Raw genomic sequence first — 60948 nt, forward strand, 5'->3', positions numbered from 1 at the left:
GCACAGGTGAAAATATAACCTCCTTGGTGGATGTATTTAACAAGATATAACATGTTGGTCTGGGTTAGGGTTAGGGTTTTCAAGGTGTTGGAAGGTGTTCTTTTCACCCTTGGGTGAGCCAGGCTAGCTATTCCCCCTGCTTCAATTCTTAATGCAGAGTCAACTTACTATACTTACTAACCCTAACCCTAACAGACAGATTGACATTCATCCTCATATCTCACTGTCAGAAAGAAAACAGAAGTAGTTCCCAAAACATTTAACTTTTCCTAAAGGAACCTTGTAGAATGGAATCTCTGGATGCTTTGTTTCACCCATGCAGAGATACTTTGTTTCTACTAAATCATATCAGTAGGCTACCTAATCATTTATCAACAGAGGAGAATGGTGTTCTCTGTAAATTCTGTTGTTCATTTTGTTACAAAATACAGTTTTATATTACAGCATACTGATGATTATGACAATGATTGCAATACTGATGTATCAACAGGTCAGAAGGGCCAGTACGTCATGAGCATAGCTACTAACAGTCCAGCAGAGAAAGCTGGAGTCCGTACTGGAGACAAACTGATCTGGATCAATGGAGTCATGGTGTCGACGCTCACACACTCAATTCTCAGTAAAATTGTATGAATCTTATCTCTTTAGTCAGATCTATTTTGTGTGGTCTGTTAGACTAAACATGTGCATGACTCCTGCAGTTTATGTGATTGTCAGGTGAAGAAGAATGGGGACTCCGTGACCGTGCTTGTCATTGACAGTGAGAGTGAGTTTTCCTATGTCAGGAGGAAGTTGCCCATCTTGCCTGTTTTGGCAGAATGTTGCAGCCTGCCACACTCTGCCAAGACCATGCATCTGGAAAAAGGAAGTGATGGATATGGCTTCCTGCTGAGACAAGAGAAGCTGGCAGGCACTCGACAGATAGGTGAGAGATACACTGATGGACACATGACAACAACCACAACCAAACACACGTATACACTCACCTCATAGAGCCAGCTCACCACTTCATGAGCACAAATGGGATGTGAATACCAGACATACCTTATCAGAATGGCAAGTAAAGGAAAATTAAACTTTTTGACACTTTGGCAAGCATCATTACATACAATCATAAATAGCACCATTATTATTATTAAGTCATCACATGAATCTTTCAATCAGTAGTGATATCTAAAATTACTAACTTACTCATAGAGATGTATTAGCCCTCATAAAGCTTTTTTCTGTCCTATTCCTATACTAGGCTAGACGCGAGTGCATGTAAAAGTGATAATCAAAATGTACAATAGAGAAAATATGGCAATACCTTTGAAGTGAATTTCTACATTTACAGTCCTGCTCACTGTTATTGGCATCCCTTCATTTTTTGCATTACCGCTACAATATCTTCAGAAATAAATGGAAAGTACTAAATGTATCTTTTAATTGGAGGTCCAAAGTTATTTAACAAAGAAAAATGTTTTTTCAACTCATCATCAAAAGAAGAAACAGAAAAAAACAGCATGTGCAGCAATAACGGCACCCCTCTTCTCTTATTTGGTTGCACACCCTTTAAGCAGTGATCCCATCCAATCCACTTTATTTGTATAGCACATTTTAAAAACAACAAAGTTACCAAAGTGCTGCACAACAGATACAAAAGAGTAAAATAAAGAAAGTTAAAGTTAAAATACAATAAATTAAAAGCATATAAAAGGCAATAAGATCAGATCAATAAGATCAGATAAAACACTGACAAATGTAGAAATACAGTAAAAGACAGAGAGAGACCACACAACTCTCACGCTGTACTAAAATCCAGGGAGTAAAAATGAGTTTTTAGGCGAGATTTAAAAGTATCCAGGGTGGGGGCCATTTTGACATGTTGACTAGTCTTGGCAGGCTTATTAGGGGTGGCAGTATTGAATGTGGCTGTGATTGTTAAAGTAAGTTGTATCTCAGTCTATAACATCTCCAGCCTTAATTTATGTCAAAGCAATGAGCCCACAGCATCTTATCATGATCTAAGTGCTGTTTGAAAGACCTAGCAACTACAGGACTTACGTTGGTGTGTCTCTCTGAACTTCTTTCCTGTGTGACCCAGTTCATGTGCTGAGGGAGGTGGATGTGGGCAGTCCAGCTGCGGGGGCAGGGATGGAGGATGGAGACCTGCTACTAGCTGTCAATGGTGAACTTGTTGAGACTATGGAACATGATGACATTGTCAAAAAGATTAGACAGAGTGGTGATAAAGTCACCCTAACCTCTATATCTATACCAGGAAGAGACTTTTACAGAAAGGTATGTGCAGTCACCTCAGTGTGTTGACAGTTTGATTCAGTACACAGATAATATGTCAGGACTAACCTTTAACTGCTTTCTGATGTTTTCTTGCAGTTAGGCATTTCTCCCCTGTTGTTCCACGATGAATGGATTTTCCAGGATGACACACAGCAAACCATCTCCTGCTGCACTAAGAACCTGAATGAAACTCCTCTGAGAAATGTTGAGGACACAGAGGAGGCTGCCTCTGGTTTACACTCAGGAACTTTAACATCACAGGTGTGATCATACTATTTGTTACATCCTCTATACTGTGACCCCTACTGGAATACTGTGTCCCATCAAGGGCAAAGTGATGTCTATTGATTAGCAAATAAGATGTTCACAGTGGATCACTGAAATTGACAATGACTTAGTTTTGATCACCCTCTGAAGCTTGAAACAAAGCCAGCTATCTATATATATAATGATATTAATAGGGTAGATGGGTTATGCGGCATTCCAGACAACTTGGAACGAAAAATTTGGACCTTCAGCTAGAAAATGCACAGTGGAATGCTACTCCAGGTCTGAATTCCTACTAGTAAAGTCAGTCCAACCACTTAACCAAGTGTAAGCACCTAGCCTTAATGTTATAAACACAAAGTCCATCTGTTCTCATCCTGCTGTATTTCTCAGAACGCGGTCCACCCATCGAGTGTTACAGCTTGATGTGAGTTGTAGTGATGGAGACAGCTTTCTCTGGATTCGCATGGTTCTTATCTTGACACTCCGCCCCGGGGGATGGTCTAGACAGTCAGGATGGTCAAAAAACACTGTGGGCTAGGATGGTCTAAAAATGTCAGAAGTTTTGTTTTTTTAGTTGCAACAAAATCTTGACTAAGAGACTAGATCATCATTGTCTTGTTTCAAAATGATGTGTGTGATGTGACGCATATGAACGTGTCTACATATGCAAAGCAGTTGTCTTTTCTGATCTGCAGTTCATACAGTAAAGCATGTTTCCTGTTAGCATATAGCAAACATAGCCTAAGAAATAAGGTAAGTTGTATTTCAGTCACAAATCTGTAAGACACAAAGTCACAGAAAAAATGGAGGAGCTGATAAATAAAACAAAAATAACACACTGACATGTAAGCTATAGAGAGATGGACAGCTAACACATCAGCTTAGTGGTACAGGTATTTGAAATCACATGCACATACATCAGTAATTATAGACTTGAACCCCACTAAACCAGCACAAACTCAAACAGGGTACAACCCCTGCAAGGTTTGAATGAATACCATTAAATTAAAAGAATGATCAAATTGATTACACAGATTGATCCAAATTTAGTTCATTAATGCTTGCCTTTGATTTGACATTTTATAGATTTCTGTGTAAACAGCAAAAAAAAGTTTTTTTTTTTTTTAACAATATAATAATAATAATAATAATCAAACCTATACCCTCAGAATACTCAGGGACATCTGTATGCACATTCTCACGGGACACTGCGCCAAATGAAAGAATAACTTCGTATTTTATTCACCTAACTCTTAAAACTAAACAAATATGTTGTAAATCATTAATTTCAGCCAGATGAATGTTGCCTCTTCAGGATGGGGTGTGCATCTGTTAGATATCATCTAGAGAAAAAGGCCTGTGAAAGTAAGCCAGAGAAATGATGTTGCAAAACAAGACTAAGTGTAATGTGAAGACAAGTTTAAAACATTACCATAAACATTTATAACTCAACTTGTTCACTTCATGCTTCCCAGAAAGTTCATACAATCAAACCTGTGCCCCAAGTTGACAGCTTTCCAAATACACTGTGTACCTAATACTTACACTGCCTCTAAATGCCAAACTGAAGTTGCTGAGGACATTGTTCTCAGATTAGATGAGCCTATGAAAACAGTTTTCTCTTCATGGTGCTTCTGGAGCAGAATAAGTATGGAATTAGATGTATGCCAAAAGAAACAAACAAAACTTCTTAAATGTCAAACAAACATAGGAATTTGAGTGAACATAAAACTAATTTCAAAAATAAAACTCAGAACTTGCAATCAAATAATTTGTCAAATAGTGTAAAATATTGGTCTTTTACTCTTCTAATAATTATTATTTCATAGTATAAAAGATCCCATATTATACTGTTTTTCATCAATCTCACACAGCTGTCAGAGGTCCAACAGCTCTGTATTCGACATGCATTGCCCCAAACTCATCCGTGGTCCTGAATTTCAGCTGTCTAAAAGTTGCTCTACAGCGCTCTATTCAGAGCAGTCTGTTTCTGTGCCTGCACCTTTAAATGCTAATGAGCTCCATCTGTAAACCCTACTTGGAGAACCCTGCCTGCTACATCAGTCTCAGGGGGAGGATTCCCCTTGCGTTAGCAGTGGCATGCGCTAACGTTTATGGTGGATGTACAGGTATATATGTATCGCTATAACCACAGAGATGTTTTCGTTCAACCAAACCAGTTTGACCCAGAATGTGACCCAGAAGGAGAGGCTCTTGAAGAAGTACAGACTCTGTGGCTGCAGCAGGACATTTCAGAATGGTTAGTGTGTCTGTATAATGTTAGTTTGTTTGTATGTGTTGTTACAGTTACTACCATGAAGCTAATGGCTAACAGCTAGTGAAAGCTGTGTTTGTCTCCAACACAGTCTCCAAACTCTTGGACACTGTTAGCATCGTCTCTGTCTCCAGTCTGCATGTTTTCAGAGTTTTTACTGTGACAACCAAGCTCCATTGTAATATCATTAACATTAAACTCGCTTCAAACTCCATTGCATAGCAGACCCAAGCGGAGCTAACTAGTTAGCCGATTTCCAGCTGACTTCACCATACTCGTAGGCAACTATAAATACTATTAAACTGCGGCAACACTTTTCGGTGGCTCGGGTGCAGTTGCTGGGTCCGGTATGGTTGGGACTGATCTTTTTTACAAGGGTCAGTGTCGAGGCAAAGCCAGCTTTGTACTGACCCTCGTTACTGAAGCAGTCCGATGTGAAGCGATGAGCACACACACAAGCAAACACGAACCGTAGCTGGCACGTTGTCTTAAAATATGAAACGCAACCACTGTCTCTTCTGTTGCTCTGTAGCTGGGACAGTATATAGGCACTGACGTTGATTTTTACAACCAACAACAGAGCTATTTGTGTGTCTTGCTTTGAGCGATGACATTGTGAAACACTGCTGTCTCGCTGCTGGACACACCGAACTTGGATGGGATGAACGCCCCCCCTCTCAGATATCTCCTATCACCGTGCAGAGGAGGCCGGCCTCTGATAATGACTCCTTTCGTTACATAACAAAAGGAGCAGAATCTGAACAGCCTGTAGGAGCGCCGTGTTACCAGTGGGTGGGCTGCAGAGACCATGCAGCAATCACTTGTTTTCCTCATTCTGGGAGTTGGCAGGCTCAGGGAGGACCAGCTTATATATGTAGAGACCAGAGAAAACATGTTTTTTATGATATGGGACCTTTAAAAATTCAGTTTGTGGTTGGAAAATTCACTTTCGCTTCAGTTCAGTGAAGGACTTTTTTCATTAGTGTTACATGTTCTTCCACCATTAATAACAATCCAATTACAAATTAGAACTCAGAACCTGAGAGTGGGTCACCAAGCTGGGCCATTCAGAGTGCAGTGGGTTGGAGCTACCTCTGCCCCCTGCAGGCCCACAGACCTGACCCTGAGTCTGTAACTTCAAATTTGTCAGCATGAGGAACATTATGTTTTACTGGAATGGATTTGAATTAGAGCACCAATAAAGGGAACACTTACAAGTACAGTGCAAACCACACAATATATGATGGGCTGTGCAAGCCATTACTCACTCAAGGCTTCTCACATACATAAGTTCTCCTCACACACATAAACATGTGTTTCATCTCTGGTATGTAGTATGTGTATGTATTTTCAATTTAATCCACTCACTTTCATATACATATATAATATATATATATATATATATATATATATATATATATATATATATATATATATATATATATATATATATATATATATAGGTACATATTATATATAGGATGAGAATTGGAAGTGTGTGCATGAGTAGGAATATGTGCATGGGTTAAGAGAGAACAGAAGAAGAGGAGAACAAAAATGTGACAACAGAAATATTTTAATGGACAATAACTGTATATGAGGCCTAGTCCACACATACGTGTGAAATCTTGGAAACACATGTCCAAAATTCTTAGACCACAGTGTTTCCCCTAATTTTCTTTTATAGCAGCGGTGTTCTGAGTTGATAACCCAGCAACATTAGGGGGATCCCGGATGAAAATTTTGAAAAATTACCCTTTAAATCTCACCTACTGTTGAGATTTAAAAAAAAAAAAATCATAATCTAAGACATGAGACAAAATAGTGTAGAAGCTGACATTGCTGTTTAAGAATATGTTAACCTCATGAGCATTAGAGAAATTTTTTACCATTATTTTCAGAAGTCAGTGGGCCACATGACATGGAAGCTATTGAGAAAAATAATCATAATTTCTGCAAATTAATATTCATACAAAATAGAGGAAGCACTAAAATACAGTTAGAAGAGCTGTGTCTTATTCGTGCAGTTTACTAATACAATCTGCTGCTGGTTTGTAGTCACTGGGTCACATGACATGAAAGATATTGAAAAATTAAATTCATTTGATTTCAAGATAACTTAGAGTGTAGTGCTTTCACTGTGTGCAACTTAAATTTGCCATCCGTCCATGATATTACACCTACAAAAATCATGTAATCATCAAAATCAAATGTTATCATGTTCACCAATACCCGACTCTTGCTTTGCGCCCCCCCCCCCTCAAAAAAAAAGATTCACGATTTTTCAGGTCGGAAAAGCCAGATTGCAGGATTTATCAAGAAGAATCACACCCCTGCTCATCCGCACAGGCAGGCCAGGGTTGCCAGATACTGCGACAAATATCCCCCACAATCTTACTTGTTTCCTTCACTGCAAAATCGGGGGATTAACGGGAGAAATTACTGACTGGGAGCATCAAGGGAGATAGGGTTAAAAACAGAGTTGCCAACTTTCCCGATTCACGCGGTAGACTCCCAATTTTTAACCCTATCTACCTTGCAGGGCCTGCGATGTAGGAGGCAAATTAACTCATGTTATTTCAAGGGTACCGGACACACAGTGATCCACCAATCATTAGTTTTTAATCAGTGTGCTGAAGCAGACCACACCCCTGCACATGGAGTGAGATGCTGGTAACAAGACTGAAAAATGAGCAACAACAAGAGAAAATCACAGAAAATGAAGACTTGGTGCCAAAAAGAAAAGCAACATAGGTTATCTGGAATTATTTCTGCAGCAAGAAGGATGATATTGACCAAACACGTGTTCTGTGTCGACAGTGCCTTGCATCTGTTGCCACAGCGAGAGGTAACACAACTAATTTGTTTGACCATTAATGTCGGTGCCACACAGCTCAGTATGACAAAAACAGGTAAGATCAGTGCAGGTTAATTGTCCATAAGATAGCAGCAGTGCAGCATAACATAAAGTGCTATACAGGTCATCTGATGAAAATTCCTCTATTTTTCCATATTGCAATATACACTCACCGGCCACTTTATTAGGCACACCTGTCCAACTGCTCGTTAAACGCAAATTCCTAATCAGCCAATCACATGGCAGCAACTCAATGCATTTAGGCATGTAGACATGGTCAAGACGATCTGCTGCAGTTCAAACCAAGCATCAGAATGGGGAAGAAAGGTGATTTAAGTGACTTTGAACATGGCATGGTTGTTGGTGCCAGATGGGCTGGTCTGAATATTTCAGGAACTGCTGATCTCCTGGGATTTTCACGCACAACCATCTCTAGGGTTTACAGAGAATGGTCCGAAAAAGAGAAAATATCCAGTGAGTGGCAGTTCTGTGGGCGAAAATGCCTTGTTGATGCCAGAGGTCAGAGGAGAATGTCCAGACTGGTTCAAGCTGATAGAAAGGCAACAGTAACTCAAATAACCACTCGTTACAACCAAGGTATGCAGAAGAGCATCTCTGAACGCACAACACGTCGCACCTTGAGGCAGATGGGCTACAGCAGCAGAAGACCACACCGGGTGCCACTCCTGTCAGCTAAGAACAGGAAACTGAGGCTACAATTCGCACAGGCTCACCGAAATTGGACAATAGAAGATTGGAAAAACGTTGCCTGGTCTGATGAGTCTCGATTTCTGCTGCGACATTCGGATGGTAGGGTCAGAATTTGGCGTCAACAACATGAAAGCATGGATCCATCCTGCCTTGTATAAACAGTTCAGGCTGGTGGTGGTCGTGTAATGGTGTGGGGGATATTTTCTTGGCACTCTTTGGGCCCCTTAGTACCAATTGAGCATCGTTGCAACGCCACAGCCTACCTGAGTATTGTTGCTGACCATGTCCATCCCTTTATGACCACAGTGTACCCATCTTCTGATGGCTACTTCCAGCAGGATAACGTGCCATGTCATAAAGCTCGAATCATCTCAGACTGGTTTCTTGAACATGACAATGAGTTCACTGTACTCAAATGGCCTCCACAGTCACCAGATCTCAATCCAATAGAGCACCTTTCGGATGTGGTGGAACGGGAGATTCGCATCATGGATGTGCAGCCGACAAATCTGCAGCAACTGCGTGATGCTATCATGTCAATATGGACCAAACCCTCTGAGGAATGTTTCCAGTACCTTGTTGAATCTATGCCACGAAGTATTAAGGCAGTTCTGAAGGCAAAAGGGGGTCCAACCCGGTACTAGCAAGGTGTGCCTAATAAAGTGGCCGGTGAGTGTATATCGCAGGATAAAAAAAAAACAAAAAAATGTAATGTCAGTTAATATCGTGCAGCCCTACTACATACACTGATTAAACCCAATTGGGAAACAAATATTAGTGCCTGCATTACCGTTTATAAAAATCTCTGTTTCTTTCTGCCATGACAAACACTGAAAATGGAGTTTCTTAATAGCTTCACCCTGGAAGGAGTTTTACCAAAGGGTCCCTTTTTCAGTTTCCTAAAACATTGTTTATGTGTGTATGAGTGACCAAAGCACATAGAAAAAGCTACTTTTTATCTCGTAATCGCGTGTACATGGGGACAGGTCCCAAAGGTCACAAAAGCCTTGTTTCCACGTAACAGTCCACTTTAGTTCCATTCATTACTCTTGGAATGGTTATTTTTCTGTTGTGGATGGTACCAAAGAATCATTCCATACCATCTTGTTTATTCATCACCCTTCTGTTAAGATACATAGCACACAATTCAATACTAGAAAGTCTTAAGTCCTGCTGCTTAGTTTCCTTGTTGTAAGAAAAAACATGTGCTGTGTTTAGAGATTGTGAGAAAAAGATAGCAGCAGAAAAGAGATGGTGAATGTGAGCAGAGAAAAACAAGGTTAGCAGTCTATCCTGTATATGTTGTCAGGCAGTAACATACAGTAAAGGTCACAGTGTCAGTTAATACATGTAGCAGCCTATTACAGACCAGTCTCCCTTGTAGTGTTCTAATGGAAAAATTAAAGCGGTTATCCCAAAGCCGGCTGGCAACATCCCCACAAACATTTTAGGGTACTGGTGGGTTACGTTGGGTTCAAAGGGTATCTTCCTGGAAGTAGCTTCAATTCTGGTGTGCATGGCCCTCATTAGAGCACATGGTTTATATGACTGAATAACCAATTTCACCTTGTTTTGTATTTTCAGCTGCCAGGGAGAACCTTTGAGGCTTTCTTGTGATTGAATGACCATGAGAAGAAAGGGGAATAATCGGGGAGCTCAGGTGAAAAAAATAACAACGAAAACATAATGATTTCACTGCTAGCTAAGGTGAGACACTTGGAGAAGTTGTTTTATTCTCTGCCCACTTATTTTTTTCAGTCTTAAAACCACCACTGTGTTACTGTCTTCTTGGAACAGGCATGCTTTGCCACTGGACAGTCTTTTAAATCTATGACTAGATCACATGACTTGCCTTTATGTCCTTTGTGATCCCCAACTGTACAATCTGATATCATTCTTTGTCAGTTATAAACAATCATATTTTGTGTAAGAATCTTCATGTACTGTATGATGTCAGCTGTGAAATATCTTCATCATATCTCCATATATAGAAGCCTACCCTATGGGTCATTCCACACCAACTCATCTAGGGTCTCCCACTTCACTACATGGATTCTCTAGAAAAAATTAATGTCAATTTTTTATGCAGTACCAATTAACTTCGAGATGTGACACAGCTACATTAATACCACACTTGGAGCCATAATTTGGTGAAAAGAAAGTGAAAAGTAGAGAAGATGTGAATTTTTGGAATGACAGATTCTTCATTCTGGCAAGAACTTCTGGTTCTTAATCTGATTACTTTTACCATTTAGCAACAAACATTTAAATGAAAAAAAAAACTGCCAAGTTTCATTATGGTCATTTGGATGTTCAGAAAAATTTTCACCCAATCCAGTGAAGAATTCATAATTTATAAAATATTAGTACATTGATAGGAATTTAATAGAAGTTTCTATATGAATTTCCTCAATAAAATCCATGATGTGAACTGAAAAAAGTTCTGGATTCTTAGTGAGTTAGCATGGCATGACCTAAGGCAACTTTAAAGGTCCCATATTATACCGTTTTTCATCAATTTCACACAGCTGTCAGAGGTCCAACAGCTCTGTGTTCGATATGCATTACCCCAAACTCATCAATGGTCCTGAATTTCAGCTGTCTAAAAGTTGCTCTACAGAGCTCTATTCAGAGCAGTCTGTTTCTGTGCCTGCACCTTTAAATGCTAATGAGCTCCGTCTGTCTATGCCTACTTGGAGAGCCCTGCCTGCTACATCACTCTCAGGGAGAGGATTCCCCCTGCCTTAGCAGTAGCATGCGCTAATGTTTATGGTGGATGTATATATGTATCGCTATGGCTTGAGGAGATTTTATCGTTCAACCATACCAAGAAGTACAGACTCTGTGGCTGCAGCAGGACATTTCAGAATGGTTAGTGTGTCTGTATAATGTTAGTTTTTGTGTTGTTACATTTACTACCATGAAGCTAATGGCTAACAGCTAGCGAAAGCTGTGTTTGTCTCCAACTCAGTCTCCAAACTCCTGGACACTGTTAGCATCATCTCTGTCTCCAGTCTGCGCATGTTTCCAGAGTTTTTACTGTGACAACCAAGCTCCATCGTAATATTATTAACATTAAATTCACTTCACACTCCATCGCATAGCGGACCATAGCAAAGCTAACTAGTTAGCTAATTTCCAGCTGACTTCACCATACTCGTTAGCAACTGTAAATACTATTAAACCGCGGCTACACTTTTAGATGGCTCGGGTGCAGTTGCTGGGTCCGGTATGGTTGGGACTGATCCTTTTACGAGAGTCAGTGTCGAGGCAAAGCCAACTTTGTACTGACCCTCGTTACTGAAGCAGTCCGATGTGAAGTGATTGGCACACACACACACACAAGCTAACATGAACCATAGCCGGCACGTTGTCTTAAAATATGAAACGCAACCACTGTCTCCTCTGTGGTTCTGTAGCTGGGACAGAATATAGGCACCTATGTTGATTTTTACAACCAACAACAGAGCTATTTGCGTGTTTATCTTTGAGTGACGACATTGTGAAACACTGCTGTCTCACTGCTGGACACACTGAACTTCACCTCGGGGATGAACGCCCCCCTCTCAGATATCTCCTATCACCATGCAGAGGAGGTCGGCCTATGATAATGACTCCTTTCGTTACGTAACGAAATTCTGAATTTGAACAGCCTGTAGGAGCGCCATGTTACCAGTGGGTGGGCTGCAGAGACCATGCAGGAATCACTTGTTTTCCTCATTCTGGGAGTTGGCAGGCTCAGGGAGGACCAGCTTATATATGTAGAGAGCAGAGAAAATGTGTTTTTTATGATATGGGACCTTTTAAGTACTTGTTCATTATGGTCTCTATGTGATATGATACACTGTCATGTGTACCTACTGTGCCTGGTTGTATTCATTACTCTTTTATATTAAATATTTTTGTGACTCGTTTCAGCATGTGCATTTCTGTTATGTCCAGCAACAGTGTATGGTTTGTGTGTGTGTGTGTTTTTTTTTTATTTATCCTGTGGTGGACAGGATCGATGGACTACTATTATTCAATAGTCTAATATGAGTAGTCTGAGAAGTACTGTATTGCCTTTTGCTGTGTAAGTTATCTTTTGTTTTTGAATTCTGAGAGAGAAGTATGGACAACAAGATTTGGCATTCTTTAAATCTCACATTTAATGTTTTTACCATTATTTTCCAAATGGAACCTTTTTGGTAGATCTCACACTGTCCAAAATGATTTCTGTCGACTGGATTCCTAGTCCTTAACTTTGATTTGCAGTGCTGGAATGCAGAGTTTAATAGATACATCAAATTTACTGTATATACTGCAAGTTTTATTCAAATTACAATGCATCTGATTAAAACATCAAATATACAAACATTGTTTAGAACAGCAAACTATATGAATTCCAAATAGTTCAGTAGTTGCTGAGTTGTGATTAGTCTTTTACATAAATGTTAGTTACTACTCTACAATTTTGCAAATTGATCATCATTTGATCCAAGTACTTCATTCCAACACAAAATAAAACAGACAGGAAACTATACTACTATATCTACAGAAAGAGTTTATACTGGCAATGGGGTGGGAGAGTGACGGCTTATACAACTACTGGCTGTTCATTCCTGAGAAAACTCTTAATCAATTTCCAATAGACACACACAGCATGTCGCTCTTCAATTATTTCTTTTTCAAGAATAGTCCTTGTTTAATGGTTAAGTGATAATCGCATAAATCAATCTCATAAATAACACACATTGTTGGTGTGCAGTTATTTTTCATGGGTTGGATTGGATTTTCCCTTGTTAAACTATGACCCATGACAAAAATCAAATTAATGGCTACCCGTGTAATCACAGAACTGGAGTTACTTCCAGGTGATTATATACTTTGGGCAATATTCCAATGCTGAGAGGGGTCAATGCAGTGAAAGTTGTATAATATTTTGATGACATATACACCAACCACAAAAAAAAAAAAACACAAAACACAACAAATAAATTAAAAAAAAGGAACATTTTAACAAGAAATACATCAGTTTCACCCAAAATTCCTCAGAAGGAAACAGAAGCAAATGAGGAAATGCAAATTGTGTTGTTGTCTACGATCAAAGAGAGAACATCATAGACATTTCCAGGGGACACTACAAACTGCACTACAACATGGCAGTTATTAGTAAAGGGCCTGTATTCACATTCTAGCAGAAAAACACACTATGCTTGGTGCAAGATTGAATTTAAAGGTTAGATTACACTCAGTGTGATTGTGACTTGTTATTGAATGGTTACAGTAGGAAATAAATTGAGCCAGGACAGTGATGAACTTTGGCATCAAAAATATAATTTGGTACTGAATACAAAACCTAAACTTAAAAAGGAAAGATTAGCATTGGAACACTAAAATGTGAGTGTTTGGTCCTGCCAGAAACTTGTATTGGCACTGTAAAATGTTGCACTGAAAAATATAACCCAGGCATTATAAATAAGTGCATTTAATTGTGGTGTTTTTTCTGATTTGTTTTTAAGTGACAATCATCTGATTTTTTGCCCCTCGTTCTGTCTTTTTTCAGGGACAGTTTTCTTCTTACACAATCAGTTTTTGTTTATATTATATATATATATATATATATATATATATATATATATATATATATATATATATATATATATATATATATATATATATATATATAGTACAGCCATAGGATTTTTCATGACCCCATGAATTTAATAGTAATAGTTTTTACATTATTCCTTGCAAGAAAATCCATGACATGAACTAGGACGGCCTCTACTGTATAATCTACATCAGATCGGGTTCTCGTTAGGTAATATCAGGAACCATTAATGAAACTCTTTTTAAACTCTTATCTCTACTTGTACTTTCTAAAAAAATAGCAAAGCATTTTTCTCATTTCAATATGTTTAAGCTAGCACATACAGATCTAAATTGAATCTGTTTTAGTTACTTGTCAAGAGTGAAAGAGAGTGGACGTTACTGGAATTCATTGTGTAGATTCAATACTGAACCGTGATTTGTATGAGTATTACTGAACCACAACTGTGCCTTAAAATACTTGTCTTGTCTTGTTCTTAAAGCCTGACAAGAGGTCAAAAGAAGAACACAGCATCAAATCAAGTCTTTGCTAATGAGCTTTGAAAACAGCCACTGTGGTGTAAGTAGTGACTCTCCCGCCCACAAAGATCTTATCCCATTACTGAGTAAAAATCGATTAACAGTCTGGGAACCCTTGGCTATTGGTAGGACTTTGTAGTAACAAATATCTGGTGAGTCAAAAATCCAGTTGAATGCTTTGCACATGTAATGCAAAGAAAGGTCTACAGGAGGGTTTGAAGGGCGTGGCAATATACTTTATCATTTCAGTATAAAAGCTTGAATAGACATTCAAGTGTTTTTAATTCATCCCCACGTGATATAAGAAATGCATGGGGGGTAAACAAAGCCATGTTATAGAGCTCAAGAGGTAGAGACCAACACGGTGATCCTTTATATACATATTCACACAGTGCTGCTGTGATGAAATAATTAACAACAAAAACAAAGAAAGGCTTCTCCTTAGATATATCTACAACTCTGCTGTACACACAAAATACAGTTACCATGACAGTGAATCATTATATGATTTGTCCTCTACAGATCCTAGTTGCAGGGTAAAAATCAAGAAAATATATACATTTTGTATGCAAGTTTTAAAAATAAAATTAACTTCACAGCCTTAGAAATGTGCAGGCTAATACAATTTCTATACAGTGGTATTGTTTTTAGGTTGGTGGTTAGATTTGCTTCTCTATTTTACATATTTACATGATAAAACTCTGAGATGTGAGAAGAATGCATGCCATAAGACACAAGAACAGGAATAGAAAACAATTCTAAAAATATATTAAATAATTTACTTCAAAGCTCTTTTTGTCTGGTGACAGTGTACATGTATGAGGTGGAGCAGGGCACACTTGAGCACTGGATTACCATTGAGAAAAAGTCATACTGATGAGACCATGCATTCTTTTTTTCCTCATTCCTATGCTACTTGTTTTTATCCACTGGTGATCTGTTTCTATGTAATCCATGATGAATAAGTTGGTCATTAGTGTGTTGTGATATATTCAAGTAGACAGAACAAAGAATTAACAACCTTAAATAACAATATTGCTGGTTTTCACTGCTTCTTTACCATGGTAAGTTTTGTTTTGATTCTGACCGGTCTTCATCATCCAAAGAAGAATACGCACAACACAGGCAGGCTTGCAGGAAGACTGGATCTTGCCTGCAGTGAGAATCCACAGCTACATTCTTTCCCAAAGGTTCTACAGTATTTTTAGTGATTGCTTTACACTGTGGGTCTGATACTTACAGTGTTGGCCATCATCCTTGTCACTTATGAGAACAGCTTTACCACTGACCGTAATCCATTCCAAATTAAATAACATTAGTTGTCCCATCTATGGATCCATTTGTAGCCATTTTTATTTTTTTCTTTGAAAATATGGAAGCAGATAAACTGAACCCATCACGTCATTGTCTTTTTTTCTCATATTGAACACATTTACTAATGTCTGTCTTTATCATTGTGGGTGGGAGGTAAGCATGCAATTCCAAGAGACAGTTTAGAAAATAACTGGAAAAAATGTTGTTACTGTTAACATTCAAATATGTGGTAACATAACAATGCTAAAGTGTGAATGTGTAACTGTGCCTGACTGTTCATTAGGTTCCCACATGAATTCTGTTGTAAACAGTTTTAGGGGTACCATATTAAAAAACAATGTGTTATTTTAATCACTTACATTTTTCTGTAAGCAACATTGTTCCTAAATTCAGTAATCAAATTACAGTTACTAATCAAATAATTGTGTCATTATTCACAATACCTAAGTTTTTCAATTATCTGTAAAATGGGCAGATGGATGAAAAAAAAAAAATCAACAAAAGTGAGTGTTTGATCCGTTAAAACATGCAGTTTTATGTCACTTAACGTGATTTCTTCCATTAAAATATGTAATCATATGTAGGAAGGCCAGGCTCTTATTTATATAATATTTTGTGTCAACTCATATTTATACTATGCAATGTTAGAAAAGTCAACCACTTTTATACTGTTTTCTATATTGATTTGTTTTTGTTTTTTAAGAGGTTATATCCTACTGATTTTTTGTTTCTTTTAAGTAAATGGACGGTTCCCACCCAACTATAAATGGAATGAAGGAAGCAGTGCAGTGTGCGTCTAATGAGCCCACAACAGCCCACAATCTAACTGTTTCAACTGATTCAAATGTTCTCATAAACAACAGGAAGGGTGGACAACTACAAAAACAAGACCCAGATTGTAAAAAATTTCTTTTTCTTTTTTTGCTCTGTTCAGCGCAGTTTGACTGTGTTAAGCGATTTTGCTTTCGTGATACTTTCTCTCAATACTCTTTGGGGTAATATTTTCTTAGTTCGTCTGAGTGAGTGAATAGTTACTTTACGGACCAAGCAGTCAAATTAGGAGGCACAAAGTAGACAGCACACATTCCTTCATAGAAAACAACTACTACGTTAGGTTGACAGGACTTTTGGGCAACAAAGTAGTATTCAGCTGTATATCAGCTGTAGAGGAGAAAGGGTTGGTCAAAAGAGGGGGGAGAGTAACACTATAAACGTTTCTGTTTGAGAGTAGGGTGTAGTATAAGCATATCTTTTAGTCTTTGTTGGACCCATTTCCTATTCACAGATTATATCTCAGATTAAATTGTTGTTCATGTTAACATGCAAGTGAGCATTTAAACGTTCACTCTCAAGACTGAAAGATCTCCACAACAAAAAACTATTCATCGTAATGCCTAAAATTAATTTATAAAGTAGATTCCATTTAACAGTATGCTAATCTGAATGTATGCTCTGAACACTGTGGGCACTCAGTTTCATTATTCCATTATTTAGACCAAAAATAAAAGCATTTTCAAGGGATACCTGACCCTTTTCAAAACGACTGACTGAATGGTTTACATGTTGGGACAGGTTCAACTTAATTACAAATATTGTGGAGCCTCATGTATAAATATTTGCATACAGTGTTCATTGAAATCATGCGCAAAACAGCAGATACAGTACAAACATACATACATTAACTTGCTAATACATGTACAGTATGTAAAAATATCTAAAAAATCACAAATATTCTAACAGTAATTACATTCCTGTACGCATCTCCTCTTTTTATGTTGCTAAGCAATTGTGGATCTTTCCTCTTTGACAACAACCATAAATAACTGATTGGTCCGAGGCTGCAATTTGAACTTTGCCGGCTATGAATGTGATTAGATTTGAGTTTCACATGGAAGGATACCACTATGAATAGGCGATAAACTATGAAACTGTGGAAAGAAACGACAGATTGTGTAGGTGCCTCTTGCATATCATTATGCTGCCACCAATACAAATACAAGTCAAAAGTAATTCTGCACATTATTCATGAAATCACAGTTATTTTTTTCTGCTTACAAACTTTTTTTCCCCATTTTCCTCACTAGGGGGCAGGAGAACTCTAAAACAGACAGACAAACGGCCCTTACTTTTTAACGGGTACCTCCACCAATTTTACATTATTTAGAAACTGGCGTTTTGTGAGATTTGGCACCCCCCACAGTTTGAGTGCAATACCACTGTTGTAAATACAAATCCCAGGTCTGTAACAATCTGTCAGACCTAATGTAGGTGCTACCTACATACATAACACATTATATTATGTCTTGAAAACTTGTATATTGAAGTAAACATGTATGTAACACTGTTATACTACCCTCTCACTGAAGTTACAAGTGATGGAGGGGCAGATTAGCTGAGACACCCTTTTACAAAACACTATATGATCAGAATGATTTTGAAGCCATAACTTTTAGGCAGAAAAGTTAGATATTGTTTACATTAAAGTGCATTTACAGGTCTTGAGGAATATTACTGCATATGTGGGAAAAAGTAGAAGAAAGCCTTCTGCGGCTCAGGGGGACACTGCATATAATAGACTGCATTCTGTGATGTCACTCAGTGGCTAAGTTACACTGTAGGTCATGTAGGCATCAGGCATTGAAAGTGGGGATCCAGGAATGGTAAGATAATATTGGCAGAGGTCTGCACTCTATTAGTGCCATACTAGTTTGTTTGCTAGATCAGTGGACTGCTTTTTAAAACCTAAAGCAACTTACACACAACTTCTGGTGTCACAAAAAGCTTTTCACTATCATTTTCACAGAAGTGCTCCCAAAGACCTGTAAAAACACTTTAATGATGAAAATTAGTGGAGTGACTCCTTAACTCCTACTGAATTGTTTCTGCGTTCTGAGTGTTAGGTAACACCACTGCACTCCAAACAAAGTGCCTGTCGGATAATCTTACCCTCCCAAACACTTTATCATAGGATGTGCAGACAGATAACATTTTATAAATTCCAGAACTTCAACTTCAACTTTATGCATCATTTTTATACATGAGGCGCTTGATCTTTGGCAAGTGAATTGTTACATAAGTTAAAAAAGTAATGATAATAATAAAAAACTATGGCCAAATGTGCATGGGAATATTGGGCAATACAGGACACACAGAGGAACATGACTCTAATAACTTATTTATGTTCAAATATCTATGTGCTGAAGAGCATGTTCTTTCAGGTGGAAAAATGTTGAGCCTACCAACACAATTACAATTGATTGTCTGAATCAGAAACAAAGTTGGATTTAGTTTACCAGTGCAGAGGTGAAGGTGGGCATATAATGCAGAGTGGCCTGATTGTATGGGAGAATTGCCGATAGTGATTCCAGTAATTTTAAAATAGACATCTTCTTAAAATTTGTATTAATATATATAGCAAAACACAATATACTTCATTAAGATGCAATAATTCTTAAATCCTATCTACCAGGAAGTGACCAGATGGGTTTGTTTTAAACATTCTGATTTGGTCTGCAGAGCATTTGTCTCATTCATTTGCATACCAAACCCCTCTAATACACCCCATAAAGCAATCATCAGTGAACTTCTCTTCATTCGTTTCATATTTCAGCATAGACACAGCAGACCTGTGAGTCCTGCTCTCCAGTGAAATGCTACGCAGATGATAGAAGACATTGAAACACGTTCTTGTTCCCAGTTTAGCAGCTTGTCAGTTGGGAAAGATGATGACACACAACAGCAGCTATTCCCACACCAGCGGAGATGGAGGCATTTCAGAGGGCTGAGCCACGGTGGAACTGTTCAAAAGGAGGCCAACAAGTGGGAGAAGTTACAATCATTCATCATCAAATACAATCATTAGAACTGAATGTCCTTAAAGTTTTAAGACTCAAAAGGTACAACTACTAACATACTACACAGATAGTGCAGATAAGAGATTATTACACTTCCATGTTGGGAATTTTAAAAATCTCATACTTTTAATGACAGTAGTGTAACTGAGGACATACAGATAAACTGCTGGCCTAGCTCCATTAAACAGATATAGAAACACAGCTTTCTCCAATTATTAAGCTGTCTAATAGACATATCATATCTTTTATTATCTGCAAATGCAGAGTCTTTAGGTTGACAATGTCACATACTGCTGTGTTAAAGAGAGGTACAGCGAGAACTGAAGCACAGATCAGTATTGATTAATTGTCATTATTATTTCCTGTCGTTGCATTTTGTGAGTCAAAGGGAAAAAAGTTCTTCATACCTGATAAAGCTTTTGAAAGCAGCTGATTGAGGATTAATGCAAAGTGGCACTCGACTCCCCTTTTGCTGTTCCAAAATAAACTGATGGATTATCTCTGTGAGGGAAAAACACAGACCAGCAGAGAAAGATCAGTAAAAAAAAAAAAAAATCTGAGTTTGATTTCTCACTTACAATATCCTTAAGTGACAGAGTAACTGACACAGAGAGGAGAGAGACATAGCAGGTCAAGCTCTTCAGAGTGCAGCAGGATAAGATGTTGCTGAGCTAAATGCAGCATAATTGTCTTAACAAAAAAAAACATTCCATTGATGATGGCCTAATTGTTTAACTTTTCTCTCTAATAGTCAGTTTTCAGTCTGTATTTGGCTTCATCTCCTCCAACTATCAGAGGATGTCAAGATCGAGTGGATTAACTTTATTTTTGAAGGAAATGTGATGGAAAAGTCCCAACAACAAACACAAACCTGTGTGTATTTTAACATTATTCCACCAGACTGATTTGTCACTAAGGGTTGGCTGTGGCTATGAATTGGTTTGGCCAATGTGGCTATGCCAGGTCAGAGACAGCGTAAGTCTTATTCAATACTTATGGTAGGTGTGCAGCTGCAGAAACACCATGAGCAGTGCTGGCTCAGGGCTGCGTTAATTGACTGATTTAGAGCAGAGTGGGCTTTTCCGGATGGGGGTGCTTAAGGTATGTTTTCTGACCACTTGACCATTTACAAATGCACCCTCTTAAAACTTCCCATTCCTCCTTAACCGGGCCGTGGCAGGTCCATGCTCAGACCAGGAAGGGACTGTGACTGTAATGAGATCTAAACCAAATCATAACGTCCCTAAGCGCCATGTGTGAAAACCAGTTGAAATGGTTTATCTAACCACCACAATGAGTAGTGATTATGGTAGCTGATGCATTACTTCCACAAGAAATCAGCTACTCCTACTGTATAATGGGCATACAGTATTTGACATGTGTGAGAGAATGCGATTCCAACACAGAGCATGATTATTAGGCAACCATAACATGAGGTCATTATTAATCATTTAACAGGAGGGAAAAAAATATATGCTCATTTTTTTCCATCTTTCCATAAAATGTGGAAGGCACATTAGAGCAAATATTGGTGAAGCTATAATTATATCTGGTCCCCCTTGAGTCTGCTTTGAATGCTCCACAGATCGTGGGATTTTCCAAACTTACAAATGGTCCATTTCAGAATCATATATTCTATGTTCTTGAATTACAACTATTATTATATTGATGCATTAATTCATCCTTTTCCTGCTGCAGCCCTAGTGTTATGAAAACATTAACTTTAACAAATTTATATACTGCTGAACCTGCTTAACCGATAATAATTAGAGCTGTAAGGTGATTAAAAAAAATAATCTAAATAATTACAGAATTTGTAATTAATTAATCTAGTTAATCGTATTTTAATCTCATATCTGCTAAAGGTACCCAAATAAAGATTTCGAATTCTAGGAAATTACAAAATTGTATTGCATGACTAATCAACTGAATACACTAAGAAGAGAAGATTTGAAATCCACATTTTTTTTGGTCAAGTGCGTTTCATAAATGAAATTTTAAAGAAAATGGTCAAGCACATCCCAGCAAACCAATCAGGCAGGTGCATTGTTCAAAAACGCAATACAAATACACTTAAATAAATAAAATTCAGAAATAAAATAAGGCTGAGTCTCAAATAGGCACTTAAGCAGACTCTCAATTCAAAATGAGCACTGAAGCTGACTCGATACAGCAATTCAAAATTAATACTAGAAGTATAAGGCTGTGAACAGGGACATAGAATTAGTCCTCAAATTAAGAGCTTTACATTGCACCCCATTTAGAACTGGGTTCTTAGCGGGGGGCTTTTAAGTTGAAAGTAGCGACCGTCCTTAGCTTGCCGACACAACAACAAGCTAACACAACCAAACAGCTACAGAGACCGAGGAGACGCTGCATCTCCTGGATCTCTGCGGCTGTCCAGTTGTTCATCTTCATGTCTGCGGATGAAGTGATGGACTGACTGCTGTGATCAGCTGTTTCTTGGTTTTAAAACTCCCCGGTTGTGGGTCACACAACAGTGCAGGTCACTGACACCACTGCCCACCTCACTCAGAGGCAGGCACATTTCTGCCTCATTTTTAGATAGCAGGTGAGACGGAAATAAGTGTGCCCCCTGGGGCAGAAAATCGGCGGATTAAAACAGACCCCCAATTTACCAGCCTCTGTCTAAAACCACGGACTGAGCCGCCTGAAGGACAGAAAAACTGGCGGCTTGGTGCTCTGTCTAAAAACGGCTCATGTCTGTTGTCACCCTGCTTTGACTAGCGACGCAGGTGGGAAGTGACAAACACGTCCGGACAAGTTCCTCGGTGCTAGTGCTACCGTGACGTGCCACTGCCAAGTAGCCTATGGGTCATTCACTGGGCCAAATTTAAAATGCTCATGAATTGAATTGCCACTCAGAATCTCAGAATTAATTGCGTTAATTTTTATAATGCGTTAATTTGCAGTGTAATCAATTAATCTAATTAACGCGTTAAACTGACAGCCCTAATAATAATATAACTTAGCTACAACTAAGTGAGGCTACTTAGCAACCATTTGCCTGTGATGTTGACAAACTGAAAGACACCCTGCTGGCTACCAGTCCAGCAGCGGTCAGACCTTGCAGATGCCAGTTTTCGCTGCAATGGGTTGGATTTCGTTGATGTATGCAAAAGGGGTGGCAAAATTCCTCCCAGCTGGTCTCAAAAACAGGTCACTCAGGGAAATAAACTATTTCAGCTGAGGTTGAGTCATTCCGCATGCTATGATGGTGTAAGAGTAATTAAGAGATCCAGAAGAAGACACAGACCTGCTACATTTCTTGCAGTGGTCGCCGCCTTATCTGCTAACTGTGCAAACTTCGCCTTTAAGGTGAACCGCAGGAGAAAACAGAACTGGAGCGTCTCATCTCATGTCCCTGTTCTCCTCAGGAGGCTTTCATCTTACAAATTGGACAAGCAACAGCCAAACTTTCTTGAGGAGTGTTCCAGACAGTGAGAAAGCCAAGGAGGTTAAAGATCTAGACCTGGCTAAAGATACTGAACCTGTAGCTCTTACTACAGGGTCAGTATCAGTATCTAGGTGTTTTGTGGTGCATGGAGTCAGACTGTTTTAAGTTCAGATTCACCATCAGCAGGAAAGTGGTCACCAGCAGAGGAGTTTTGTCAGCTGGGAGTTCCACATATGACCCACTAGTATTCCTAGCTCCAGTCAAAATAGAAAATTCCTTTATTGTCACTATTATCACAGTTATGCTTCTTGCCAGGATCTTTCTGTAGAAAAAAATCTAGCATGTGATGAGGAAATCCCTGACAGGCACAATGCTGGAGCACTTGGATAAATAAACTGCCTCAGCTATTAAGCCTGAAGGATTTGGACTCATCACAACAGCGCAGCTACACCATTTCTTGGATGCCATCAAGAATGTTTAAGAGATTGTGTCGTTCCTGAAACTACCAAACAGTAAAAACCGTGTGCATTGTGCTTTCAGGAAAGCGAAGTCAAAGCTGGCTCCCTTGAAGCATACCACTATCCCACGCATGGAGCCAACAGCTACAGTTGTGGCTGCCAATATGGACAAAATGTTGAAAAAGGAGCTCCAACTTGAACTACAAGATTCCTTCTTTTGGACTGGCCTAAGTGGCCTCATGTAGTAACCAGTTAAATGGCCACTACATTAAGCGTATAATATAAGTATAATATTGCCTCTTTAAGTGTTTTTCTTTTCATCTCCAAAGTCAGCTTCACTGTAGGCCATATTTAGCACATTTGTCTGAATTTTTTATACAATCTACCTATCCAAACAACCTAGCCAAAGAAACATTCTTATATCTGCTGGCACTACTAACCTGTTTGTTCAGTTTTATCTTCATTTCAATGAACACTCTGGCAGATTGTGTTGTTGAATGTAAATCTGATTCTTAAAGTAGTAATAAGCCTTAATTTTGTACCTACTGAAAGAATCGTGAGGGTCAGCAATTGCTGTTTTTAAATCCCTGTATCAGAGTAGAAAAGTCCTTTAACACAGTCAACATAAAGCCTCAGCATAGCAGCTAAACTTACCTTTGACCTGTCTCACAGAGCTCAGGTTCTTCTCAAAGCCATCATCAAACTTGGGATTAGTGACAGGCTCAAAGTCACTGGTGTAAACACGGCCAGAGGATGTGGTGTAGCAGCATTTGCACATGCATGTATGGTAGCGCAGTCGACCTTCATCCAGGTAAGGGTGGGCCAGTGCATCCTTTGCTGAAATCCTCTTTGCCTGAATACCAAACACACAAGTCACACATGAGTAACACGAGTCTCAAGAGTAGAGTCGTCGTACCCGTTGCTCTTCCTGAAATTTGTGCTGCACAGGTTGAAAAGCCCCTTGGGGTAAATTGTTGTTTGTGATATCAGGATTTATAATTAAAACTGACTTTGTTGCTTACCCTAACCCAAACCCTTTTAACAGATCTTTTTCATGACAATCAAGTTGTACAGTACATACTAGTTATCATTTGTGAGTGACTGAATGGGTTACCTTCATTGTAAAAACATATATGCAAAACTATGTATCACTTAATGACTCACCGGATCAAACACCAGCATCCTACAGAGGAGGTGGACAGCTTCATGGGTTGCTTGGCTAGACAGTGTGTACAGAACAGGAAGAGATGGCTGCAGACAAAACAAACATCACAACATCAAGCATCTTTCCCTGTCTCTTGCAGCTTCTGGTATATCTAATCACACATTTTTATCACAAACCATGTTTTAATTTGTTGGATTTCTTAAAAATGTGAGAAGATTGAAAGCCAATTTAAACATGAATGCAAAGATTCTGAATCTCAAACAATTAGCTCTGCTGTTGTTAAACAAAAAATATATACTCAACATAACTGCTAAGCATCATGGATACAATGTCTTCAGACTGAAGACAAGATAACTTGGTACCAGATATCTTGAAGGTAAACCCATAATTGTCACTTGAAACAAACTTCAGGACTTCTTTACATACATAGAACCTTTTCTGAGAAATCTTAATGATATTTATAGACTTTACCTCTGACCAAAGTAGGGACAAATCAAATGGGCAAAATAACTTGGAGGACATTGAAAAAAAGGCTTTCCAAGATCTATGAGGCCCTCCTCCACAAAGTGGTCTTCACTGGTGCTAAAACTAGCCAGCTCTTGTGAACCATGCAGAAGACAGTCTGTATTTCAGTGGAAATAAATTTATTTCAGGCATTATTCAAATACTGCTACCAAAAAAACTGAGGGGTGCACCAATACCATTTTTTTCAAACCAAGTACAAGTACAGGTATTTTCATTTGTGTACTTGTCGAGACCTTACGGATACCGATATTTCTACCACAAAAGTAACCATTACATTATAGATGCACTGAATTGGAAGACACGATTTATTTTCGTCTCTGCTTGTTACAACAAATGATAATGTATTAAATATAAATAATCATAACTTCCTGTGTCAACAAAAAGCCTCCACATGTCAAGACATGCCTCGCACTGTCTTCACGTTTGACAAAATGAAACTTGACAAAATATCTCAAAAATCTGACAAATTAAACAATGAAACTTATTACACAGTTAACACAGTCGACTTAATATCTCAATTAAACTATTGCTCAGTCTCCACATTTGAATCAGTGCGATATATGATGAAGTAGCCTAGTAGTTGTTTGAACGTCTGCATGTAATCAAGAACTGACTGTCAAATCAAATAAAGAAACAACATTTCAAAAACTTTTTGACAATATCTATTGTCACTTAACATTTAATTATACAGATATATAATACTGTCGGTGTGTATTATTTTCTTCCCTCTTTAAGAAGAAGAAGAGGTTAGGAAGAAGGGCTGCATTTAAAAATATGACTGAAAATAAATAAAATAACTATTTAGAAATTGTGCATCTTAAAATAAAGAACTTACTTTTTGAAAATAACCTTTCTGTTTCTGTTTTCCATGAAGTAAGGTTTCAGCTACTGTACTCATGCACTCCTGGACAACCCTCCATCAGTAAATGGCTTTTTTATAATAATCCAAGCAACTCTGGGGGAACATGAGCTATTAGCGCTGAGAGACCAGATGTGGAGTTATTTTTCTCTGTCACTCGTCTCTCTGTCTTCTCCCCCTGTATCGCTCACTTGTCTCTCTGTCTCACTCGCTTTTTCTCCTCTTTTACTCCTCTTTCATCTGTCCATATTCAGAGTTGCAATGTTTATTGCCTGGAATGCACAGATTTGATTGGCTGAGTAGCATCACGTAGGATGGCTTAACTCTCATGCAACTGGTCAGTGGATTTCCTGATCCACTAAACTCGCGGCGCTGTTCAAAATAGAAGTACCTTGTCATAAGTTAAGATACTTAAATACATCATTGACTATAGGTCCAGGTCCATATAGGTCCTGTCCGAGATGACAACGAGAAATGACTAGCCGCCTTCTGATCACGGTCCTCAGTTTCATGCAAGGCATATGGCGCAGTATTGGCCTGATACCTGATGCAATATAGACCAAGACCATTACTCATAATAATAATAATAATAATAATAATAATAATAATAATAATAATAGCAATAACACTAATTTGACTGGCACTTATTGAAAATAATTAACCTATCTATTTTTCTAACAAACATAAAACTGAATAGCAAAATTATACCTTGGATTTATAAATGGTTGCATCAGACAACTAACTGAATACACACCAATGAAAATCCTGCTAAGTCATGTTTGGTCTTTAACTAGATATGTACTCCAGCCTATCAGCACTATCTAACACCCAAATAGTTCTACATAAGGATAACACAACTGTGCTGTGTCCAAACATTGGACAGCTTGAGAGAGCTCAACTGCCCTCTGACAAAGAGGCTAGGCAGTGATTAGCCCTTTTTAGACAGAAATGGCGGCACATTTGCTCCAAGGTAAGGATGGCAATGTGCCACCCTGACTTCCTAAAACGGAGGTGTTATATTCCTCCTTTTCCAAAAGCCGCCTCTGAGGTAGGCATAAACATGTGACGGGACGTGAAGCTAAAAGTTGGGCTGTGAACAATGACAACAAATTTGTATTCAAAATAAGAGCTTTACATTGCACCCTATTGGAGTTTAGAGCTGGGTTCTTAGCAGGGGGCTTTTAATTTGAAAGTAGCGACCGTCCTTAGCTTGTCGCTACAACAACAAGTGGATACAACTATACAGCTACAGAGACCGAGGAGATGCATCTCCCGGATCTCAGCGGCTGTCCATTTGCTTATCTTGACGTCCGTGGATGAAGTGATGGACTGACTGCTGTGATCAGCTGTTTCTTGGTTTTAAAACTCCACGGCTGTGGGTCGCACAACAGTGCAGGTCATTGACACCTCCGCCCATCTTATGCAGGGGCCGGCACATTGAAGGCTCGGATTTAGACAGCAAGCGAGGCGAAAATATGCGTACCCTCCGAGGCGGCAAATCGTCCGACCAAGAGAGACCCGCAATTTGCAGGCCTCTGTCTAAAACCGCGGACTGAGCCGCCAAAAGGACAGGCAAATTGGCGGCTTGGTGCTCTGTCTAAAAACGGCTATTGTCTGACTCTACCAATGTGTAGATTCTTGCAGTAATCTTTCAAAACGACAAGGATTTTAAATCCTGTTGACCAAAACAAACAAACAAAAAAAAAAGGTAATCTTTCTGGACAGAACGGTGGGATGGCTTTGTCACAAAAATAGATTGCTTACCTGTTTGTGAGGGCCTCTGAGAATGTGTGCACGAGCGCCTTCACACGCTGTCCTCATGGCCTCCATAGAGGGAGTCCCCAACAGGTCAGTGATTAAATCCAGCTACAATCCAACAAGGCATTAAAAATATATTGAACATTTGCAACTTGTTATGCTATAACTTGCACCATATACCTTCACCAGTGTTGTGCTCCAATTTGTACTTTGAATGCTTTTAGTTTCTAGAGAACTGGCCAGCGCAAATACAAGCCAGTCACGAATAAAGGCTGGTTAAAAACACTGAGCATGGTGGAATTACCTGTACTTATGGCTTATGATGAATTCATTATTATGTCCGTTTCCATGGCTCTAATTCTCGCGGTACAACAACAGCGTCATGTCATACTCACAGCTCTGCTGAAAACACTTTCTCTTTTTCTAAACAAATACTTTCTGCATTCACAGATTAACTGTAATTAATTCTGTTTTTCAGTTAAGTTACCATTGATAAAACTCAGTATTTTCTGCCAGTAAGTTGAAACCTTACTTGGAACATTTATGTTCTTTGAGCCACTGAAAGACTTTCAATATCAAATATCTGTGCAGGAATTGCTGACTTGCATTGATGGTTATTGATGGTATTGAGAAGTGGCTGGAAAGAATTTGTCAATAATTAGTGTTGAGGATATGCACATTGTCCTGAATTCGTCAACAGGTGGAATTACTGAGAAAGAGTTAAGGATGCAAAATAGTAAATGAAAAACAGGACCACATCAGAAAATATGGAGGCTCATTAAAAATACAATGATATACCATATCTTTGGGGACCACATTGAACATTTCTGATGTTGTTACTCAAACCTCAAATAATCAGAAAGTTTTAGTTTTCAGTAAGTAAATGAAAGTGTTAGAAGACAAATTGTTGTTCTGAGAAAAGAGGGGCTTTCTGAGTGTCAGCAAGACTCGAGGTTTCTAATGGGGCTCTAAAATGCTTTACAGAAACTGGATCACTTTTATCCAAAGCACAACCGGGCAGACAAAATGTGACCACACCCTCAGAAGAGCAACACATCAAGCTTAGTTCCCTAAGAAATTGAAAAGCAACTCATATATACAGAAGTTGCAAAATAAACAATGCAAGATTTGAATCAGCTGTACTGTTACTACTGTAAAAAGAAGGTTGGCTTGTAGTTTCTCAGAGGAAGAGGAGTAAATTCTTAACCAATTCTCAGGATGGAAACACGGCCAGAGGATTGAGGTGGACTAAGAAATACCATAATTTCACAGCGGATGACTGAAAAAAAATTAAGATTTTCTGATTAATCCAAGTTAGAGATGTACTGCAGTAACAGAGGGGTGTGTGAAACGGAGAGAGAACTATACCACATACCCATTGAATTTTTATGGGGGTTAGGGTTAAGAACTGAAAAGCATTATGTGACATCACAAGACACTTTGTGGAACACTGTCAATCCAGCTGGGATAACATGAGTCAGCAGGTTTTGCACAGACTTGTGGAGTCCTTGCCAGCTCAAGTGCATGCTGTCATTTAATCAAAAGGGGGACATATTAAATATCAAAATATTCTGAAATTCATTTTTCAGAGATTCAACTTTTCACTCAGACTGATATTTTCATTTGTACTGAAAATAATTAGGGTTTGGTTTTCTCTGCAGGTAAGACAAAGGGCCCGACCTAGTGGAACTTTCTGGCATTTCAATTTAATATGCATGTTAATATATTTACAGTAATGTATGTATATCTTAACTCACTAAAGACTAAAATCTTGTCTCATCTAATCTGATCTCAAGAGAGGGAGAACTACCTGCTGAATGGGACTTTGGGCTTGGAAGAGTATGCGTCGCCCCAGCAGCTCAGCAAAGATGCAGCCTACAGACCAGATATCGATGGAGTTGGAGTAGTGGCGGCTTCCCATTAGGATCTCAGGGGCGCGGTAGTACTGTGTCACCACTTCCTGAGTCATGTGACGTGCCTCGTCTGACTCCTCCACTCGGGCCAGGCCAAAATCACAGATCTAGGAGATAGTCATTCCAATGTTAGTACAAATGTTGTAATGTAATGTTCTCCTTTTTTCCCTAGCAGCTATAAATTGACAAACACTAGTGACTAGTCCATAACTCCATTCTCCAATGGAAACACACATTTTTTGCATTGCTCATACGGCACAACAGCCACACTGCATTGGCTGCAGCAGCAACATCACACTGAATAACACACTAAGGGTGGTAACTCATCTATTTTATTTACTTGTGTTACTATGACATAATACTCATACACAAAGAAATAACTTGACACAGGTTTTGAGTTTCATATAACACTCCTTTTTATTAGTATCGTCATTTCCGGACTATTGAGCGCACCTGAATATAAGCCGCACCAACTAAATTTAAAAAGCAAAAAGAATTTGTACATATATAGGCTGCACCTCTTTGTAAGCCGCAGGTGTCCATGTTGTAACATGAGATATCTACACAGAAAGATTTTTTTTAATTTTTATTTTAATAAGTGCTTTTTTCCAAACAGTGCCTGTAACACGGCAGTAACAAGCAGTCACAGTAGTAACACGACTGGTTAAAAAAATAACCAGCCTACCGGCTGTAGGCCGTTAGCCTACCAGAAAAGTCACTGATCGCTATCTTCATCTTCCTCCTGCGCACTAAAACCACTGAAGTCGTCGTCTTCAGTGTCGGAATTGAACAGTCTCAGAATGACTTCGTCACAGACTTTCTCAGTCTCTCTTTCGTTGTCGCTCTCAATGTCACTTTCGTCCTGTGGCGAATTTGTGCTTGTGCTGTCCTCTTCATCACGCAGCAGTCCAGCCTTTCAAAACCCGTTGGTGATCGTGGATTTTTTCACACTGCTCCACGCTGACAGGATCCACTGGCAGACTTTAACAAAAGTTGCTCTTCACATGCGGCCAGTTTTGGTGAATGATTTCTCGCCGGTCATCCAAGCCTCCCACTCAACCCAGAGTGCCACTTTGAATGCACGATTCACACTGATGTCGAGTGGCTGCAAATGCTTCGTTGTGCCCCCAGGAATCACAGCTGGAACTGATTTTGTCCCCTGGAAGGCTGCTTTCACAGAATCTGTTATATGGGCCCTCATGCTGTCCAAAACGAGCAATGCTTTGTTTCTATGAAAAAATCCTCCCGGTCGCTTACCATAGCACTCCGTCAGCCATTCCTTCATTAGGCTTTCTATCATCCACCCTTTTGTGTTGACTTTTCACTATGATGTTTCACACAATGTCTTTCGGGAGTTTTTCCATTTGGCATGGTCATCCACTTAAAAATCACCATTGGTGGAAGTTTTTGTCTGGATGCTCTGCAGCTCAGAACACAAGTGAAATGCGTTCTCTCATGGCCAGTTGTTTTCAACGTGACAGACTCACTCTCTGTTTCCTTCTTCAGCCAGATCAATTGCCTTTATCTTAAAAGATGCATCATATGCATTTCTTCGTGTGTTTTCATGATGAGGGTGTGTGCATGACGCGCAAAATGACTGTTCAAAACACAATTAATGTGTTTCAATCAAACCTAGCATCTTCCTCGGCACATTATCTCTCCCGCCTATCTGTCTCGCCCTTGCGCTTCCTGCTAAAGCGCCCCCTGGAAGCCATTAGCCTGTAAAGATCTATAGATTAGCCGCATCGTTGTTTAAGCCGCAGGGTTCAAAGCGTGTGAAAAAAGTTGCGGCTTATAGTCTGGAAATACGGTACTTTTGACAGAATGGTTTCCTTTCTGTTATACACATTTAGGTAACTATTCTTAGTCAATTTTGCTATTTTTGTTTCAGTAATTTCATTAATTGTCTTGGGAGTTAATAAAAAAGAACCCTAACCCTAACCCTTTTACCAGTTCCTGGGAGTTGCAGTGGAGTTCCTGGCTGGCCAGCAAAAGGAGGCCGAGCTGCCTCAGCTGGCATTAAGCTGGCTGCTAAGTGGGCTGTACCATGGGCCTCATGTATCGTGGGGAGGGGCCCTGGTTCGTGCTTTGATTGTTAGATAGTATTTCAGTGAAAATTATTATTATATTGATGATTATCATGTTTCTTCCCTTAAAGATCAGGTAGACTTATTAATAGTTGTGATTTGTGTTTTTTGTAGTTTTGTTTAAATGGTTACACCCCCCTGTGTGTCTAAAATGGCCTGATCAGCCAGTATATATGTAAATCCTTAGGTCTCAGGTGTTAGGTTGTCTTTAGCCTGTCCTGAGCTGGGGTATATTTAGTTTAGGTTAAGTTCTGTTTAGTTGTGTCATTTTTTGAAAATTACACTGTGTATTCTCATGCCTGCTAGCTTGGTGCCTGACATACACATAGACTATACTTAGGCAGTTAATTATCAACTGTCTACATTTATTTTCCGCCATTTAACATCAGCAGATGTTCATAAAGGTTAGTTTGACTTCATCCACTTTCATGAGTTTGCTGCAGATCTCTCTTGAAAAATGACAAATATACAGTCCCTGCAAAAAAGTTAAGGATTTGCTGACACTTCATCAATCATGAATGGCTTAAACTCTTTTCGACTACTCGTTTCTACTGTACATAATTATAGCCCTAATGTAGATATAGTGTACAAAATACATTTTGTTTTTTTCTTATGTAGTATAAAGGGACTACAATGCTACAGTGCTGCTGCATTGTTTCCATGACAGACCTGAATATCAACCAACCTAACAAAAGAGCGCCATACAGTACTAGAAGTCAACCAATTGCAGATTTTGATCAATCAATCAATCAGACTTTATTGATAGAGCACTTTTCATACATAGTAATGTAGCACAAAGTGCTTTACAGAATTAAAACAGCAACAATTACACCCCCCATACATACACACACGCACACACGTATTCAGCTACTTAAACACAGTATGTGAAATAAAAGAGTGAGTAATAATAAATAAATAAATGGCAATAAATAAAAAAGGGCACTAACAAAAGGTATTGCGGAACTGAGGAAATGCTATCATTGATGTATTTCACTGAGGAGACACTAGAGGCAGTAAAATAAGATGAAATAATAAACACTAAAGCTAAGACTGATAAAATACTAAAGGAGGTTAAAAGTCTAAAACTGCTATGAAATCAATAATATAAATAAGTAAATTGTGAATAAAGTAAAACAAGATAAAACAGAATAATTAAAGCAAATAGATGAGTGGTGAGTGAATAAATGAATAGAATAAAACCAGGTTTAAGCCGAATAAGCACCACTAAATAAACCAAATTCAGCTAAAAGACAACCTAAAAAGGAAGGTCTTAAGGTTGCTCTTAAAAGTATCAACATTCTCCAGTGCCCTCAGGTCCTCTAGGAGGCTGTTCCACAAACGTTGACAGTGGCAGTGAAGGCGGCCTCACCGTGAATTTTTGTTCTCACTTTTGGAATAGTTAAAAGGCCATGACCAGAGGACCTGAGGGTTCTGGAGGGTTCATATGATTAAAGCAAATCTGATAAATAGGTCGGCCCATGGCCATTAAGAGCTTTAAAAACTAATAAAATGATCTTAAAATCAATCCTGAAGCAGACAGGGAGCCAGTGCAGAGACTTTAAAATTGGTGTGATGTGTGCTCTCTTTCTGGTCTTAGTTAACACCCGTGCTGCAGAGTTTGGGAGCAGTTGTAGTTGTGTGCGACAGGTGATAAAAGCATGCATTAGAGTCTCTATACTGGCTTTGGAAAGGAACGGTCATACTCTGGCAATGTTTTTTAGATGATAAAAAGCTGTCTTAGTTATGTTTCTGATGTGTAGGTTAAAACTGAGGTCTGAATCTAAAATAACTCCAAGGCTTTTTACTTGGCTAGTTGGGTTTAATGCCAGGGCGTTCAACTGTATATTAATCCTCTGTCTTTGAGATTCAGAACCAATAAATAAGGACTCCTTTGTCCTGGTTGAGCTGAAGAAAATTTTTTGCCATCCATGACTTGTTATCTAAAATACAGTCAAAAAAGGCATCGATTGGCCCTGGGTCATCAGGAGACATGGCGATATACAGCTGTGTGTCATCAGCATAACTGTGGAAGTTGATGCTGTGCTTCCTGATGACGCTCCCAAGTGGCAGCATGTATAAATTAAAAAGTGTGGGACCTAAAATTGAGCCTTGAGGGAAACCATAGGTAATTTTATAGCCCTTTGATGAGTATCCCTCCATACTCACAAAAATTTTATAGTATAATAATAATAGTTGGGAGAAGGAAAAAGTCAACAGCCAGTTAATTGGCTGATGTCAAAAGTCTATCTATTTATATCCCCCTAGTGAGAACGGGATGCAGCTCCAAAAACAGGAAATCGATATGTGGAGGCCAATGTTGATATTGTGTACATTCATTTAAAACTGATGTTTAGAATTCTTATATAAACATATAGGACATGTGTTTAAATTGCATAAATGGTGATCCTGTACATACAACTAAATCTTGACATTTAAAGGAACACTAAAAACTGATTATTTTAGCGTTTGTGGCGGACAGCCACAAATAAAATAATGTGTGGGAAACACTTAAGTCCCCTTACATCCCAACTCACAAGTGTGGTGTCAGCACTGCCTATATCTCTAACCATCATGAGGGCTGCCTCTCATGTAACGCCACTGCGTGATCCCTGCCACTGGTTTTGAAAAGACTGCTTTGGAGATTCCCAGATAAAGCTATGTCAAATAACTAAGGCCTGTCCCTCACTTGGAGACTGTTTGCACTTTCAGTCAACCTCTTCCCCTAAACTCCTTACCATGCAAGCTCCATGCAAGAACAAAAGAACTAAACCTCCCTGATCTCTTCAATTAGTTGAATATTTCTGAACACATTAACGTCATTCTTTTGGGGTAACGTTATACTCCTCAAACAAGATATTCCCCTTAACTTTTCTCAACATTTTAATATATATTAATTTCCCACTTACATCGGGCTGTGGCACAGTCTGAGGGCACATAGATGCGTTTACTAGACATGGACTGAATGGGTGAAATAGCACTGCCTGTGTCCTGTGGCCTGGGCTTGTGGTTTTACTTCTGCTTTGTTTTGCTTGAATTTTATTGTGTGAAGCACTTTGTGCTACATGATATTAGTATGAAAAGTGTTATACAAATAAGGTCAGATTGATTGATATGAGACTGACCTCCAGTGTTCAGTGGGTGGCTCTATGGAAATGACAAAACCCTCTACATGTGAGACCAATTTGGTGTAGATGGGAAAGTGTATGTTTGAGCAATAAGGAGTTCCTTCTTTATGGCGAAGCATCAAAATCGACCGCACTGTCACACCCACCAGGGATAACGGAGGCAAAATATTTTGAAAACTTTTCATCTTCAAGGTCTGAGGTTGATACCGACTGAATGTGAAGTCTGTCGTGTGGAATCTGTAGGAGTGTGTTAAAGTACAAAGCAGGGAAATTGCTGCCATTGGCGGAAAAATCTCAACTGTGGATCAAAATGGCAGACTTCCTGTTGGACAAATGGTGATATAATTGTGATCAAACTGTCTTTTTCAACCAACTCCCAGTCCCCACCATATCTGGGGACAATAAATCCTGGATGGATCGAACACTCAAAGATCAGGAAATTTTAGAGGCGATAAACCACGTGAAAGGGGGAAAAACAGCAGGGCCTGATAGACTCCCAACTGCTATTTATAAATTATTTAAAATAATAATTATAATATTACAAGTCCACTGAAAGATATGTATGAAGAATCTTTTCAGAAGGCCCCCCCCCTTTGAGAAATGCACTTATTACCTTGATATTAAAACCAGACAAACCTCCTTCTAAATGTGAATCCTATAGACCTATCTCTCTTTTGAACTCAGACACAAAAACAATTGCTAAAGTTTTGGCATTAAGGCTAGAGAGATGCCTCCCATCTCTAATAAATATTGATCAGAATGGATTCATAAAAAGCTGCCAGGCAAATTATAATATTTGAAGAATCTTAAATATAATTTATGAAAAATAAGAGACACAAGATTCATGCATCCCGTCACCGGACGCTGAAAAAGCATCCAACAGAGTCGAATGGCCATACCTATTTGAAGTGCTCTCCCGCTTTGGTTTCGGTGTTTACTTTAGGCAATAGATCAAACTCTTATACTCAGGACCATGCACAGAGATTATGACTAATAACATTATTTCCAAACCGACAGGGTTGCCCCTTATCCCACCTGCTTTTTATTTTAGCATTAGAACCCTTCCATTTCCAAGCCATTTCCATCAGAAATCACCCTATTATTAAAGGAATTCAGGTTGCAGATGTAGAGCATCGTATAGCCTTGTTCGCAGATGATACATTACTCTTTTTGATGAACTTGGAACAGTCTTTCTCAGCCCTTGCTGATGTGATTAACAGGCTTGGGAAATTCAAAGGATACAGAGTTAACCAAACTAAATCCTCTGTTTTCTTTCTCAATGAGCAGGAAAGTCTCCATCCTATGTTCCAGCACCCATTTATGAACACACCTCAAGGATTTAGGTACCTCAGTATCTTTATTACTCCCATTTTTAACTCATTAATCTCTGCCAATTATGATCCAGTTATTTCCAAAGTCAAAGAATCTCTAAGCAGATGGATCTCTCTTCCTTTGTCTGTGATTGGACGTATAAGTGCTTCAAGATCAATGTCCACCCCAAATTTCTTTATCTGTTCCAGTCAATCCCACTCCCACCTCCTCCTAAATTCTTCTAAGATATGAAAACAACTCTAACAAGGTTCATTTGGAAAAATAGGTGCCCAAGACTCCAACTTAGACCACTTTACCTTCCTTCCATCATCCACTAGAGGGCTGTCGTTAGATTCATATTTATATTCTGACGCTTTCAAGAACTTGAAGAAAGATACACAAAATCCATTTGTTAGAAATGCCTTGATGATATGGCATGAAGCTCATAATGCTGTAGGTGACATCCCACCTTTGTCCTGCTTGCGCCTATCTGGGAGAACATAGAGTTCAAACCTGGTACAAAAGACTTAGGATTCAAACAATGGTCACTCAAAGGGATTAGAGGGATCATGAACCTCTATAATGGTTATACACTGATGTCCTTTAATGAAATCAAAAATAGATTCAACATTCCACAGTCTCACTTTTTTAAGTATCTACAGCTGCAAAGTTTTATTCACTCTAACCTAAATCATTCATCTAATTGTCCTCCTTTAACAGTGTTAGAACAGTTTGCAACCCAGCGTCAGCAAAGCAAAGGCCAGATCTTGACACTTTACAATATATTCTCAGAAGCTAAAGAGTCATCTGACTCAAAGAGGAGGTTATGGAGTGAGGACCTGCGAGAATGTGTGTTGTACAGTGGGTGGAGTCAAATATGTTTAAAGGCCAGAGCCTTTCAATTAATTCTAGACTTAAATTGATACAATAATAAAATTGGATAATGAGGACCTACGTTACCATTACCTGTAAAGCTGAATAAATTCAACCCGGACATTTCAGACACCGTGTGAAATGTAAAACTCATAAGGGCACCCTTTTCCACTGCATCTGGGAATGTGAAAAGATGCAAAAATTTTGGAAGGAAGCAATACATATGATTTCCCAGATAATTTCCAAACCCATTCCTGTCTCCCCTAAATTTTGTATCTTGAACCCTGAAAACCTTTCTTTAAAATCGCATGAAATCAAATTGATCAATCGTTGCCTTGTTCATTCAAAATGTCTCATTTCCATGTATTGGAAAAACACATCATGTCCCCCTATTAGCCATTGGCTTAGAGAATTATCATTATGTCTGGCTTTGGAGAAGCTGACTCATAGTATTAAATATAAGCTTGGCAAATTTTATGAAATTTGGGGGCTTTCCTTGCATTTTCTTGGAAGCGTGGATCTGCAGTGTGCTCTTGACCCTTGAAATTCATTGCTCTACACTGTCCCTGTAACTGTCTGGGTGCTGTCACTCTGGTGTCTGTGCATTCTTTTTTGTAGTGGCATTGCATTTTGTGTCTGATTTTATATCTCTACGTATTCTTATTTTTTCTTATTTCCTGTACATTTAGTTATTTCTCTTGTTTTTCTCTATGGACCTTGTTGGTTGAGATGCTTGTTGGGTGGGGTTGTTGTCGTTCATGTTGTATGTTAAAGTACTCTGTATCTTTAAATCAAAATGCCAAGAAACATATGTTTAAAAAAAAAAAAAATTGTTGAGTCTGTCAACATCGTGAAGTCCTCTAAACAATGTCAGAAAATTTGACATGGCCAACTTCCTGTTGGGGCAAAAAAGTCCTAAAAATACATTCCTGGCTATATCGATGAGAGCTATAAGTCCTGCAAAATTCATGTAGATCAAATGAGGTTTTTGGTTACATGACCTGCTGTTAGGGGGCACTATGGAGTCCCCTGGCCACACCCTCACCCAATCATGTTAAATCAAAACATTTTATCAGATCTAATATATAAATGTGATCAAATAAAGCATTTCACATGGGGACTCAAATAGCTCGCATTTACGTGTCCATGGTATTGTCCATGATTTTGTCCAGGGTTCTCCCCAGACAGTGGAACGGTGGCGCAGTGCCACCTACTGCAAGCTCAGGGCCACTATACTAATTTTCAATGTTAGCTGCTTTGTAGCGGGCGAGGGTGACGAGCGAGCAAGCGCCTGTCCGGTCCGATGATTGTGACCGTGTCCCCCCCGGTCCGACAATAGCAATAGCGGGTGAGGTTGACGAGCGAGCGTCCGTCCGTCTGTCCAACCCGTCCAATGACAGCATTGCACTAGGAATTCCATTCTGAATCTTGGTAGTTTCCTCAGCAGTTGAGAGATTATCGACCTAAATTAACTTTTTCATCTAAGCGTGTGAAGTTGGTAGTGGCATGAAGAATGTAATATTCTGATGTTAGTAGTTTCCAGCAGTTACCAAAGTCTGTGTCAATTTGTGTAAATTAGATTATCAGGAATTAATCACACCCACACATATATTTTAAGCAGAATTGGCCCTCCAATGATGATGATTGAGTCCATGTATGCTCCATGAAAAATCGTAACGTACTCTGGCGCTTAGCTGATGGAGGCTGCGCAGGCATCGTAAACTATCAGAGCCAAGTTCAGCCAATAACCGTAGTTTTTAAAAGGTCCTATCAGCACAGATTAATCAGCCAAACCAATTAATAGGTAAACTTTTATACAGTACAAACACCCAAAACTACGGCCAAAAAATTAGCTTGGGAGCTGAATCACATTCTTTCTGAGACAATCTTAAAAAGACTTGACGATAAAGATGCAACTTTTTTACTTTTACATACACAGGCAAAGGCAATTTTTCGTCATTGTCCCATTAACCTCAGGTGGTATGTGAATTTTGACTTTCTCTCCAACATGATCAGATGACATGAAAAAGGGTAACCACTGACTTGTCCCACACACCTTAAGCACACAATTGCTGTTGACCAGGAGGTTGCCAGGTTTGATGTCTCGGTGTAGAATGCCAGCAGAATGAAGGTATTTGAGACCTGGTGGTAGTAAGAAAAAGATACAAAAAAAATAGAAGATTACACCAGGTATCAGATGTTACAATCCTGTTTTCAAGTCTCAGTTTTTGAAACCATAACTAATACAGTGCTTACCAGTGCTCATTCAAAAAACAGGTCGACTGAGTGAGCTGAAAATTACAGGCTCTTGAACAGGTGTCCAAATTGTTGTCTGCTCATATACCAGCAGTACATTTTGTTAGTCAGTGTGTGTTGGACATGTCCAAACCATCACGTTTTTAAACAAATGTATCCACTAGAGTCATGTAATTCTGAAACAGGCATTAACCTGATGTTTATCAACAATGTCCAATTAGTAGACTAAAAGAAAAGGCCAGCTCTCCATGGGACAGAGGGATTTTGGAAGGCATATATCTTGGTTAGGATGGGATAGGAAAAAAGCAAAATATCTAAAGGGTCTGGAGAATTGACATTTGTTAATATATGCTTAATATACTGATAGTGTTCAGTATGGGGTCATGATGCATGATTATTTGCTTTACACAAATAATAAAAAAGGCAGTTATTTACAACACACATTTTTAAATAAAAAAATCACATCTCCATCAATGAAACTAATCATTATACATGTAATGTTGACCACTGATGCTGGTCAGAGTTGAGAACACTAGCCAGATGAGCTTAATGCCCTCTATCACATTTTAGCTGTAACTTCCCTCTGTAAACACTAAAATATTCTATGCTGAAAAAGACTGACAATAATTTAACTTGGCCTCCCTGCACTTCACATACACATCTTCACATTCCACCCCGACTGCTGTTTAAAGTGAAACTCTCACCAAAAAGCAACTTAGGCTTTTTTTGTGAACATGTATTTGAGTCAAACCTTCGTGTAAAAGCAGAATTACAACGAAAGAGGCACTTTTAAGATTTACCGTAGTTTTATTTTCAGGCAAGCTCATTTTGAATGGAGTGCTGGGGCACTCGTACGCTAGTGTTACATGTGGCCAGGTCAGTGCCCTGTGTGTGTCCTCTGTCTCCGCCCTGCTCCGCATTCCTGACCTCAGGTGTGGGCAATCACCTGAGCAGGTAAAAGGAGGCAGTATCAGGGCGGCTCACTCTCTCTCTCTTTCATAACAGGTGTGTTGCAGGAGGAGGGAGGCTGCGCTGGCCTCAAAGTCTTTTGCTGTTTCCTATTTTGTTGTTGATTTAAGTTTGGGTTCAGTTCCCTGGCCTATTAGAGTGCCTTGTTGTTTTAATTTGGGTTTGAGTTCCTGGTAGTCCTGTTTTCGTATCTTTTTGTTTTCTTTCTCTACGTAGGTAAATAGTTTTGATTAGGCAGCTTTAGTTGGGAGGATTCCCCAGATGTGACGATCATGGTTGGTCTGGGGTCTCTTATCTCTTTTTTTTCAGTTTGGCCAGGAACTCTTGCCCTTTTCTTTTGTTAAATAAAAACATTTAACATTGACTGTGTTGAGTCGGCATCCTTTATATGTTACTGGCCTCTTTTTGTTCGAATCTTTGTTTGTGATTTATTTGGGGCCGTAACACTAGCATTGAAATATTTTTAAACTCACATTAGCAGCTGTATCTTTGGCGCACCGCCGTCATGGCAGACAAAAGGTGTCGATCCCCGAGTGCGACCTAACAGGAAGGCGAGTAATGGTGGACCGCTCCTCAAACTTTCCTGTTGGGTCGCACTCGGGGATCGACACTTTTTGTCTGCCATGATGGCAGCACGCCTAAGATACAGCTGCTAACGTGAGTTGTTCAAAAACCTTCTTTTTAGCAAACTCTGTGTACACAAACAATGTTCTCAATGATGGTGTTCATGTGAAGAGACTCTGGTGATACTACAAGCAAAGTTTCATGTTGTGCCTTCTTAGTGTTTTAATAATAATATATAATATTATATTAATGTTTTGATGCTAGCGTACAAGTGCCCCAGCACTCAACTGAAAATGAGCTCGCCCGAAAAAGAAACTATGGTAAATATTAAAAGTGCCTCTTTGGTTGTAATATGCTTTTCCACGAAGGTTTGACTCATACACATTCACAAATAAAACATAGGTTGGTTGCTTTTTGGCGAGAGTTTCACTTTAACGGAGAACATTTTATGCAAAAAAACAACAAGAAGAGAACCTACCTCGTAAAATCTGATAAAGAAAGACTTTGGCATGGTCTGAGCTCAGTGGCTGTGGTGATACGATGATCTTATGGAGGTCACTTTGCATCAGTTCAGTCACCACATAGCTGACCAATAGGAAATCAACAGAAAAAAACAAAAATACAAAAAACAACTTTCACTGAGAGCCACAGGATGAGGGCGCTGTCATTCTAGCTGTACTTTATATCTTTAATTCAGGGTTAATCCAGAATATCAGCATGGCTCCTGTTTCTTTTGGACTGCCAAATTACATTTATGACCCTACATGTCATGTCATCCAAGAAGTCATTAGGGTTGAAGTCCCAAAGAGGTGGAACTAAATTGTCTTATCATCATTCTGTCATATCAAATTGCTGCTGTAATGAGCTATGAAACCTGTCCCAATAACTGTAAATGATATGTAAGTGCTATGTGCCCAATTGGCCAGATGGTGGGTTTGTCATTAAAACCCAATATGCAATTTAGGAAAAGCTACACCCTTAATACTTTAAACTAGAATAATTAGAAATCTGACACACAGGTCAAGAAGCTCTACAAAAAGCCCCTTGGACCACAGAACAGTGAAATAAGTTTTGAGTTTATCAACACCAAAACTGGTATCAAGTTCAGCTGAAAAACATGGCCACCATCATTCATTAAACTTGACAACGGACAGGGCTTAACAAGAAAATGCCATAACTGATAAATAATTTGTGTATCAGTGACCATAAATAAAGCCCTACCAATAGGGGGTGCCAAAAATACCAAACTCAGAGACCAAAAACAGGTTCTCATGTTTAGCTTTAGCAAGGCTAAGTTTATGATATATATATATATATATATATATATATATATATATATATATATATATATATATATATATATATATATATATATATATATATATATATATATATATATATACATGCATTGGCCATTTGTCAAGAAAAAACTTAGGATCAAACTTCCAATGTAAATCAAAGGGCCACTGCTGCATCATGGGCTTGAAACATATGCAGGCAAAAAAAGTTCAATGTTCCTTTGGTTTCAAGCAAGCAAATGAAGATCAAATAAATCTTGCATGGCTTGTTTGCTCTGGTGTAAAAAATTAAACCTTCCCTTCTACCTATGGGTGCCCACAGTATTACCCAAATTGCTAAAGTGCAAAAACAAAATAAAATACCAACTACACAAAACTATACATGCTAAACAAGTAAATATTTAAACTAAACAAGCAACTGGCAAAGAAATATACTATCAAATACACCAAAGTACTATTTATACAGATATATTTTCTTTAGCCTTTATTCACACAACTAAAATGAAGTGAAGGGGTTTAATATTTCCGATTGTAACTGTACTGTATATCATTCATTATACATTATAAATTTCTCAACTTCAACAACTTCATTGAGTTTGTTTGAGATGAGGTGGTGAAGAGGTGAGAAACACATCTGCATTATCATCCTACTTACTGAACATCAATGCCTTACATGGTTCTCCCCAGAAATTTGTAGTGTAGTGGCACACTGTCAGGGAGCTCGCTTTTTTTTTTAATTTAACCTGCTCCTCCAGCACTCCTCATGGGCTCCCATAGTTCATAGTGGGCTCCGCCCCCACATTGACTTTCCACAGAGAAACAAACACAACAACATGCCGCGAGCCAAGAGCTTGCTCCTAAAACGGCACTGTCTCGTTAGTAGCTTGGCATTTACTACGAGAAGACTGCGGCAGCCCACAAACACCTGCTACAAAGCAGCTAATATTGAAAATGAGTATAGCGGCGCAGTGCCGTTATTCCACCATCTGGGGAGAACCCTGCCTTACAATACTTTAAACAAGGGTTTTTTTTCTAAATCTAGCAACAACCCCCACCCCACCCACAAATTTAGCTGCATGCTTAGCCGCACATAGCATGCTAAGGACAGCTTCGAACTTAATGCAAGCATAGTCATAGCAGCAACCAATAAAGTTCCAGCTGAAAGAATTATCTTAGAACATTGATTGAGCACTACGAAATGTTCGATTGCCTGAAAACAATCTACATTACCTGGCCACAGGTTTAGAACGATTGTACATATAAATACATTAAATGCCTGAAACCATCATCATATGAATCAATGGTAAAGGATACATTTCTTCAAAGAAGTCGATGTGTGGAGGTTGTAGTATGTCCAGAGCAGAGAGCACCTGAAGAAACAATTAAAAGGCAAGGTATGTTTCTTTTTTTTTAAACTTTTTTTTATTATTATTATTTTAAAAGATTTTTCAGACTAATACATGATATCTGTTTCTGGATATGTTTTCTGAATAATAGCATCTGCTCACAGGACCTTTGCATTTACACTTGGTATCAGTAAGTGTTATTTATATTCTAATTATGCCCATTTTGTGATCTGATTTCAACATGCAAATTAGGTAACTGGAGCTGGAACCATAGTCTCATGCCTGTAACTGGGCAAAACAATAACCAGCAACAATCAACAACTAGCAAACAACACTGACTTGGCATTTGTCCAGTGATACTTTCCAATGTTGCCTTCAGTTCTCGATAAAGTGATAAAAGCATAGAGTGGCTTATCACTACAAAAAAATACTATTTCTATTATAATTATTATCCAAACCTCCTGGATGAGAGGCGAAACGTCTTCAAGAAACTGAAACAGTTGCTTACAACAGAACTTGGAATTAACTTGACCTGGATGACTGAGATTATGCAACAACAAATATCATTTTTAACTGTAATTTATAATTAAAGCACCATGGAGTCCCCTGGCCACACCCACACCCAATCACGTTGAATTATAGAAATACGAAAAATAATCATCTTAGCAATTCCAATAGGTCCTTGCACTGGTCAGTGCTCGGGCCGACAATTATAATTAAACATTATATAAATTGTAGTGTACATCACAGTACATCACATGAAATTACATTTTATATTGGTCTTTTCAACAAGGTTCACGTTTTTTTGGATTTTTGTTTCCCATTTTTTATCCAGCAGTAGATAGTAGTAAGCCAACGCAACAGTTAGCTTGTTTTTAGAAGCCCTGATAATCTAATAGCGTAGCACCATCAGAATGCCACAGGGGAGCAGACAGATCTACGCTCAGCTGTCTGTACTGTACCCAGAGTGGGACTACCGTGGCATCCATGACAAGATCCCAGTATGGCCGATGGACTGCTACACGGTGAGTCACAGAGGATGTTCATTTTACTTCTCTCTTTGCAAGTTGAGGACACTTAAAGCTAACTCCAGAGAAAGTTGTCACCTTGTTGGAACTATACTGAGCTGTAATGAACATTGTAGTTTCTTGAGCTACAATTATTTGTAATGTGGTGATGTCATTGTCCAGAAAAACTATGTTATGTTAGCAATGGTACTGTATGATGATATAGATTACATTGCAGTAAAAGTACACACCATCCAGCATCTTGCACTAGTGAGCGAGGTCAGAGGCCAAATGGATTTTAATGCATTTCTGGACAATGATTCTGATGCAAAGAAAAGAAGGTGAAACACACCTTCAAAACAACAAAGTCCACACACGCAGCCACACTGGCTATATAGCTGTTACTGCCATTGAGGGTGAGTGGTTAAAGCAACCTAATGACCATTTGAGCAGTTGGAATGTGTCTTCTTTCAAGTGAGCAAAGTGCTTGTGTTTTCTCCTGCTGTCACTTAGCTGCCTAGGTAACTTTCACCTGGCTTACTTATGCAGCAAAAAGAACAGCTGTACAATAATTCTTAGCTGTTGACTATATAGTATTTGTTATAATGAGAGTTGATTATAATGTTCTGTCCACCCTAATTGTCAATAAGGATACACTTAAATATAAGAAATACCTTTAAGCCTAATGTGATTCAGACAGCAACACAAACAGCTTTCAAAATGACCACAAAAATGGCCAAACAGTGTGATTGTATTTGTAGCAAGACACTTTTTAGCACTGCTTTGCATACTTACATTTTCATGTTTGAAGAAACACAGCATCTTCAGCTCCCGAAATACCCTCTTGCAAGAAACAAGGTTTTGGAAGACATTGGGCATCTTTTTGAGGGCGACTCGTTTTCCATCTCTGGGGTCGGTCACTGACCTGGGTAAGTATGTAAGCAAACAAGATTTTATACGTGTGTGTGTGTATTTATGTTTAGATAGATAGACAGATAGATAGACAGATAGATAGATAGATAGATAGATAGATAGATAGATAGATAGATAGATAGATAGATAGATAGATAGATAGATAGATAGATAGATAGATAGATAGATAGATCGATCACCTTTGAAAACCTAGGCTAGTAAGTAAGTAAGCTTTATTTGTACAGCGCCTTTCACAGACCAGGGTCACAAAGCTCTTTGTAATTACAACAAAACAATACACAGTTAAAAAGAACATATAAATCTAAATTCAAAAGGCCAAGACAACTCAGTGACAATCATAGCAGCCCCAAGACAATTAAGCAAAAGCCTGAACAAATACATAGGTCTTAAGTTATCTTTTGAAGGAGTCAACAGACTCCACTGAACACAGAGAGAGCGGAAGATCGTTCCAAAGTCTGGGAGCAACAGCATGGAAGGATCGATCTCCTCTGGTCCCGAAATAAGTGCGTGGAACCATCAGCAGATTCTGATCCACAGACCTCAGAGCCCGAGCCGGGGTGTAAGGCTGGATCAGATCACTGATGTAAGGCGGAGCCTGACCATGCAAAGCTCTGAAAGTTAAAACCAGAATTTTAAAATTGACCCTAGAGGACCCTAACCCTAACCCAACAAAATAGAGGATGGTGTTATAACTTTGACAATTATTTAATAATTCAGACATTAATGAACCAACATTTAAGTTCAGATTCAGGTGTAACTACTGCCCAGATTGTCATGAGACATATTTATTCTAGAGGCCAATTCCAAATGATTTTGTGGATGGTTATGGAAGCAGTGTGGCCTACCCACAGGAGACACAGGTAGATGTTAGCTTGGTTGAATGACAAGGTAATTGAGTGGTCAGGAGCCCCCTCACCATGTTTGTTGGTTGACTTAGAATCTTAAAGACTGATTGCTTATAAGCAGCACCTGTGTGTGGCGTAACATCTTATCATTTTGGTGTCCGTGTTAACAGGTTAGATCAGACACACTGAATGCACGAGTTGTACTTCTCACACCAAGTGAAGCTAGGCTTCATCTAGAGTCTCAACTATTTCTAAAGCATCACGCGTGCAGTTCTCAGATTCTCTCAAACAGACCTGAAAACGACCTGGAGGCATAAACATCAGACAAGCGTTTAACTACAGTTTTACGGTCTGTATCTGTAGAAAAATTCATAAACATGAAGAGAATACACACAGGTAAACAGCAGTTTTTTTGTCTGTACACACTTTCTCTTCCTCCCTCCCTCTCTTTCCCCCTCCTGTTGTATTGGTCCTTTCAGCTTGGGTAAAGGAAAATGTCATCATATTAATTGATAATTATCAAAGGCAACTCCATGTAAACAGATAGGGCAGGGAGCAGCCATGTGCAGCAGCAAAGCTGCCTATGTGAACACGAACACGTGAGCAGGAGCAGCTCAGCAACGCAGTCGCGACACTGTAGACAAGCATCCAGTGTGTCCAGCCTGTTACAGTACAGGAATGCAGAGATCAGGGTCCTTGCAAGGAACGCAGCAGGTAAGAGCATTCCATTTCCAGGTCTACACACTACAGCTTTTTCATGCGCAACCTTCAGTGAACCTTTTCAAATAGGATCAGTCAAGGCAAACAGATGGCAATGGACAGAGATCTAAGGCTTCAAGACAAGGCTGTGCTCAAAACACCATCACTAAGCACACATTCTCAACCAGAGGAACTTTCGACCACAGTGCAGTGGAATGATAAGTATAACATGAGGGGTTCCTGCTGGTAGAAATGTCCAAATAGTCTTGAGATTATATCCTTAATTTGTTCACAGGCCTTTATTTCCAACAGGCTTACATTGGGGACAATGCTATGCCTCATCATATTTAAGTAAGGATCCGTTATACTTTCTGATCTGCTGTTTGTATTTGCTGAATACAAACTCAACACTTTTCCATGTTTACTTGATAAAATAAAAATAACATCAACATTACAATTACATCAGTCCAGACATACTCAATTCTCTTCTGTCATGGAAATTCATTTTCATATTTCATATACTTTTCCACTTTGACAGTAAATCAACAGCCATAAAAAAGATCTATCACCTGCTCAGATGTTTCACATTAAAAATACTCAAGTAGCTAAAGGTGCAGAGCCAACGCTCAGCTGATTCAGGTGCAGAGTGAACAGGGGTGGTGTTTCCTCTACAGTCATTCAAAAATGGCAAGAGGTGTAAAAAGTTCTTGATTTGAAATGCATCGCAATGTAGACAATGAACATTCTGCTTCGATATACTACAAGAGTATAATCAGGAGATTCCACCCTATGTTGACTGATGATTTTCCAGCCGGACATAAAGTTGTTAAGTTACGGATTTGATTGGGGACGTTTTCTCCAAAAGACTTGTGCTTCATGTGATAATGGCCCTCGTCTATCAGTGTACTCTGAAGCATTTGTTTTTTATTTTAACTTTTTTTATTTTTATGTGTAAGGAGGCAGGCCTGAAGGGAAAAAAATACTGGGAGAACAGCTAATCTGGCCTGACTGCAGCAGGGATCTGTAACGTTGAACTCCAGTGAGTTCGCTAAACTGAAATGTTGACTGCCGACAGTAGCTGGAGGGAAAATGTACTTTACTTTATGAACAACACATCACAGAGAGAGGAGGGGGGAAAGAATTGAGAATCAGTAGCCCCTTTCACACAGAGAATCCGCATTATCGCCACAGTGGTGGTTCGCCAATTCTCCGCCATTGGTCATTCACACAGAGCGAAGCAGCTCCAGCATGAAGACAAACCGCTGTGTAATTCACACAGAAAGCCAGTGCTGTGGATCCTAAAGAGCAATGGCAGTACACATCATGATGATGATGTCTGTATGTTTTCAAGGTGTTTCCCCAGTGTGAAGGGAGGCATTCGAGAGCAGCGATATGTAAACATGCATCTTCCTTGAGCTCTGCGTGAAAATTACAATTTTGTTTAATTTCATCCTCTAAAACAATCAAACAACTAACCAAAGCGTATCCTAAACCTCCTAGTATACAGTAGCTGCAGTTTTTTTCTTTTCTCTGTCTTCTTTCTACCCTTTTAACGCCTGCACTCATGTCAAGTAAACAAAGGCCCAAGGAAGCAGCCAAAACCCCGGACTCTCCCGTGGAAGGACCACTGACAGACACCTCGGCCGTCGCCTCCATAATGGAAGCCATCAAAGCTTCTGAGCGGTCGGTCTTGGCCAAAATGGAGAACATGGTCTCTACACTATCGACAGACTTGCACACTCAAATAGAGAGCCTCTCCGCCGAGCTACGTCAAGAAATAAATATGGTCGCTATCATCAGACGGGGGTTGCCACGGTGATGGTCGCTATTGTTGGACGGGGGGGGGGGGCGACGCCACATCCCATTCCCTGCAACCGCATGGCCAGAGACCGGTTCGAGGCCTCTCAAATGTCCACATGAGCGACCCAGCGGAGGACCAAATAAATGAAGAGAAGAAGGGCACTGAAGAATGTGACCGCCTACACCGGGTCCGACCCCTTATGGAAATGATCTGGTGCAAGGTGCAAACTCTATTACCATCCTAGACAGCACCTTGCTGTAGATGAGAGGATGGTTGCAACCAAGGCCAGGCTCAGCATAAAGCAGTATATGAAGGCAAAGCCCATGAAGTGGGGGCTTAGTTCTTCTTAGTTCTTCATGCTTACAGATAACAATGGCTACACAATCAACTTCGCCCTCTACACAGGCAAGTCCAGCATGTCATCAGGCAAGGGGCTCTCATTTGATGCTGTGACTGCTCTGGTGTAAAAGAAATACCTAGGATCTGGGTACACTGTCTATACAGACTATTTTTACACAAGTCCTCTCCTCTTCACACACCTGAGCCAGCAGGGGGTCGGAGCCTGTGGGACCTACAGACAAGGAAGGGTCGGAGTCCCCACCACTCAAGAGAATGCCCTCACTAAAACATCCCCGTGAGGCAGCATACGGTGGGTCAGGGACAGGGATCTTCTGTTTGTCAAATGGATGGATACTCGAGAGGTCTCCCTGTGCTCCACCATCCACCCGGTGTACAGTGGGGAGACAGTGCTGCGCTGGCAGAAGATGGATGGGACAAAACAGAAGATCTCCATCCCCAGATCCACAGCAATCACAGAGTACAACAAGTACATGCGTGGCCTCAACACCTCTGACCAAATGATTGGGACAAATTTGGTCCACCATAAAACCAAGAGGTGGACCACCACTGTGTTCCAGCATTTGGTGGATATTATGGTCACCAACTCCTTTGTGATCCACAAAGTCCAGTCGGCCAGCATGCAGCAGAGGCCACTCACGAGACAGGCCTTCCAGGAGGAGCTTGCTGCACACCTGGAGTTGATCTAAAAGGCAAGCCCGAGACGACCGGTGGTCCATGCCAACACCTACCTGTCCCCACAGGCACTGGACTGTCAAAGGCTCAGATGGCCAGCGGGGAGCGACGGCGGTGCAAAGTTTGCCACAGAAGCACTCCTTGGAAGTGTGAGGGCTGTGATGTGGGACTTTGCCTGTTGCCAGACAGAAACTGCCATTGGCAGTATCATCAAAGCTAGAGAGGAGAGAGTTGAGAGGGAAAAAAACGCCTGTACATAGTTTTCATTGTTATTGTTGTTTTTACAGAACAATTGAAAAAATAATATTGTAAATATGTTTCACACTGTTCAAATTTTATAGTTCCAAGTGTTCTGAAAAAAATGGGCAAAAGCACTTAATCACAGGACATTTTATAGTTAAATAAGCCAGAGAGGTCCAGGCCAGAATTTTTAGGCTTAGGCCTTAAAGGGTTAACATCTAAGAACGAAGATCTGGAGTCAAGACAGAGCAGAGATAATTGTCGAATTATCAGAGTAGAGCCTTGGGGATATTCGTATGGAAATGTCAATGGCTAAGCTACTACAAGACGCACTGGGCCTGGACTACACTCCGACACTTGACCGAACTTTCAGAAGCCTGCTGCCCAAACCCAAGCAGGGGACCCCCGTGACCGATTGCGGTTAAATTTCACTATTTTCAAGAGAAGATGGATGTCTTGAAAAGGGCAGCATGCCGGCGCCCAGTTCTACACAATAACAAGCCGATCTACATCTATCCAGACTACACTGCTGCTGTGAGGAAACGTCAGGCTGTCTTTAAAGAAGTGAGAGAGCTGCAGAGCCACTGCCCTAACACTGTTCCCCACGACATTGAAAATCACTGGCCCAAATGGAGAACAGAGATCGTTCAACAACCCTGCTGAAGCTAAGCAATACATTATCGGTCACATACAAACCGAGGATACAGGTAACTGAAGGACTGTAAACCCCACACTCACATACAACCTGTTATGCCTCAAAATGTCACATACAGTCTATCTACTTTTTATCTGAATGGTAAACTAAGTCATGGCAGCTTTGAAAGGGTGCATTAACCAGTCAATGTTAACATGGGGTTCATTTGTAATTAGAGTACAGTGGCCATTATCAATTATCAATAATGTGTAGGTAGCTTCTTATTCATTTATTTACTTATTCATCATCATTAAACTGGTACTAGTATGTCTCATGTTTTATATGGAACCACACTACGCCTTATTTAAAGAAGATCTATCTGCAAGGACCTAAACTGGAAGGAGGATTGTGTCTCCCCAACTTCCTCATTATTATTGGGCATCAAATAATTCCAAACTGACATATTGGGTGACATTTTTCACTGACAAAAATGGGCCTGGCTGCACAGTGGCCCAGTGGTTAGCACTGCTGCCTCACAGCTAGAAGATCCCCGGTTCGCGTCCCGGTTAGGACGCCTGGGATCTTTCTGTGTGGAGTTTGTATGTTCTCCCTGTGCAAGCGTGGGTTTTCACCGGGTACTCCGCCTCCCACAGTCCAAAAACATACTGAGGTTAATTGATCATTCTAAATTGTCCGTAGGTGTGAATGAGAGTGTGCCTGGTTGTTCGTCTCTATGTGTAGCCCTGTGATAGACTGGTGACCTGTCCAGGGTGTCCCCTGCCTTCGCCCTAAGTCAGCTGGGATAGGCTCCAGCCCCCCCGCGACCCTGCAGAGGATTAAGCGGCGTACATATAATGTGTACAGATAATGGATGGATGGAAAAATGGGCCTACCTGGGCGATGATGGAGCTTTCATCACATTCATCGATATCCCCTATCTCACTGCTAACAGCTCCATTGGCAACACAGACAAATAGTAAGACTTTTTCTAATCCTGTGGCGTCTAATTCCATTAGAATTTGGGTACAATTTCGTAAGCATTTTAACCTTGATCAATGAAGCCTCTCCCCTCTTTCTTTCAACCATCTCTTCGCACCCTCACAGGCAGACCAGAATTTCACTGGTTGACATCGGCACAGACTGGTTTTCTTTGATGATTTGTTTGATGAGAGCTCTTTCCTGTCCTTCGAAGCCCTAGTAAAAGACAATAATATCCTGAGATCTCACTTCTTCAGATATCTCCAAGCACGCAGTTTCGCCCCCAAACATTTCCCTACTTACCCCAAGCCACCAAACAAAGTTTCTGTGTACGATTTATTAAATCTGATTTCATGGAACAGGGGTCTGATCTCCAAGGCATATAATATAATACATAATATGGATCCCCCATCGCACACTAAAACGAGTGAAGCATGGGAACAGGATCTGGAAATTGTGATACTGGATGATGTCTGGGCTAAATGTATCGCTAACATACACACCTCCTCTATATGATTAAGGCACGGGTTGATACAATTCAAAGTAGTCCATCGGTTACATTACTCCAATGATAGGTTAGCTAAAATATACTCGTCTGTTCTGCCTACCTGTCCCAGGTGTGGCAACCAAGTGTCACTGGGCCATATATGTTCTGGTCCTGTTCCTCCTAAGTTGATTTCTGGTCCGCCATTTTCGACTGTCTATCAGTTCTATGCAACACACCCCTCAAACCCAATCCACTCACTGCTTTACTTGGAGTCACATGCTCAGAAATATGCACCACTAATACACAAAAGAGAGCAATAGCATTTTGTAGCCTTATAACTTGCAGGGTGATTTTAAAGGTCCCATATAAAAAACATGTTTTCTCTGGTCTCTACATATATAAGCTGGTCCTCCCTGAGCCTGCCAACTCCCAGAATGAGGAAAACAAGTGATTCCTGCATGGTCTCTGCAGCCCACCCACTGGTAACACGGCGCTCCTACAGGCTGTTCAGATTCTGCTCCTTTCGTTATGTAACGAAAGGAGTCATTATCAGAGGCCGACCTCCTCTGTGCTGTGATAGGAGATATCTGAGAGGGGGGGCGTTCATCCCCGAGGTGAAGTTCAGTGTGTCCAGCAGTGAGACAGCAGTGTTTCAAAATGTCGTCGCTCAAAGATAAACACGCAAATAGCTCTGTTGTTGGTTGTAAAAATCAACATAAGTGCCTATATACTGTCCCAGCTACAGAACAACAGAAGAGACAGTGGTTGCGTTTCATATTTTAAGACAACGTGCCAGCTACGGTTCGTGTTTGCTTGTGTGTGTGTGTGCTCATCGCTTCACATCGGACTGCTTCAGTAACGAGCGTCAGTACAAAGCTGGCTTTGCCTCGACACTGACCCTCGTAAAAGGATCAGTCCCAACCATACCGGACCCAGCAACTGCACCCGAGCCACCGAAAAGTGTAGCCACGGTTTGATAGTCTTTACAGTTGCCTACAAGTATGGTGAAGTCAGCTGTAAATCAGCTAACTAGTTAGCTCTGCTTCGGTCCACTATGCAATGGAGTTTGAAGCGAGTTTAATGTTAATGATATTACAATGGAGCTTGGTTGTCGCAGTAAAAAGTCTGGAAACATGTGCAGACTGGAGACAGAGATGATGCTAACACTGTCCAAGAGTTTGGAGACTGTGTTGGAGACAAACACAGCTTTCGCTAGTTGTTAGCCATTAGCTTCACAGTGCTAAACGCAACAACACATACGCACAAACTAACATTATACAGACACACTAACCATTCTGAAACATCCTGCTGCAGCCACAGAGTCTGTACTTCTTCAGGAGCCTCTCCTTCTGGGTCCCATTCTGGGTCAAACTGGTATGGTTGAACGAAAAAATCTCTGCAAGCCACAGTGATACATATGTACATCCACCGTAAATAATAGCGCACACTACTGCTAACGCAAGGGGCATCCTCTCCCTGAGAGTGATGTAGCAGGAAGGGCTCTCCAAGTAGGCGTTGACAGACGGAGCTCATTAGCATTAGCTCATTAGACAGCTGAAATTCAGGACCACAGATGGGTTTGGGGCAATGCCTATCGAATACAGAGCTGCCGGGCCTCTGACATCTGTGTGAAATTGATGAAAAACAGTATAATATGGGACCTTTGATGAAATGGAAATCTAACAAATGCCCACCTCTCTATAAAAGCAAGGAATCTCTGTCTGTCTATCTGTGTGTGTGACTATGTGTTCCTCAAATATCTCTGCAGATCAGGATCAAACTGACCTGAGAGTTTCCACATGGCTGCTGCTTGGTTCAAAGGTGTGCAACATCGCATTTGTTTGGACTGCCATGATACTGTTAATAATTTATTTCATAAATGCTTTACCAATTCTGTTAGCATTGCTAACCGTAGCCACCACAGTCATGTGCGCACCAGAGCTAATAACTGCACACTGTAGCCACATGCACACCAGAGCCAATCACTGCAGAGCTCAAACCCACGAAAACAAGCGGATTTGTACCTGCAGCAGCGCGAACTGGACCTGGATTTTGCCGGCAGTTCGGTCCCATTCTGTTCTGTGCATCTAAACTGACTGTTGTGGATTAATGAGACTAAACAAGTCCGGACCGACACCCCACACGGCCCACCTTCCAAGTCGACGGACGCACCGGCAGGTCCAAAACCGAACTTAGTGTGGTAATGTCCACCATGCTTTTTCGCAAACATTGCCGTCACGTTTGCTTTGTGTCTGGTGCAGGAAGAAATGGTACAAATGAGCTTTTGTCACAAAAGTGTCCAGGCAGCAAGTTTGGTTGTTGAGGAACAGGAAGTTGTGGGAGGGCGGATGAATGACAGGCAACAACAGTCGGTGTAGAGACAGCATTTTTAAAATGTATGCACATATTCAGCAAACAATTTATATTGCATTATAAGTAATAAAAATGGTTTGTTAAACATTTGTGGTTTTCACAGTAAAAATATGTAACTTTTTGTAGTCGGATTTTATGGATCTTTTTTGTAATTTTAGGTCCATTGTGTTACAGTATGTCAAAATAAAAAAAATAATAATTGTATAGTCACACGTGAGGTTATGCTGAAAATAATGACGCCAAGTAGATAGTTTTTAAGGTGAAATATAATAGAAAATCAAAAATAGTCAAAAACGGCCAATTATACCCTGGAATATTGGATTTCACAACAAACCTAAATATCCTTTAAGTCCCACCTTCAAACACAGCCTCATTTGGCCATCCATGAAAAAGCTACTTTTTTATAGGAATATATATTTCCTACAGGCACTGCACTAGTCCTTAAGGAGGTGGATTCAGGAGGTTCTATCTCTACTTCAGTTAGAAAAGATAAAACATACACTGAACTGCTCTTGTGACACCAGACCGTGGTCTCCCTTTATTTAGTATGTAAAGAAGTTTAATATCTAACCATCATGTTACCTTGGTACTTAATTTTGTCAACCTGTCTGACTAGCCCATTGATGTTACACTTATGCAGCATTGGATCTCTCTTTTCTTATTCTCTCTCTCATACTCTTGGTCCCAAGGGAGGGTATGTGGGGAGGGAGGAGGGGAGGGTACTAGTACGGGTTCATGTTCATGAGAACTGATATGTGTATGTATGTATGTATGTATGTATGTATGTATGTATGTATGTATGTATGTATGTATGTATGTATGTATGTATGTATGTATGTATGTAAACCTTTATCTCTATAACTGAAAATGCCTTAATTAAAGCTGTTTTTAAAAAAAGGTGTTTCCCCATAGTGATCATTCTGCCTCACACCATGTCTTGTGTGGTAAATGCAGTGAACCCTTCCATCTCTGCCTGAAAATTTTCGCTTTCAGCCATGCCGGTCCGTATTGCCAGTGTGTGTTTAGAAAAAACATGTAGGAGAAGACAGTAGAAAATGGCAGAAAGGCAGCCTTTTGTTGTTAATGGGGCAAGAGTCTCTGGTCAGTTGATTGATCAGAATGCAAACGCAGAGATACACACACTCTGTATGTTGTTGCAGCTACTGTAAACTACAGGCAAATGAACAGTCCAGGTATAAAAACGAATGATCGCACATTAAAATTTTCTTCAAGGGGCACTCAAGTAGCTGAACTGGTAGAGTTCTACTTCACTGGTGGTAAACACACATCATTAAACAACCAGCATTTCATATTCAAATCTATCTGGCATGACTCAGGCACGAATGCTCATGGACAAGGTAATGTTTTAGTTTCATTCACATAATGTCTCGGTGCATTCACAGACTTCACTTAGCCCTGCACATGGCATTGAGGAGTATACACACCAAACATATTTTCACATTACCACTCTTCCCTTCTCATTACCTCTTAATTTCAAAAGAGCCATATTATCCTTTTGCTTAATCAGAGGGCTATGTGCTTGTTGCACATCAGACATGCTGATACAGACATTTACACGCTCCGATACAGAAGGTGGCTTTTTGCACTCTGAAATTTGGTATGCAATCCAACAATAAAAGTAGAGAACAGAAGAACAATAACAAGAACAACATCAAGAAGATCACTACAACTTATCCTTTCTTACCCTAATGTGTACATAAACTACAGGTTATAAGCTATTTCAAATTATTGGTTGTCGTGTCTCTATCGACCATTAGAAGCAGGTAATCATCAGTTATTTGTATCAACTGAATAAAATCCAAAATAAATGTCTAACAGATACAAAAATTTAGGCAAGTGGTGGATCGCCTCAGCCGGCAGCAGTGACACAACTGCTATTGCTGCAACTTAATTCTTGTGGGCAACTCTGCTTGATATAGTATGTCTGCTAAAAGGTTGGGGGTTTTTTGGCTACTGTTTGTCTTAGGTTTACATTTCAAATGTATGACTAAATTATAGCCAGATCCTTACAGATAGCCTTTGTTAAAGAGTAAGATCCTTTATATTTAACCAGGAACAGCAGTTATATCACTCCAAAAGCCTCCAGACGCCATTGACAAAACCAGTCAATGTAAAACACTTTTAACTCAACTGAAACAAAACACAACTTAACATTGTCTGGGTTTTTAAAATTACTTTGGTTGAAATTAACCCTTAAATCACCAAGTCATATGTGAAAATATTCAAGATTATGGCAAATATTTTTCCCTCCATTGTTTCTCTGATGCCTAGGATCCCTCTCACTCCTTTACCAATATTTGACCACTAACAAGAGTAGTAGGTAGTGTGCCATTAACTGTTCCTTTTTATATATATATATATATATATATATATATATATATATATATATATATATATATATATATATATATATATATATATATTTATATATTTATTTATTTATTTATTTTTATCTTTTTTATTTTTTATTTTTTTTAACATTAATTATTTCATGCAAGTTATTTTGTTTTAATGTTTATTATGTTACTGCAGGTTTAACCCAGCAGGCATTAGCTTATGGATGCCCATTGTGTGTGTAGGCATGTGTGTCTGCTGAATATAAATGTACTTAGATAGATAGACAGACATGGCCTTAAGGTTGCTACCTAGCTACACAAAGGAAGAAATGGCAAGGAAGGAGGAATTAATTTGTTTAGCAATATTATGTAACTTTGATTAGCACTCAGCAGTTAGCTTGCTTAAACCTAAAAAGCTGTAATCCTAGTGGCCTGCTGGGCAATCAGGCCAAGGCACATATGCAATGCTCTAGACTAACCTGTTACACTGGTGCACCCATTTCTTTCATTTGGGTGCACCAGCACATAATTACAGTCTAACATTATTTCTTAACACATTATGTTAATGTTTATAAACATTAGCTAGTGGCATGTGAATGAAATTCACTGGGCTAGTTAACATTAGAGGCAGAGCAATACATCAGTTGGCTGATATTTTTAGCCATCATAGTCCTATCACACTAATATGACTATTCATGTATATGTTGTCAGATACAACACTGATCATCATTTTATATGTGAAGTTGATCTTAAAGGGATCATTGTAAAAATGGTGTTTATATCAGCCAATATATTGATATAAGAATGCTTTACTCCCTGATAACTGTATTGGCTCCAAAAATAAAATATTGGTAAAGCTCAGCTTTAAAAAATGTACATATACTAAGTGCCTTTCACCTGTTCTACTGGATAATACATGTGGTCACTGTACTTGAAAACTTTTTCTATGCTAGTTATTTACACTCTATACACTAGATGACCACTGTCAACAAAAGGCTGTAGTATGTTACAGTGTTTGAACTGATGTAAGGATTGCTCAATACAATTTGCCAAGCTTTGGAAGTTAGTTATTCATCACATTAAACATGAAGTGCTTTACTCTTTATTGTTGTCCATTAAATTACATTAGTAGGAATTACTTTCAACTAATGTTGCAGTTTCAAATGCAGATATTTGAAACGTTAGATTAAATGAAAATTATAAGAAAAATAATCTATCTGGAAAAAAATCAACCACAACCACTGTAAAAGTTCATTTTTATACAGGCTATAGTGATTTACTGAAACAGCGCCTGCCTGAAATTAAGCTGCAACAATACAGTCTAGGTGTATGTGCATAGCTTTTCGTAAAATAGGCTAAAATATGCGTGAATACAAGTAATCTGTTCAGGAATTATAGTGCAGTACACTCACCAGACAACCCCAAATGCTCCATAGCCTATGGGCCTGTCAGGCTCTATATCCAGCTGCTGTTGTAGGTGGTGCGTGTGTTGCTGTTGATGATGCTGCTGCTGGTGATGGTGGTGATGGTGGTGAGCTTTGACAGAAGCGGCGGCTTGAACCTGGGCGGGAGCTGCAGCAGCGGCCGGCCCGGGGGCTTGTCCCGGGGCAGGAGAGGGGAAGTAGGGCTGCTGCTGGCCGGTGTTCAGCATCACCGCCGCAGCAGCAGCCGTGGAGGTCTGTTGTTGGACTGTGTGAACGGCGGCAGCGGAGCCCGGATGCTGCAAGAGATGCTGGCCCGCGTGGTGATGGTGGTGCATGTGGGGAGGCTGAAGGTGCTGGAGCTGGTGGTGGTGGTGCGGGAGATGGGCAGCCACTGCTGAGGACCCCCCGTTGTAAGCAGCCATCATTTTTGTAACATTTGTAGCCGTTGCGCCACACAGAGCCATTCAATGATGCTGAAATGCCTCTGCTCAGAACCTGCTTCTAATAGTGATGATGAGGGCTACCAGGTTGCAACACTACAACTAATTAAACTTTAAGAACACATATAGAAACAGATTGGTGGTCAGATGATCCAACAACAGCTACTTCGAATCTGTGGAGAGTGTAACTACTCTGGTGAGCCTCCTTAACATAATGCCAACAAGGATCTGACCCACTTCCTCTAAATTATTATTGTTGGCATCCACACCATTAGGCTACTGTAGCCTGGGGCTTATTAACATATCCTAACATAAGCATGTAAAAATGTAGCAATGACCACACGAGTTTAAAAATCAGTGAAGCCCTAATTGTGTTACTACCTACACAGATAAATCAAATGTATTTAATAGAAAATAACCCGCCCCCCGCCCCCCCCTTCAATAAATAAAAAAAAAAAGTCGGTGGCTCTAGATCTCCCTCATGATAGAGGTGGCGCTTCCTTCCTCCTGATGAAGTTCAGCTTCCCCGTCTTGATAAAACAGTGTGATCTAAAGCATGTCACGGAAGCAGCGCAATCATATTTTAAAAGTGTACAAGTTTGCTTAAAGCTCTGGTCCAGCACCGTTGCTCTTCCCACCACCGGTGCCCCACAAGACTTGGAAATCGCATCTATTACAAACCGAATCCTCCTTCGGATGCGTGCGCAGGCCGGACGGCTACTTTGTACATAAGGGTAATCTTCGTGCTGTAATTAACGCCGCTGATCCGGTGCAGAGGAGGTGTACCCCAGCCCAGGCCACAATACAACAGCGCACGCAGGCAGGCCCAGGCCTCGGCCATCCACTCCACTCACATATTACACCAATCCACTGAGCTACGCTCCTGATAAGAAATCCCCATCATTCTGACAGAGTGACGAGGCTTCGAACATGACTCAAAAAAACAAAAGACAAATCCTCACAGACGGCTAACGGACAATTTATTTCCCCCATCGACAGCCTTGTTTTTAGTATGTTTTACACTGTCCTCTCGCTGCTCATTAGCATACATCCAGAGAGATGAATAACAAACAAATAACGAAGTAAAAACAAAAAGTTAAATCCTTTTAATGCGGGAAAGTACCCTGCAGCCAGACGACAGAGAGAAGGCAGTTGTATTCAACCTGACAGATTGGAGCTAGCTAATCGGTGTCCGTGTCGCCAAATCAAAATAGTATTCCTTTCGTTCGTATCGGTGTCCGTCAACCTGCCTGCTGTCTGCGCAGAAAGAGGAAGCCACCCGGTTGAATCTTTACGCTTTAGGCCCACGGCGCTCCGTTGTCACTGACATGATAAAACTATTGGTTACCAGGCAAATAAAATAAGCAGTTTATCCAACATGGTGAACAAAACCTTTGCTACTCGGAGGTGAGATTATGCAGGACGACCAGCCAATCCGCTACCGCACCGCAATGACGTAATGGTAATCTCTTTGATTGTCACTGCGTGCAGCCAGTGGCGCGTGCTGCTGGGGTGACAGCAGGGCTGACAGCTGCTCTAAATGTCCAATGATATCCACACTGAAACAGTGGTAACAAACTGTTCACTTCAATTTAATAAAATATCTCCAATCAGGTTCTGATAGACTTGTGTGTGTCAGAAGAAGGAAACAGCGGTAGTAAGTTTGGATGAAAAAGGTCTACAGAATCATATTGCCAGGGGAGTCCCCTGGTGGAGGTTATTGACATAAATGAGTTTGTATTTATGCGGGCTACATGTTTATATCTGTGTGCAGTAATTAACAGGGCTGGATAATAATGCAGGCCTGGACTTTAACACCAGCGCGGTATATCATTGTAAACACAACTATGTAAGATTGAAGTGATTAGAATAAATCATATGGTCTGTGCAATAACTCATCTGTATTGTATTTTTATTTGATTTCATGCAATTGTTTCGTTAATACTGTTTTATTTCTGAGGTAAAGAAAAATGAAATTAAGCAATCCAGTGTCTTTGTGAGTGTATGAACGTAATTGGCGTGTGATGGAAATTGTCTAACATGCAAGAGGAACCAGTTAAAATCTTGCCCAGGGCACGAAATTGGTAAGTAACTGAAG

General features: G+C 39.8%; 2 protein-coding genes across 2 annotated transcripts in view; one reads left to right on the forward strand and one right to left on the reverse strand.

The window, feature by feature from the left end:
- LOC119005713 (Na(+)/H(+) exchange regulatory cofactor NHE-RF3-like) overlaps nucleotides 1-11356 on the forward strand; it is a 29280-nt gene extending 17924 nt beyond the window's left edge. The window contains exons 7-11 of the mRNA XM_037073584.1: nucleotides 491-627; nucleotides 718-925; nucleotides 2087-2283; nucleotides 2380-2544; nucleotides 9981-11356. Coding sequence (XP_036929479.1) covers nucleotides 491-627; nucleotides 718-925; nucleotides 2087-2283; nucleotides 2380-2544; nucleotides 9981-10013 — 740 coding nt within the window. The 3' untranslated portion in view covers nucleotides 10014-11356. The remainder of the gene's footprint in view (nucleotides 1-490; nucleotides 628-717; nucleotides 926-2086; nucleotides 2284-2379; nucleotides 2545-9980) is intronic.
- A 3501-nt stretch (nucleotides 11357-14857) lies between these two features.
- nlk2 (nemo-like kinase, type 2) lies at nucleotides 14858-60285 on the reverse strand. Its single transcript, XM_037073572.1, has 11 exons — nucleotides 58399-60285; nucleotides 45403-45532; nucleotides 43569-43624; nucleotides 41435-41541; nucleotides 39224-39309; nucleotides 29669-29878; nucleotides 27865-27966; nucleotides 24716-24802; nucleotides 24206-24404; nucleotides 20083-20176; nucleotides 14858-19618 (listed from the first exon to the last, which is right to left on the reverse strand). Exons 1-11 carry the CDS (start codon nucleotides 58872-58874, stop codon nucleotides 19564-19566), a joined length of 1602 nt encoding a protein of 533 aa, XP_036929467.1. The 5' UTR covers nucleotides 58875-60285; the 3' UTR covers nucleotides 14858-19563.
- Between the last annotated feature and the right edge of the window lie 663 nt (nucleotides 60286-60948).

The sequence above is a fragment of the Acanthopagrus latus genome, chromosome 2 (genome assembly GCF_904848185.1).
Source record: "Acanthopagrus latus isolate v.2019 chromosome 2, fAcaLat1.1, whole genome shotgun sequence".
In the NCBI taxonomy this organism is placed as follows: Eukaryota; Metazoa; Chordata; class Actinopteri; order Spariformes; family Sparidae; genus Acanthopagrus; species Acanthopagrus latus.

Excerpts from the sequence above, each read along its gene's own strand:
- nlk2 (XM_037073572.1), bottom strand. The coding sequence starts at position 58,874 with ATGGCTCTGTGTGGCGCAACGGCTACAAATGTTACAAAAATGATGGCT. Across the intron at positions 39,310-41,434 it reads TCTTTATCAGATTTTACGAG|GTCTCAAATACCTTCATTCT; the intron begins GTAGGTTCTCTT and ends TACTACCACCAG. Across the intron at positions 24,405-24,715 it reads GGATGCTGGTGTTTGATCCG|GCAAAGAGGATTTCAGCAAA; the intron begins GTGAGTCATTAA and ends TTTGGTATTCAG.